We start from the raw sequence: 72,089 nt of genomic DNA, 5'->3' as shown, positions 1-72,089 counted from the left end.
ATATTGAATTCATTGCTAGTATTCAAGTTGATTTACTTTCTGGTGAAAAGACCCAGACATATGAACAGAAAATGCCTTTTAAAGTTTATTTCAGTTAAGTGTTTGATAAAAAGGTATTGGATACCCAATAAATGCCAGCCACTGTTTGAGTCACAGGCAGCCATTCATAAATAAGTCTAGTCTTATCTTTTCTTCCTTCTACTGTAAAAATAGAGAGAACAGGAACTCTCTCCTCCAGAGGATGTGTTAGGGAAAAAAAAAAAAAAAAAAGAAGGATGGCCCTGTCAACTATGGACAGCTGTGGTTAACCCCTGGGAGCCCAGAGATCAGCACCGCAAGGCCTCGGCCCTGACAGTTAGTAAAGGTTAGAAGTTCACTAACTAATTGACCTCAGACTTGTCGAGGACCACTGTCTTCGTTGGTGGCAGCTTGCCAGTCTTGGTGGGTTTGGTATCCTAATAGAACCAAGTGACTGCTGGCTCCCCCCACGCCCAGACATGCACAGGAAAGGACACACTCAGGCTTTTCCTGTCCTTCAGAGGGGACATTTTGCTCATTGGTTCAATGACACATGTACACATTTGCCTAATGCGTTTGTCTTAGGATGGGGAAGCAGCAGTTCTTTGTTACAGGCTTTGTCAAGGTAAAAGGCTGTTATCTGGTATCACACAGAGTTCAGGGTATTAGTAATATGTGAAATGACCTAAACCTGTTAAAACTCTGCATACCACTGCACAGATTAACAACCAAAGAAATTGGCATGAATGAAGCGCGTTAACTTTAGTTACATTGTGTCAACTTTACGTGTGCCCCTTGTCTATGCATACCCGTGTACACACTGCTCAGTGGTACCACATGCGCAAGTTCAAGCATCAACCACTACAGTTGATTCAGAACATTTCCCACCAGCAGCTCCACAGGACCCTATATGATCCCCTATCTCCACCTCTTTCCCGATGCCCCTCCCCCAACTTCAAACTTGGCTCTAACACTGCCAACCACAGACTTTTTACTCCACTTTCCTAATTTTATTCTTTAAGGAATTTTACATACATTAAGATAATCAAGAACTTTGTATCTGAATGCATAAAGAAGTATTGGCTGGCATGAAGTTATTTATGCCAATTTTACTAACAAGAACTATAACAATGGTGGTTATTTCTCATGCCAAACATAGTTTTAGAGAATTATATTTTTCATTAGAAGTACATTTTCAGGGATTTCTACTGAGCCTGGAAAAGAGAAGTGGCATTAAACGGTAGGTATGGAAAGGCAGACTTTACCAAAAGATTTTCCTGTGGGAAAATGTTTTGTTTTGGGAGAAAACACTGCAAGAAGACTGGAATCTATAAAACAGATAGGCTCACACTTTCTACAAGTCTTTGTTAGTAGACTTACAAAGATAACCCTGTAGCTTTCCCAAAAGGAAGACAAAGCTCTTTACAAGCTGCACATTTGACTCTGAGATCAAAGTAGATCATTTAAAAGACTACAACTGGCAAGGCCCTTTTTACAATTCATCAGAGCTATGCCACCTTAAGTAGAAAAGAGTGAAGCAATTACTGAGAGAGCTTTAGGCAAATTAAACTCATCAATCAAGCAATAATGATAATTTTAGGAGACATTGTCTGTGATAAGAAAGATAAGCATCACATATGTAAGTTCTGTATAGTATTTTAATTGAAAAATGTATAATAAGATTTAAATTGCCATTTTATTAATGAGACGTTGATCATTGGAAGAATTAAATAAGCTTAAAATCTCACACCTATTAAATGGCATGGTTGGCATTCAAATCAAGGTTTTGAGTTCAAAAGTCAATTTAGGGCTAGGGCCAGGGGGCTATTTTAGTTGATTTCCTTCTTGTGATTTTTTTTTCTGATGTTTTTAATTGTAAGAAAAAATTGTAATGAGCATAGAAGTTGCAGGATCAGCATGAGAAACAGCAAGATAATCTTTGATTTGGCTCAGTGATTATTAAAAATTGCACCTGACTTTCAGTGAAATAATTATCTCACAGATACTCTTTTTTTTATACGTTTCTTTTTCCTTTTTGTTTTCACTTTTTAAAATGATTTTATTTATATACAAATAATAGGCAACATTCTACCCATAAATACCATTTTCTGATATGAAGAGATTTTGTTAGAGATGTAAATATTTAGTTTTGGGGCTAAATGTGAGCCACTTTGGCTCACTCCATTTAGATGTGAACAAAAGCCTACATTCTCAGCTTCTGAAGAGCACCATCAAACACATATGGGGATAAAAGGTGGAGGTAAAGTGAAGACATCCAAAGATGGGAAGCTCTTCCCACCTGCTCCTTCCATCACAGAGCTAATGCTCAATTCTCGCCCTGATCTTAATATTGATAGTGATGTAACTGGCTATGAGATCATTTTCTGTAGTTAAGATTTCTCTACTTTACATCTCAATTCCTTATTCCTCATGCGTGATAAAGGACACCTGTGAAGAGTTTCTTTTGAGAAATGGGAGAAGTTGGGGGTTAGATGCTGGGTGCAGAGTTCTTCATATGCCTAATAGTAATTATCATTTAAGAGGTCAGTACCAGCCTTTTAAAATGGAACTAGCAAGCATTCATTAAAAGAACACTATACAAGCAAGTCAAACAATCAGGTCTTTTGGGAAACATCTTATGCCACGGTCCTGTGTACAGCATCCTTACTGAGACTTCTTATTGTTCTAGGGGAAAAGCAAATATTGGAAACCCAGCAGGATTTTCACATCCTGATCTCTTGTCTTTCAGGCATTGGTGAAAGTAGAGTTTGATGAAAGATACAATGTGGAAACCACAGATGTTCCTGTCCATTTTCTTACTGTTTTCCACTTGAATGATGGCTCATTGGGAATCCCAGCTTGTGGTTAGAAAGTTGTCTTTTGGGTTGTCTCCAAGCTGCCTCTGCTGCTGCTCCTCCTCCTTCCCTCCCTACTTCCCTTCCTTCCCCCCTCCCCCTCTCCCCTTCTCACTCCTCTTGTGTTTTCCTTTAGTTGATCATGGACCATATTGGCTCAGGGAAGTATCAACGGTTAGGGTTAAGGTGAAGGTTTCCAACAGATTTCCAATTTCTTCAATGCAAATTTTGTTCACATCTGTTCACTTTCCCAACATAATCTTCTACTTTTCTCGTTCCTATTAGATAGCACTCAAGAAACCCATTTTTTCTTAGTGTTTGTCATAGCTTCCTTCACCTTTGTTTACAGAGATTTATCAAAGTTCAACTCAATCACTGTGCAAGGACACTGTGAACTGCCATAGTGGTAGATGTCAAACTGGTTGGCAATTGTGTGTCCAGATGTTTCATTAACCAACTTTGTAAGGAAATTTTAGGTGGTTTTGAATGAATTTAACATCAAAATTGGTAGACTAAATCAGAACATCTTCCTGTTCTGGTTTGTTTTTTGTTGCCATGATAAAGCACTGACCAAAACCAGGTTGGGGGAGGAAAAAGATTATTTTAGCCCATCATCAAAGAAAGGCAGGGTAGGAGCTCAGGGCAAGAAGCTGTAAGCAGGAACTGGGACAGAAACCATAGAGGAGTGATCCTTATTGGCTTGCCCACCTGACAAGGGATGTGTGATTGCCCAGAGTGGGCTGGACCTTTCTACATCAATCATTGACCAAGAAAAATCCCACAGGCAATTTTGATTAGTGGTAGCTGAAGCTCCCTCTTCTGAAATGACTCTAGTTTTTGTGCAATTGACAAACCAGTAATTGTGCAAACTCCCCTGCCAGGGCTGGGCCTCACGTTGTCAGAATAATCAAACCACAGCACTGACATCGATTTAAAGAGAATGGCTTATATACGACTGCATTTGAACTGGTACATAAATTGTTTCTTGACTTTGGACTGGAGCTGAAACCCCAGCTACTTCAGGGGTCCCATCTGGATGGCTTATGAACTGAAATGACGTTGGCAGGGCTCGCTGTCTGTAGTCTCCCCTCCCCCAGCCTGAAACCTGCTTGCTCAGGGGTGGAGCTTGCCGCTCAATAGTTCTGCCACGCCCACAGCTGGAGCCTGCCGCTTTGCTGTTCCGAAGCCATCACGTGTTCACCTGCACCCTTACTCCTAGATTATTTGGCGGGAATCGGGCCCCTCCCCCTTCCTTCATAACGGAGTGTCGGCATCTCAAAATTGAACCTTGAGCAGAGCCTTGTCTTGGTTCCGTCCTTATCTGGTGCCGCCTAGCCCCTCTTCTCTTCCAGGTTTCCAAAATGCCTTTCCAGGCTAGAACCCAGACATGTGAGCTGCTGGCCGGAAACAACAGCTGTCCATCCTCTGGACCTACTTTACAACTGCCAACCTCCCCAGTTACATGAGCAGCCCCTGGTAATAAACTCTTTCTCCTATTAGTTATGCTTCTCTGGAGAACCTTGAGAAAGACAGACTATTTTAATCTCATTCAATTACATTACAATTTTACTGTTACTCTTGTTTCTCTCACAACTTTGAGGGCTCTGGATCTCACATGAAGCAATTGGTTTCCTATAACACTGTAAGGGTCAATGACATTGACTTAAGTATTTTTGAACCAATAACTTCAAGTATTGTCATAAGATTATGAATCTGTTAAATGTCACAGTCTTTGCCTGCATTTATTTGTCACAGATAAAGAGAGATGAATAGTTAGAAATTATTACAATCTCTTTAAAATACACTCATTGTATCATTTCTTCTTCAATTTTCACTGTTATCCACCAACACACTATGAATATATTAAAAATATCACCATATAGATATTTTTCCAGTTTGCACATTCAATTATTAAACATTAACCTCCAAATATATGGCAGATCAACTATGTGTTTCTTGAAATTCTAATATATGTAATACAGGATCCTTGTTTGTGCAAACTAAAGATTATATATATATATATATATATATATATATATATATATATATGTATATATATGCATGTGTGTGTGTATATATATATGTATATATATGTTGGTATGAACAACAAAATATTAACAGTCTATAAAACAGAAGGGAGAAAGCTTAACTTTATAGCAGCAATAGGTTCATTTTCAGAGAATTGGTTTGAAATGTGTTTTAAAGTGCTATATATTTTCCAAATTGGAAAATAAAAAATTTCCAAACCTATTTAGCTACTATTTAGCTACTAATCATTTAATCTAATTACACATAAAAGAAAGTTGATGATTAATTGGAGGGACATGGACATGACTAGTGTAATTAAATCAACCTTCCATTTATCTAGTTATATGGCAGTTAGTTGTCTTTGCCAATCTGGCTCAATTTATAATTACCTAGGAGATTACTGAAAGCCCAATTTTATGTGTGCCTTTTGGGTGTTTCATATATGTTAGCCTTTTCTTGTTGCTGAGACAAAATAAAACATTTAAGGAAATAACATAAGGACAGAGGATTTATTTCAGTTCAATGTTTCAGAAACTTCAATACATAATCATTTCGCTCTGTCCTTTTGGGCCTTTGTGGCAAGCCATGGCACCATGGTAGGAAGAATGTGGTAGAATACAGTGGCTCACTTCACGGTAGAAAATTGAAAGAGAGGAAAGACCAAGCACAAGACAGATCTTTCAAAGTCATACCATCACTGACCTATTCTTGCTAACAGGCCGTACCTCCAACAGTCCATTCAGTTTGAATTCTTCAATGGATTATTAACCCATTGATGAAGTTGACATCTTTATAACTAAATTACGCTTAAGTTTGGACTTTGCCCATAGAATAAGGTCACACAGGAACCTTCCAGAAAACATTTCATGTTGAGCTGTGGTGACTGAGGGCTGTAGAGTCTGTGAAATCCCTTCAGATCCTGACACATAACCTGAGCCCAATGATGCTTATTATCATTTCCCTCGATAGTCCAAGAAGCCATAGAGATAAAGAACAAGTCTTTTAGATCCTTAGGCTTCCCTGTACCCTGTTTAAACAAACAAACAAACAAACAAACAAACAAGCAAATACAACTATGTCTGTTCAGACTCAGTTGCTTGGTAAAAATTAATCAAAAGCCCAAGGACAGCAATAAGTATGAAAATTAGACAACTTAAAAGGCGGAGGACAATAAAAATACTTAAGTCAATATCATTGACCCTTACAGTATTATAGAAAACCAATTACTTCATGTCCTTTTCTCCCATTAGTTCTCCTGATAATTCTATGAGAATGGTTTTCTTAACTCTGTTTAGACAAGGTGTCTCACCCCAGATGTTAGTAGCATACAGTCACAGATACTATGCTCTGTATTTTCTATGTGAGCTAACCTCTATGCCTGCCTATAGTGCATCTCTGAAATCTTGTTTACATTCCGACTAACAGGAACGACTAAATGCTAAGCCTTAGCTCCTGAGGTTTTTCTTTGAATTCCACAGTGTCCTCAAAAGTCCTGAAGTTCACAGTTCAGTACTAATAAAGGTGATCGTTTGTAGGCCTTTTCCACCGTGACCCTCCTGTGTGCTGCAGTAGCCCGGTGGGCTGTAGCTCCAGCTTCTCCCCTCTAGGGAGAGCTCCTGGGTGGTCAAACCAGGCCTGTGGGCTTACACAGCTGCCTTCCATATTGCCTTCCAAACAGCTGGGCACGTGAGCTGCTCCAGCAAGTCGGAGTCACATTGTGCAAACTGCTGTGTATTCCTGGCAGCTTTGACACTGGCTGGGTCCCTCCAGGAAATGAAGGGAAAGCTCCAAGTGAGCTTGACAAGAGCTGCCCTGGGAGAGGAAGCAAGAGACACTTGACCTTATTAAATTTCCAGCACAGACTCTTTCAAAGGGGCATGCGGTGTCTTAAGCTCCCAAAGTTCTCTAGGGCCTACCACTGTGTTCATTATCGAGTATGTGCTCAGCTAAATTTTACTGAATGGATGGATGCATGCATGACCATATGAAAGGTGTGTAACTGTTTGTTTTGTGTAAGGCCAATAAGGAATATAGCATTAATTTGGAAGTACTTTGACAAATTCCTTGAGCCAGTGCCTACCTATTCTGTTACAACCCTGCTCTGAACCTGTCCTTTTCTCAATGTTTTTCTCATTGCCTACAAAATTTACTCTCCTTGTCGGTTTTCTTAAGGCCATAGCATGATAAACCTGATTATATGATCAAAATAAAAGGCAATTTTTGTGTGATCCCAGGTTTCCCATATAAAACACATCCTATCCTCTGGTCGCCAATGCTGAATAGTTACTGGAACATGATATGAGTACATCTCTCAAATACCATATGATAATTTGATACATGTTCAAATTTTGTAGTGATCAAATATATGTATCATAGACGTTCAGTTCCTGAAACACTAATCATTATTTCTGTTTGGTGAGAAGTTACATGGTATGCTTTTTAATTTATATTGAAATATATCTTAGGTTGTTCTGGTATGCTAGAAAACCAGAACCAATGTCTCCTACTCCACACTGTTTTAGAGTGCCTTATTCAAACATTTCTCCATGCTTACCTTCTGCCATTCTACCTCTTATGATCCCTGTTTCTCTGGGTTCTTTGAATATATAAACTTTTAGTTTCTACAAATAAATGAGAACTTGGTATTTGTAATTCTGCATTGCGGATAGTGCTTACCTTGGCTTATTTGGGATAATAGGATAGAAATATATAAAGTTAAAATTAGATTCTTAAGACAATTTATCTAATTTTTTCTCTGTATTTAGGCAGCCTTTGTCTTGAAAAAGAAGCATAGATGATATTTTCAGTCCGGTATACTTTAGATGGACATAGTCATACATAAACATTAAGTATGTATGTCTACATACTAAGACTTTGAGATATATTGGGACCAAATATAGCTTTATTAGATGTTAAAAATAAAAACCCCAGTGTAACCACTCTTCTCTTATCATGAATAATTATCAAGAATCTTTCTTTTGAAATAATAAGGAATGTAGAATTGCATTTAGAATTAAGCCCCACAAACACAGTGGTGACCAACGTAATTAATCTAATTTTGAGCACAAGTAGATTTTATTGAGTAGGGAAAGTTAGTATAGAATGAGTTAATGAGTTGAACTAAAGGTACCATGTCTTTTGCTCCTGATTTCTGGATTTTCCTAATAACTGTCAAAGTGATTCTGTATTAAAAATTCTAATACCACAAATAAATAGAAAGTAAAGGATAAGAACTCTATTCATCTCTTGGTATTTTATTCATTATCTGCCCTATCAGTTGCTACATACTAGTTGAGTCCCCACAGAAGCTTGATAGGTGTATGACACAAATCAGGCAAGGTTCTAGGAATAGACTAATAATCAAAATAAGCAATGCTTCAAACTCTCATGGAATTTTCTTTGAGAGATAAAAAGCAATAAATAATAAATATGACTAACTAATAATGGGCATTTGTTGCTTTTTTGATGCTGTGAAAGAATACCCTGACCAGAGGAACTTAAGGAAGAGTTATTTTTAGTGTTTTGTTCCATCACTAGGCTTGAGTCTATAAGAATGGGAAAGACATGGATGCAGGATTAGGAAGCTCAAAAGAGGCAGCATATAAAAATGTAAGCAGAAAGCAGAGAACAAACTAGAACTGGTTTGAGGTTATAAATTTTCAAAACCCATCCCTAGTGGAATGCTTCCTCCAGCAAGGCCTTCTCTTCTATGGGTATCATAATCTCTAAAAAACAGTGCCACCACCTGAGACTATGGGGAAAATTTATCATTCAAACAACTACTCTTGTGTTTAATAATGTACTTATTTTGAATTCACTCTAGTTAGAAATCTGGGGAGGTATACTGTTGGGAGCCGCCCTCACATTTGCCATTATAAGATGGCGCTGACAGCTGTGTTCTAAGTGGTAAACATAATCTGCACATGTGCAGGGGCAGTTTTCCCGCCATGTGTTCTGCCTTTCTCGTGATGACAACTGAGCCGATGGGCTGCAGCCAATCAGGGAGTAATACGTCCTAGGCGGAGGATAATTCTCCTTAAAAGGGACGGGGTTTTGCCATTCTTTTTCTCTCTCTTGTTCTTGCTTTTTCTCTCTCTTGTTCTTGCTTTTTCTCTCTCTTGCTTTCTTGTTCTTGTTCTTTTTCTTGCTTTCTTGCTCTCTCTTGCTCTTGCTCTTGCTCTCTTGCTCTCTGGCTCCTGAAGATGTAAGCAATAAAGCTTTGCCGCAGAAGATTCCGGTTTGTTGCGTCTTTCCTGGCCGGTTGCGAGAACGCGTGTAAGAGTTGGTGCTGAGACCCGGGACGAGAAGACCTGGGACGAGAAATCCTGGGACGAGAAAACCTGGGATGGTTACCATCACCGGCGCAAGGAAGATCCCTCATTCCGGAACCAGAACTGCGGGTCACGGTCATAAAGGTTCCCGTAAAACAGACTGTTGAGAAGGATTCAACTGCGTGAATTCAGAACTCTTCAGCTGGGGAACAGGGTACCCGTAAGTATAGCTTTACAAGGTAAGTCTGGCCTTGAACTTTCTAACGAAATTCAAGACAGTCTATCAGAAGTAAAGTGGGAAATAGCTTTACAAGGTAAGTCTGGTCTTGAACTTTCTAACGAAATTCAAGACAGTCTATCAGAAGTAAAGTGGGAAATAGCTTTACAAGGTATGTTTGACCTTGAACTTTCTCTAGTGTTAGGAGCCCTTTTGTTCCTTTTCACATGTTATCAAGCGGTTAAGGCAGGGCTGAAAATTCTGGATGAAATTCAGGGCAATCTATCAGAAGTAAAGCGGGGAGAGAGAGTAGGAGCAAAGAGGAAATATGGTACACAAAATAAGTATACAGGCCTTTCCACGGGTCTTGAACCCGAGGAAAAGTTTAGGTCAGGTAAGAATACCTGGGGAGAGATTAGAAGGAAAGAAAAGAAAAAAGATCAATCAGCGGAGGTCTCTAGGAGAAGGAGCCTATACTCATCACTAGGTGAGCTCAAGGAGCCAGTTCTTAATAGTTCTGAATCAGATGAAAAGGCTATTAGGGCCTGGAAGGCGCTCTCCCGAGCAGGTGAAGCCACTGGACAACTAACAAAGATCGTCCAGGGACCTCAGGAGTCCTTCTCAGATTTTGTGGCCAGAATGACAGAGGCAGCAGAGCGTATTTTTGGAGATTCAGAGCAAGCCGCACCTCTGGTAGAATATCTCATTTATGAGCAAGCCACGCAGGAATGCAGAGCGGCCATAGCCCCAAGAAAGAACAAAGGTTTACAAGACTGGCTCAGGGTTTGTCGGGAGCTTGGGGGACCTCTCATTATGCGTTACTTCCATTCAGTATGAGAAATTTACTAGGGCAGCTAATTTGTTAAAAAGTCTTTCTCAGTATATGTTACAGAATTGGATGGCTGAATTTGAACAGACCCTTCGGGAATTGAGACTTGCCATCATTCAGGTCAACTCCACGCGCTTGGACCTGTCCCTGATCAAAGGATTACCCAATTGGATCTCCTCAGCATTTTCCTTCTTTAAAGAATGGGAATGGGTGGGATTGATATTATTTGGAGATATACTTTGCTGTGGATTAGTGTTGCTTCTTTGGTTGGTCTGTAAGCTTAAGGCCCAAACTAGGAGAGACAAGGTGGTTATTGCCCAGGCACTTGCAGCTCTAGAACATGGTGCTTCCCCTGATATATGGTTATCTATGCTTAAGCAATAGGTCGCTGGCCATTCAGCTCTTGCACCCCACGAGGCTAGTCTCATTGCACGGGATAGAGTGAGTGTGCTTCAGCAGCCCGAGAGAGTTGCACGGCTAAGCACTGCAGTAGAAGGGCTCTGCGGCATATATGAGCCTATTCTAGGGAGACATGTCATCTTTCAAGAAGGTTGAGTGTCCAAGTGTCCTTCTCCCCAGGAAAAACGACACGGGAGCAGGTCAGGGTTGCTCTGGGTAAAAGCCTGTGAGCCTAAGAGCTAATCCTGTACATGGCTCCTTTACCTGCACACTGGGGATTTGACCTCTATCTCCACTCTCATTAATATGGGTGGCCTATTGCTCTTATTAAAAGAAAAGGGGGAGATGTTGGGAGCCGCCCTCACATTTGCCATTATAAGATGGCGCTGACAGCTGTGTTCTAAGTGGTAAACATAATCTGCACACGTGCAGGGGCAGTTTTCCCGCCATGTGTTCTGCCTTTCTCGTGATGACAACTGAGCCGATGGGCTGCAGCCAATCAGGGAGTAATACGTCCTAGGCGGAGGATAATTCTCCTTAAAAGGGACGGGGTTTTGCCATTCTTTTTCTCTCTCTTGTTCTTGCTTTTTCTCTCTCTTGTTCTTGCTTTTTCTCTCTCTTGCTTTCTTGTTCTTGTTCTTTTTCTCTTTCTTGCTCTTGTTCTTTTTCTTGCTCTTGCTTTCTTGTTCTTGTTCTTTTTCTTGCTTTCTTGCTCTCTCTTGCTCTTGCTCTTGCTCTCTTGCTCTCTGGCTCCTGAAGATGTAAGCAATAAAGCTTTGCCGCAGAAGATTCCGGTTTGTTGCGTCTTTCCTGGCCGGTTGCGAGAACGCGTGTAAGAGTATACAAAGCGAACTGGGAAAATTTTAATTCTATTCTTAAAGAAGCTATGTGCCAAGAACCTTAAGAAGAAAATAACTATATCACATCCCTGAGCATTGAGGTCCTAGTAACACTTAGGTCATCTTCCTTACTACATAAATACTATGCTGTGCTACACTTCACTATGCTTATGGAATTTGTCATTTATTAAAGCGTGCATTTTTATGAAGATATTTAAGTGAAGATTCATTCATGCACGCATGTCCCCTGTGAGTGTGTGCACAGGTATCTGTATAGTTACATGTTCTATGCATGTGAAAGCAAAAAGAAGGTATGAGGATCTCTCACATCACAGTTACAAACATTTGCAGAGTTCAGTTTGCAGCACTATCTAAAAACAGGTGGGATGGCATTCACCTGTACTCTCAGCACTCAGAAAGTAGAAGCAGGAGAATGAGAAGTACAAAGTCACCCTTAGGTACTATCTCAAAGAGAGAGGGCAGAGGGAAGTGAGAAAACATTACTGTATAAATGTCATTTAACCCATTTCCCTGGTTTCTTATAGTCATAATATGGATGGTGGCATCATGATGGAAATATAAAGTTAGTTCAAAGAATTACTAAATAGGAAAGGAAACATTTAAACTTTGAAAGTATGAAATTACTTGGGAGAGATCATGAATATGGGAAGAGTCATTTAGTATTAAAACTATCACAGTTGCCTTTACTTTTTCTAAATAAGTTTGTTAACTTAAAAGTCTTTTTCCTGGAAATCCGCTGTCTATGATGGTGTAGTGTGTACAGCTTGTTTCCCAATATCTGCTTGCTTCATGTTATGTTGATAAAACATCTGGACATGGAGCAATGTTGTCTTTTTTTCTATCCAACTGATTCTGCATGTCTAAAAGCTGCAATTAGCTTTCTTAGTGAAAGTCATTTAAATACAGGACGCAATATTTTTCCTGGTTTTCAATGACCAAAGAATGTTCTAGATAATTGCTAATGGTCATTTCAGGAAAAGGACTTTGCTGTAGACAACCACCAAGATAGTTGCTTCCAATTCTAGGTCATGACTAGGCCTACAGCTAGTTACGTATTATTTTAAATGCACTGTTTCTCTTACTAATTTTTTCTTGAATGTGGAGACTACTGTATGAGCATAAAAACCAATTTCTGTGCTGCTTTATGGTTTGAACTTTAAGTTATGAACATTACATATCTTATTATCCTATGTGTACATGGGAAGATCTATTTTGAGGATAATATCTCATGGCTAATTCTTCAGGGTAACTCTGAATGTATTTTAAATTTAAAATTCTCCTGAGGCCTTTCAATCCCACTTAGGATAACCAGATCCCTTATAATCAGTTCTCTAAAGTTCTTAGATGCTCTGGCCCTTGCCTTTCTGAGATTGTCTTAATTGACCTCTTGTTTCTATGAGAACTGATCTTCTCTCTCTGCTTCTCATGTGGCAAATGGGGTTTTATGCTTTTAATGTTTTAATGGATTTCATTCTTGCTTGAATCATTTGCCCTGTCTGTGTTCTTTGCTTCATTTTCTTCTCTTGCTTCTAATGTAACTCAGGTTTTCATGAAGTCTACCCTAACTGTCCCACAAAGAACTACTCTTTTTTTTTCCTCACACTGTTCTATTTCGAGCTTTTGTAGAAAAAGTGATTCTTTTTTTCCCCATATTTTATTAAATTTGTGCTTCATCCTAGAAAGTTAGATTCCTTATGATAAACATCGTATCTGAAATCCTCCTGACACATAGCAGGGACTAAACTAACAAGTGTTAAAAGAATAAGTGTGTATATATGATGTTCCTTTGATAAAATAATATTTTGCTTAGTATGCTGGTGCATATCCAAGATCACTACATTCAGGTATCAGTGGCTGAAAGATCATTGAAAGTCCAAGGCTAGCCTTATCTATATAGGAAGTTTCAGGCCAGCAGGCTACCGAGCAAGTGCTAGCTTCAAAAAGTAGTAACAATAAAATAAAATAAACCAGCAATAACAACATCAAGTTTTATCTTTTAACTTCCACATTAAAGAAGATCTCTAAGATGTACCAAATAAGAAACAATATGTAAGGAATTTCCATGAATCAATCAAATGGCTTGAAATTTTATCAATAATTCTAAAAGCCATATATCCTCATTTATTCTGAAGCATTCAGTTATCTATTTTTCTACTGTCCATTCTGTTTCTGTCTTGATCCAAATGTTTGATATTTAAATACATGAGATAATGTCTATTTTAAGGAAACCCATTCTCTTCATTCACAGTTAAAAATAAAGTTGACTGAAACCTCCTTCCTCCAGTAAATCACAATCACAAGTGGGATTAATAAAACACTTAAAAATGGCAATATCAAGGAAAAGTAGAAAGGACAGTAAAGAAGTAACATTTCAGAAAAATTATAATAATTATTATAACTATAAAATTACTATCATTAAATATTATTTTGCTTTGCATTTTCATACAGAAGTAGACTTTGAGAGTTTTCAATAACATTTAAATTATTGTTTTGTTGTTTTCATTTGGTTGCTTAGATCTTGAAGGGTGGATATAAATTTGTTATTGAACGTTTGAAGAAGTGATATTCTCAAGAGAAGAAAATTCCACAAAAATAATAAAAGCATTGTTCCAGTTCATAGATGTCACAGCTGAGCAGGGCTAGTGAGTGCTCCCCTCTTGGCAACTTGTATAGCCCCTTCCGGTTCTGTGAAATCTAGACCGCAGGGAAGAGGATTTCAGCTCAGATATATCTCAAATTTTCTGAGTAAAATGAGGGTGTTCCACTTTAAGTAAGACATATTTTTAAAAAAATTTAAAGTGAGAAATAATAACAGAAGCAGAAAGACAAGGAAATGTCAAAAAGCATCAAATTTTTATCATAGTATAATTTGTATAACAATCATGTTGTAAACTATTAGGAATGTGAAATGAAGTTAAGAGTTGTGGTTTGTTCAGGGAGAAATAAGGAGTCCACAAAAAACTGTTGAAGATGGAGGTAGCACTGTAAAAGGGCTTTTAAGAAGTAAGGTAAAGATTTTGGCAACATTCAAGGTAACTAAGATCAAAATAGGCACAAGCAGTTTAGCTGATGTCACAAGAAATGCGGCTGACCAAACTATGACTCCTATATTCTTATCTTCATCTGTTTTCCCCCTCCACTTTAAGGAGGAGAACATGGAAGTTTCAATCCACAGTGTGAGGCAGAAGACATTCACAAGATGTTTGAGACCAAATCACTAAGAGAATGATCATGATGAATCCTGTGGGGCTACCTATCTGGGGAAAGGTTACAGACCACACACAAAATCTGGACATCCTGAAATTGTCTGAAGAGGGTACTGAAAGGATAACCCTGCTCTCAGCTCTCTGTGAGCTGGTGGAGGCAGTCAACATTTTCAACATCTTGTTAATTATATCTTAAGATGACCATAGTCTTGCCTGCCTTCACAGCGAAGTGGGTTTGGAAGGTTTTAACCGAGAACAGTCTCAATGAGCACTGCCTAAACATCTTACCTGGGATAGTATGAAAAGAAAATGGTCGCTGTTTGTCGTCACTAAATTCTGGGACAGCATATAATGAACTCATTGTAAGAACAACAAACCAAGGAAGGAACATTGACCTTTTGGTTTGTTTGTTTGTTTTTCTAACATCATCAATCATCAAGGAGTAAGTAAATTACAGATGCAGTACAGCTTACTTAGAGGTCTTAATGACTGCTTTGCCTTGGGACGTAGAAGAAAAAGCAGAATCAACGATAGTAGTGTCTTGTATCTAGTGCACTAGAAATAATACAAATGATCAATTAACTGAAAATTTTAATTTCATAATTAGCCTATGTAATTGCTCACTCCCTCAGCATTTATCAACGGGAAGTCCCAAAGCCTGACACTATTACTGAGGCTATGGAGTGCTCACAAAAATGGATCTATCATGACTGCCCTCTGAAAGACCCAACAAGCAGCTGAAAGAGTCAGATGCAGATATTTGCACCCAACCAATGGACAGAAGCAGCTGACCTCTCTTATTGAATTAGGGAAGGCTAAAAGAAGCTGAGGAGAAGGGCGATCATGTGATGAGAGCTAATGTGTATTAGTGTGCTGCAAACTGCAAATAGAATATAAAATATTCATGAGCATGACCTAAAAGACCTTTCATGTTAAATGGATCATGGATCACAACTGGGTGATTAAGTCACCATGTAAGGGCACGGTGAGATGAAAAGGGAACAAGAAGACTGAACTGAAGGATACGATGTGGAAAACCCACCAAGATTTGTCCAGCAGTGTCACCTCGGAGACATCTGACTTGAGATTCCAATGTCTTCCTTTTACCTCTGCATCTTTGGAGCATTATTACATCTCACTCTGACCCAGGAAGTATACTTCTCCACTTTCTACCAAAGAAATATCCCACTCTAATCCCCTAGCCGAGTTCCAGAGCCTCCCCTCAAGAAATCTCTAACCTTGGAGTCTGTAGACTCCATTGACTTCAGCTGCCAGTAAATCTAAGATGTTTATGGCCTCTCTAAGATGTTGTGCTTACATTTTTCAAAGCTATGTTCTCTGGGTCTCCTTGCCTGGAATGTTCATTTGCCCTTAACGTACAAGTGGGTAAATCATAACTGAAGTCACGTCACCTTCCTATGATTAGCATACTTCAATGTTAACTCTTCCTGAAGCTCCACAGCAGTTTGTAACTAGATCATTCAATGCATAGTACCAGTCTATCTGTGCATCTAAGAAAATACTTGTGCAGTGTATGGATCTAAGCTTGCATTTTATCTTCTCCATCTCCACCACTGGAAAGTATACAATGGAAGCATCCGGCCTGCTTCCAAAATGCTCATGCTGTAGTTGACAGTAAGCTGCTTTCTAAAGTCCCATAGGCTGCTTTTTTCTTGCTTGGAACCCAAGATGATTGAATGATTTCCTTCCTAATTACAATTGTAGAGAAACGAGTCATTGTTTAAGATTAGTTTCTTTCAAGTTATTTAGTTCTTTGACATTTTTCAAGGAAAAAAAAATATTATGTCCTAGACCGTAAATGACTTGGTACAACACATATTAGATTAGAAAATAAGAAATGTGACTTCATTATCTACTTTGTTAAATTTAGCCTTTAAAAAACTGTTTCAAACTTAACATGCCCCAGTACAGGGGACTGCCAAGGCCAAGAAGTAGGAGTGGGTGGATAGGGGAGCAGGACGGGGGGAGGGTATAGGAGACTTTTGGGATAGCATTTGAAATGTAAATGAAGAAAATATCTAATAAAAATTTTTTAAAAGATTGTAAAAAAATAAAAATAAATAACTGTTTCAAATTTTCATTAAACCAGTGTTCATAATTTCCTTTAACCCACAGCAAAGAGAAAGAACATCAATGAAATCAATCTTGTATGTTATTACTTAGAGGAGTTTAACTGGGTGTATACAACTTATAATCTACAGTTAATGTACAAATTATCTACCTTATCAATATGTTTTAAAAAATAAAGTAGACTGAGAGAGAAACATGCTATTTTCAGTGGTGGACGAAATCCTGATGAAGTGCACTGTAAGCTAAAGGTCTGATCTTGAATGCGTTATTTGATCTCCCTGGAGGAACAAAAGTAATTGACCCTGCGAAAGTTCATGTTGACCAAAATGTTGGTTTATTTTGTGTGTCATTTGAAAAACAAAAAAATATAAAATAGACATGTTGCTTTTAACATCCCTGTTATTTATTTGCCACACAGGGGCGAGGAGCTCAGAATTTAACTTTACTTGATTTTTTTTTTTTTATTCATTGGTCCCAGTCTGGCTATGAAAATCTGGTAAAACAAAATGTCAGGGTGTGGTCCCCTTGGTGTTACCCATTTAAAAAATATCTTTTTGCAGGAGTAAGGCTGTAGGAGGAACAGGGCTTCACCCTTCCCCTCTGCTCCTCTCAAGCCCACTGACTCCTGGGGGTGAGCTTAAGGGTCCTGAAGATTTTCTCCTATGCAAAGTGTTTACAATCTCACTAGATCCCTGCTCCTGTTTCTGTTTCACACAAGCAGTGAAATTTCACTTGGAATCCTTAATCCAATCCAGACCCCACCATGATGGTGTCCTACCCAGAGGAGAAGCAGGCTTCCCATTCATTCTGTTTGAATAATTTCACAACTGTAAGTGCACAATGAAGGAGGATTATAAACTCTCTTTTTCCCCCTAAAAATGCATTTGAAACAATTCCCATATTATCTGGAAATGTGGGTCTATTATGATGAATTTGAGGGTCAAAATTGTATTTTCCCCTCCAGAGGAGCAATAAGAAACTCTGATATTATATAAAGTGAAAACCATGCACTAAATATTTACTTCCTTCCTATACAAATTAGTACATTCTGAAATTACTAGGGCAGGTGTGAGTCTCCCACACACCGTGCTTTGTTTTCTTCTCATACGAATTTCATCTAATTGGCTGCCAATGACCTAAGCTGAGGTTTCTTCCTGTCTTAATGATCACAAAGTACACAGGAAATGAGAGTGTGTGTTTAGGGGCAGTTTGGCTGCTACTGACATTGAGAAACTGGGTGAAATGAGTCTTCATGGCTCTCCCAACATTTCTATATTCATAAAACATGATGCCAGGAAGTGGCATGGCAGAAAAGGTGGTGTGAGAGGGGTGAAAATCAGAATGAGGCAGAGACATGGAAGATTTTAACATTGACTGACATATTAGTGTGTGCTATCATAGTTTGTAAACAAAGGTCCTTCCTTGGCACAAAAGTTAATGTATTCAAAGCTCAGGTCAACAGAGCACATAGAGATATGACATTATGGAAGACACAACAGAGCAGAGCAGGACTGGATGTGAAAAGGTAGAGTAGGGACACAGACCATTTGATTATTTAATGGTAGCAGATTTTGACCAACTAGACTTAGTCTCATTAAATTGTTATTCTTGTAGGGAAAGATATACAATTAGATTTCAACTAGATTATTAAAATCATTCACAAACCAGCTCTCAGAGATGAAAGACTACTGATCTCTGGACTTATTCAGTGTTCTGAACTGGAATTGAAGTGCAATGTCTTCTTAGAGTTTAGGGAGCAATAGATCATACACACATTAATTTTTTTTTTTACATCCCAACAGCTGCCCCCATCCTGGTCACAGTGTCCCTACCCCACACCCTCCCCTTCTCCTCTGTGAGGGTGGGGCTCCCATGGGAATTCCCCCACCCCTGGAGCATCAAGTATCTGCATAGTTATAATCACAGGGGACACTTAATCCACAGAAGGAATTCGATTCCAAAAAGTTAAGTTAAATAGACACAGCAGTGTCATCTGCTTTAATTTATGCAAGCTCTCCGTGCCACACCTAGGCTTCTGGGGCCCAGAGTAAAGAACATTATTTTTGGCGAGAACAGTAAGATCTGTCAGAAGATGGGAAACTTTTTTTGTCTTTTAAGTCTGTTTGAGTTCACATTTTAGACCCTAATTCTACTAGTGGCTTGAGTTTACAGAGATTGTCCAAGATTCAAACAATTGCTGTATACCCATGGAAGAATGGTGGGTTACTGGTATGGCTCTTCCATGAACCAGTAATGCCTTGGAAACTTCTTTTTGCGGAGTTGATTTTTTTAGTGGGATGAAATGTCATCAAATTTGAAATGTGCAGTGTCCTTGGAAATACTGCCCAAGTCCCTAGGCTATTTTACGGTCAATGTAGGCTTTATAAACTAGTAGTTACCCTGTTGTAAAAAGTGTCATCCCCCAAACTTTCTCTCCCAAAGCATTCCCAGGGAAAGTGAGTTCCCACTATTCCCACACAAAGTGAATTCCCGCAAATGCAGACAGAAACAAGGGACTTGGTTTGGGAACACATTAGATAAAGGCATGTTTATCTGAGAGGGCATTTATCAGAGAAGTGACTAAGGTCTGTTTATCTACATATTCTAATCGATAAAAGACCCAAGAGACAGTCTAATCAACCCTACTGTACAGAAAAGAAAGCTTCAAATAAGAAGATGGTAGTGCTCTGTTCCTGGAGGTAAGTGGTGCCAACCTCAGAATAAGAGCCCTGTTTTCTGAGTCCTGACCCAATGACTCCCTTATTATCCAACGAAGATGCCTAGATATACTCCTGGAGAAAGCCAACAACTCAACCTATCTTTGTTAGAGAGATAAGTATGTTTCTTCTGGATTGAGATTTGATTCCTGCTGACTAATTCTTGGTTTTGCTAAGTTATTTCCTAGCATAACAAAGGAGATAGTAGAGAGAAATAGCTATACCCAGGAGCTACGTGATAGCCACATTTAATTCATCAATCATTTATTTTCTTGTGATACAAAAAAAAGCTTGCAACATCATTGGGTGCAATAACAAGGGAAAAGATAGAGCTAATGTAATAAAGCTAGAAATAAAGAAACTTCAGTAATTTTGAAGAGGTTGCCAGGGAGGCTTTATTTTTGACAAAATTTTTGTTTGAGTTATGTTGGCAAAGGGAATACAATAATGGTGAAAAGACAAAAATATTTCTCCCAAATGTTTCTGCTTTATCTATGAACTTATTTATTTGTTAATATGCTTATTCATTTATTTACTTATTTATTAGCATATTTCAGTAATTTTGATCAATGATAAGTTATATCTTGTCACTGGACCAGTAGATAGGAAAAGCTAATTTTGTTTTTAATTGCTATTTTTATCTAGAGAGATTTTTAAAACTTTCTAAGGATGCCTTATCAAAACCAATTATCTAAAATTCTATAGTTCAGCTGAATATGCGTTTCTCAATTATAATTTTCCCCAAGGTCAAATTTCTAGAAAGTTTGGACTATCTCAAAATATTGCAATGACCCTTATAAGTGTTATTCACAGAGGTCAGAATTTAAGAGTTTTTCCCCCTTGGATAGTTTGCTCATTGGCCAGGCTAGAGCAACACGAAGACATCGCTAAGACATTGTTTCTGCTCCTTCTGATTCCAGTTTTGTCTAAGTAGTTGGGGGGGGGGGGGTGGGGGTGGGTAACTAAGTTAATGCTTGGCCTTCTCTTTGGGGATTGCACAGATTCTACGCCAACCCGAGAGCCTTTCCTTCCACCTTTCTTCATCACAACCCTAAAACAGGACAGGGGATCCCCAAATATGTTATCCCCCACCCCCACCCCCAAGCTTTTCTGGATAATTTTAATCTTACAATCACAGTAAGTCATTTCTACTGGTCATCCACTGTAATACCCTACGTATGTTCCTTCTGACTTCATGTTAAAAGAAGGGATCAAAGCTAAAGGATGAAATTCTTTTTCCTGCTTCAAAGACACAGTTAACCATCGAAACATGTGATTAGCTAAAAAACCAACCAACCAACTAAACAAACAAACAAACAAAGTCAAGTTCCTCCAGTAGAAGGCAGTCACCAAAGCACCTATTTAGAGCAAGGAAGTAAAAATATAGCCTGGTAGTATCTTTCTTCAAAAAGGACGTAGGTAAGCACAGAAAATAAACATAAATGATGGAGAGCTTGATTTTCCCACCTTGAAGAAGATGAAAATTCCTAGTTTCTGGTTTGCAGAGAGCAGTTTGCCAAAGAAGGAATGAATGAAAAATATTCCCCAAACTCTTTTTAGTTGGTCAGGCTTCAGCTCAGAATAAAGCCCCAGGTTTCCTGATAACCAAGGAGAGCTCACACCCTATTACTTACAACTCATATGTAATCCTTTTTTAAAGGAGATGAAATTGGTCACTGGATGAAATCTTTGTAGGAGCATAAATGGTTCAACCTCATGTCTGTTTGTGATTAGAGCTCACAAAATGAAAGATTGCTTGGTGAGTCTTAATAAAGAAATGGCACATATGTAAAAGAAGCAAGTTAATCTCATTTAGGAATATGAAAATGAGAAAATCAGCTTATTTGGAAGGTTTTGGATCGCAATAGATGCCCAGTCTTTTGTTATATTTGACCTTCAAAGAGCTATGTTTATTTGGAACAAGTGTCCGTGAGTGGTGGTAAAATCCCGACACTGCCTCGTGGTCCTTCATCCATCGGAGAGGAAATGAAAGTCCCTTTGATCATTTTTGTCTCTACTTCAGTTACCTCTGCCCTGTGTAGTTAGATCTGAGTATAGCTCCTGGAGAAGAGGCCATCTTCTTTCTAAGAAGAAAGCCATTTGGCTATCAGAAGAATGCCGTTTGTGGGACCCCTTCTTCCCAGGAAGTTCCTATGCATTTGGGCTAAGCGTTCAGTTTCGTAAGCAGTACTCAAAAAACTATGGTTCACGGACTAAAGAAACCTTCCCTATGGTTTTCTAGGACCCTTGGACTCAAAGAAAAGACTTTACATTGCTTTTACTATTAAAAATAAAAGAACAAACAGCGAATGCTTACATTCAGATTTCAGCATAAATAATGTTTTATTAGGACTTTGCCATGCCTCTGGAGTACATATTTTTTGCAGCTGCTCTGAGCTACAGTGACCTTTAGCAGTTGTCAAGAGCATATATAGGAACTGGGCCTAGGGGCACAGGCCTGTAATCTCAGCTTCATATTGAGTTCAAGGTTACACTGAAAAACTTGTTAAGGATCTATCTTGAAATTTTGAAGAAACAAAGGGGAAAAGAGGTGATTTAAGATATGGTTTAGTATAGGATAATAGTATAGTGCTTGACTGACATCTGTAAGGTCCTGATTTCAATTTGCATCATGAACATGCTTGTACACACACACACACACACACACACACACACACACACACACAGAGAGAGAGAGAGAGAGAGAGAGAGAGACAGACAGACAGACAGACAGAGACAGAGACAGAGACAGAGACAGAGACAGAGACAGAGACAGAAACAAAGAAACAGATAGGGACTGAAACACAGACAGAAGGACAGAGCGACAGAGGGACAAAGACAATATAAGAGAAAAGGAATATGGCCTCCAGTTCCAAACTGTTTAGTACTTAGCCCTTTACCAAAAAGGTTTGAGGATCTCTGACCCAGAACATTAAGAAACCAATTGACATCTTCTCCTGAAACTTCACCCCCTCAGAATCTGAATGATTCTCCGTGGTATTCACAGAACCCACATTTAACATCTAGGGACCTTTGGGAGTAGTCCCATTTGTTATACAGCACTGGGTCAGAACAAACTCACCAGTGAGTTGCCAAGCAATTTGTTATTATTGAGTGAAACTGTTTAAAAGTCACGATTTTTAAGTTGAAATGATAGGTTTCAGTGAGTTCAGATGTTTCGTGTGAGTCTATGAGATGCTCTGCCAACAAAGGAGTTCAAATTAATATTTTCCTCATTCGCTTTCCTCTGTTAGGTACTATACTTGGTTTTGCTAAAAGTTCCAGAAATTAGCATAAGGAACACAACGCAGGTCCGTGGATGACCTAGCAAGCAAATCACGAGCTGGAGCTGCTTGTAAACCATCTGTGTTTGGAGCAGTGTTATACAAAGGATGCTTGCACCTGAAGTATCAGCTATGAGGTTAAGAGATTCCTGTAAACCCACTGTAGGAAAACGAGCAGCCCAATCACTCTTGGTGAGTCAGTCAAGATGACTTAGAATTTCAGGTTCTTTCTTTGAGCTTTCCAATTGTTCATGCATCTAATTTTAAAACAAAAAAAAAAAATGTGAGTTGATGGTACCGTGATCAGCTTGATAAATTTTTAATGAAAGAAAAGCAAATATCAGATCAAGCTTCTAGATGAAGACGTAAGTGTGTTGGTGAATAGGAACTCAAACATTTTACATGAATATGTATGCTGTGATTTCTATCTGTACACAGACAGTGTATATATGTAATAACTATAGGTGTGCATATACCTACATGACTTCTCTAGGTTAAACCAATGCTAATAATTCATGAATTAAGTTTCATCCTTATTTGATGGAAAACAGAAAAGACTTCATGTATAGGGAATAAATATTTTCTCTTGTTTGGCCTGTTCATATCATTTACATTACAATTTCACTTACTTGTGAATCCAGTGGAATTAAACGGCAGGCCAAACTACCTAATAAATTTGTTTTAAAATTTTTCAGATTCTCCAGAGATCCATGTGTATAGACTTGTTGTCAGTTTTTAAGTCTGAGGGAAACAACTGATTAGGTCATAGGCTTCAAGCTCAATGAAGAGATTGAGCCATTGATGAATTCATGTGTCCCATCATTAGGGAATGATAGAAAAAGAAGAGGCATGGCCTGGAATGACTTATTGTTATACCTAGAACTTCTATCTCTTCCTGAGTCTTTGTAGCCATGATAGGAACAGCCCTGCTCTCACACAGCCCCTGCTATGAGACTGTGAGAGGCCCCAAAGCACTAGACCAAGATGATCATGGACCGAAAACTCTGAAACGGGGAGCCAAAATAAAGCTTAGTTTCCATCAAGTTGCTTATGTCAGATAGTCTGCTGGCATCTAACTAATACAGCAGTCATTACCACCTCCAAGTGACACCAGGGTTATTATTGAGATACAAACATGAAGGCTGGGGAGGTGAGGGATGGGGAGAGTCTAGTAATTCAGACAACAGAAGGAACCTTGAATTTTAATCACAGATCTGTATCGTCCCAAGCAATCAAAAATCATGCCTCTTATCCAAAAAAACGGTTGCAGTGTAGCTTCAGTTCTGGATTGAGGTAGACAGCAAATTCTGCCATACAGAGAGTGTTAACAATGTTAAACAATAAGCACTGCACAGTAGATGTCAACCACTCCTGCACTGGACATACACTGGGAACTCATGTCTTTGCCTTTGTCTTCTAGATCTTCAAGGTTCATTGTATTCTTTGGTGAGGCTGTTTTAATAAATTACCACAAACCTGGTGACTCAGACAGCGGATTTTCACTCTGTCACAGTGCTGGGGTCAGAAGCAGGAACTTAGTGTTCCAGAAGGCTTATGTTTCTTCCAGGCCTCAAGGGAACATTCACTTTGGCCCTTTTCAACTTCTGGGGTCTGTCCTCATTGCTTGGCTTATGGCTACATCTTTTTCTATGTCTCATCTTGAAACCTTTGCCTGCCTCTCTTTGTCTAGGTTCCCTCTAGCATAAAGGTTCATTCTTATAAAAACAAAATCAACCAATCAAACAAACAAACAAACAAAACAAAACAAATATGTTATGCAAGGTTTGCCCAGCTCTTGTAGGATAAACACCTTCTTGCAAGATGCTGAAGGCAATCACACAGTTTGCCCTGTAATGTAACATTCACTGTTTGACTACATAATGTAAACTTCAGAGATTCTGTAGAGTGTATCTTACATACATACTTAAGAAAACATATTTTTTTGAAGTCTACCAAAATAGCTACTTTTCATGAGACTATCCCTTAAAAGAATTGTATTTAAATTTTCTTTTAAAAGTAGAAGCAAAAATAACATTGGTTTGGTGCTAATTTAAGATTATTTAATTTTAGGGTTGATGATCTTCTCTGAAAATACTACCATCTTTATCTGCTAACTCTATACTCTATCAAATAGACATGTAAAATAACAGGAAAAAAAATCCTTAAGTAGGACATCATGGGGGCCATGGTTTCAAAAACTTAAGACTTAAATGAGAATAAATTGGCAAAGAAATCTCTTTTAGTATTTTTTTTCATTTGTTTTTGTTTTGTTTTGTTTTGTTTTGTTTTTGTTTTTTGAACTCACTCTGTAGACCGGGCTGGCCTTGAACTCAGAAATCTGCCTGCCTCTGCCTCCCAAGTGCTGGGATTAAAGGCATGCACCACCACTGCCCAGCTAGTATTTTTTTTTAGGTTTTTTTGTTTTTGTTTTTGTTTTTAACTTAGAAAAAAATCCACAAAAATCCTTTCTTTGATTTAAATCAGACTAATGAAAATGGGTTAGGATTACAACAATAACCTGTATTCAAGAACAAGAGTAAAAAGTGCCTTGCAAAAGATGGTTCACATGTGCACATTTGACACAGAGAACCCACTGTATGGTAGTAAGGCCTGATTGGAACCAGCTGCAAGCATGCAAGCTACACAATAATATCTCATCTGTACAACCACTTGGAAAGTTTCTCTCTTGCTCCCTTTTTCCCTTTCTCCCAAGAGCTCCATAAAACATGGTTGGGTCTTTCCACTCTTAAAGTAGGCTGACCTTTTCAAGTCCTTATATAGAAAAGGAAGACTTGAAGTCTAGAAAGAACACAAAGAAGCACAGGGTTCACTGGTCTCTCCACAGTTGACTGACAGATCTTCCTATGAGCCCTCTTGTAAAACAATCCGTACTGTTTTCCAACAGCATTGCTGTTCTTCTTATCTTTATAGCCTAAAAAACACCACTGAAATCAAATAAACGTGGTTTGAGAAGAGGCATTCACATCTCAGTAACACTATTGATTATTGACGAAGCAATATCATTGAAGATAACCTGAAATGTCATCCTGCCAACTGAATAGCCAACACAGAAACTTATGATCACCATATTGCTATACTCCCAGAACGTTCTCTGTCTTCCTGGAAGAGTCTAACTTTAGCTAGAAGAGTTTCTGGGGTTGTATGAAAGAAGGGAGATGAAGCAGGGCTAGAGAAGTTAGGGTCACTCTTGATGACATGTGCATATTTTTTATATTAATTATGTAATAACTCAGAAAAATGTGTGCTCATAGAAAACACTACAACTTTAAATAAAAAAAGGATAAATTATTAAAATCACTGCTTCATCCTTCTTATCAAGTTAAAGGAAGAGAAATATGATGCTGTCTGTCAAACATCATTGTTTCTTATTTCAGATGAAACTAAAGTCACTTAAACAGGAATGTTGGAAAAATATCTTGTACTTTAAAATGAAAAACTTGCAGCAAAATAACTACAAAATCTCTGAAAACCAGTGAAATAACAGGGAGTGATCAAATCAATGATCTTGGAAGTGACCTTTGTATGGAGGCTTAAATAGGTGACCCTGAGTGTTGGCTTCCCACCCTGAGTCTGTGAAGGTGGCCACACACCACATGTAAACAGCTCCCTCCTTCAAGACTCCAAGTCCCGTCCAACATTTAAGGATGGGCTAGATATGTTTATAATATTAAAGTCATAAAACATATCAAAGTATGATTTATCTTGAGTGGCAAAGATTTGCTACATGGGACAATGGAAGTATGTATCAGTTACAGAAAGCAGGTTATACCCACACTTGGAAGTTGAAGGTACTCCCTACTGAGGTTTGGATGCCTCATAACGTCACTCCTGGTTCACAGTGGCCCACCATCAGCAGTGCCATAATAATGTAAGGTGTTTATTACTTAAGCTCCCTCCCTGGCCTTTATTTATCACATCCATAACCTCTGTAAGCAGCCTTGCCTCTAGCTTAGAGGTGACTGACTACAATCTAGGCATGAGATTCATAATCATTCTCCTGCCCTTCAGTGTCCTTTAATATCAGCTGTCGGGAGGCAGCTCTCTGAGTTCAAGGCCCACCTAGTCTACATAGTGAATTCCCAGTCATCCAAGACTAGATTACCATTTGGCTGCCTTTTTAATGAAAGTAACAGAAAAGTTGATTAAAGTCATTCAAACAGAGGAAAACTATTTGTTTTGATATACCTCTCTGAGCAATCATAGGAGGTCTAGAGGCTCAAATTTGCAACCAAGATAGTTTGCATTCATTTACTGCTTCCAGCAGGAAACCTCCAGCATCGTGCAAACAAAAAATTATTGAGAGTAAGAGTAGAGAAAGAAAAATGAGAACTACAGATGAACAGGAAAAAAAATGTATCTTAAAATTAAAAATATATATATACAAAAGCTAGTATTTTTTTTAAGATGTATTTATTTCATGTATGTGAGTACACTGTCGCTGTCTTCAGACACACCAGAAGAGGGCATCAGATCCCATTACAGATGGTTGTGAGCCACCATGTGGTTGTTGGGAATTGAACTCAGGGCCTCAGGAAGAGCAGTCAGTGCTGTTAACCACTGAGCCATCTCTGCAGCCCTAGTATTGTTTTTTTTGTTTTTGTTTTTGTTTTTGTTTTTTCTTTTTTTAAGAGCTAAATGGCTTCAGTGTCTCAGAGCATGAGTAAATGTCCTGGCATACACTGTTTCCCCTGAGTTTTCAAAAAGCTTAATGTCCACAAGGTGGAGATGGTATGAGAAGTGTTCTGTAGTAGAGCAGTTGACTGCCACGAACTAAGCCCTGGGTTTCAGCTCCAGAATTGGCTGTACAAGCTAGGTTGAGAAGAGAATACACAGAAAGGCGGGATACAATTCAATGATGGCCATCTAAATGATGCTGACTGTAGTCCAGTTACTGGAATATCAAAGCAGCCATGTGAAAAAGTATGACAATCCCTGTTTCACCACAAAATGGTTGTAAGACACAAAGCAATTTCACAGAGAAGCTCAGCCAGAAATGTCTACAGTTGAACTCTGTGGGTGAGCAGTAAAGAAAACTCATAGTATTATTCCAGGCCCCTTTCAATACAGCTCTACGGAGCACACAGTAGTTTTGATAACTTGCTTTTACTATTTAACATGTAACTTACATTTTCTAAATACTTGCAGAGGGTAAGTTGTGGCAATGTAAATCATAAAGGCATCTTTATGAACCATCATGTACTTACAGGATATAATCAGTCTGAGAACTCATCACCTGTTCCGTCAATTATTATGTTGATACTGTGTTCAATCATTTTGATTTTGGTGTAACTATCAAGCATCAAGATCTTGCACTATGACATCAAGTTTACACGTTTGTTGTGAACCCTTCTTGAGTTTTGGTGGTATATTACTTATTGACTGTTTAGATTTTATAAGAATTCTAGGAGTTTTCTTAAAGATCCAGTCATAAATGTTAAAATAATAAGAAGCAGATTCTTGTAATCACTGGATAGGAAAGAGTTAGCAACAGCAGCAAAGAGCTCACTTTTGCACCATGTAAAGCATCAGATGCCAGAATATGTTAACACTTGAAGTTGTTAAAAACCCATCCATCAGTTACTCAATAGAAGTTGGCAGGTCATTTTATTAGGAATTATTAAACAATTCTCTGAATTTTTATGACCATAACTAAGTGTCTACTTATACACTGTAGAAAACAAGAAGGGCAGAAATCATTCATGTGGAGGTTTCAGAGAACCACATAATATTTTATTCCTTCTCAGAAAAAAATCATTTACACCTTTACTTTTATTCTGGACTTTCCTGAAACTAACTTACTGGCAGTGCCTTCACATGTGGTCTGTGACTTTGAAAACCAAAGACAAATACTAACTCATGAACAAGACTAGCAAAGACAGTTTACTGTGTCTCTATTTCGATATTTAAGGATTCTGTTGTATATGGCAATGAGTTTGTAGAGAGAAGAGAGATATCGCATTAAAATTTCTTTCAATGTAAGTTCCTCCATTTTTCTAAGTCAGCGTATTCATTTCTTTTGTAGTTTCTTAACAATGTCATTGCTACATTGCTCCATGTTTTGAGTATTATAACACAGATTTTGGTTCAGATCAAAGTACCATGGATCTGGCAGACCAAATATTACTCCTGGCTCATGAGAAAGTTTGACTTTGGGAAATAATATGTACGCTAGAACAGAATGAAAGTAAGAAGACTAAGCTCCCCTGTGACTAAGTGCCAAATACACAGAGCACAGCTCTTCACGAAATAGATGGCACTAAAATTGTGTCAGCATTCATGGGTTCAAATTATGCTTTTCCTTAGTGGTTGTTTCACTTTTAAGATTTTTACCATTCCTAATTCTGGTTTTGTTTGACTTTTCTTTGACCTGTTTTACTTTAAGACACAGTCTTTATATATAGTAATATAACCCCAGACTAGTGCCACACTCAACCCATATCAGAGAAGGTTTTTTTTTTTTTTAAGTATTTGAGAATTAACCAAGAGATCCACAACTGGGCAATGGGCAGGAAGTGAGAGACCTTAGAGCTCCCTGTCTTAAATGAGGTGTTTTCATCAAACTGGCCCTTTTGAGCTCAGGGAAATACATTAAAGAGAAGATAGAAAGATTGCAAAAGCCAGAGACAGAGGTTGTGGATAACTCCTAGGAAATCCCCATATGTGTGAGACACACATATGGACTCACAGAAACTGTGGCAGCATACACAAGACCTGCACAAGTTCATGCCAGAGGGGTTCCATATGCTGAGAGAAAAAGTAGACATGGGGTCCAACCCCAATCAAAAAGCTATTTACTGTTGATGACCACTGGCAAGGGTAGGGTCAGTTTTCTCCAACAGAGCATCATTGGGTGGACTGGCTACACTGCAGGCCAGGCCCCATGCCCAGGAGTGGTTGGCTAGCACGGGATGAACTCTGTGGTTGTTTTGTAGACTTTTAATTCTTTTGTTCTGTTTTGACTTTTTTTTTTTATTATTATTGGGTCTATTTGTCTCTTGCTTGTTTGTTTTGATTTTTGATGTGGATTTTGTGGTTTTGTGGGGTTTGTTTGTACATTTCCAGTTCTTAATACCTCAGCCTGGATGCCAAGCTCATGAAGTAACTTCTGCATTATGGATACAGTGCGCCACTTGGCCTACTATAAAGGAAAAACTCAGTCCATTATGGCTATGTTTCTGAATATTCTTTTGGTTTTGTATTTAATTGAAATAGAATTACATAATTTTCCCTCCCCTTTCTCCCCCCAGGCTCTCCCAGCTACCTCACTGGAACTCTTTCCATGCCCTCCACTCTCAAATTGATAGCCTCTTTCCTTGAATTGTATTGTCATATGTGTGTTTGTATATGTGTGTGAATTACTATTACTGATTACTATTACTGTGGTTAAGAAACATCAATAAGATGCCTTCTACTAACATACTGCAATATGCATAAATAGTGCCTTACTAACCTTACACAGGAGAAAGTTCTTGAAGTAGATGAAATAGACACACACACCTCCACCACCACCTCTTCCACCTACAGTCACAAATTGTAAAGTATGCTTTTGTTATCTCTGTGTTAATATCACTAACTACAATATATATTTATTTAATGATTTAGATAGACTGTGAGGATATAAAATCACATCTAATATTTCCACAATAAAAGAATGGACAGAGTATGGGGGTAAACAAAAATAATTTGAAACACCTGCAAATTCACAGAGAAAAAAAACAATTTATCAATTAAATCTGTAACATTACACTATTTTATATTATTGCTAGAAAGATGTTTTTCTCTCTGTGTGAGATGGATGGCTCATTTGTGTGCACTCAAGGAAGTCTTATGTTCCCTTAATATGCTACTGACACATTGCAAAAACACTTAAATTTTGGAGACATAATGATACAAGGGAAAACCCATATCTTGTCATTTACTTTCTACAATCTAGGGAAATGCACACACACACACACACACACACACACACACACACACAAACACACACACACTATCTGAGTTTTAATTTTCACATACATTATAATTCCCAGCCTCACTTGACTTTAAACGACATGATGGAACTAATACCACTTCGCAAAGTTATTTGTAAGATTTAAAATAATACATGAATGTTAATAGTAAGAATTGCTGCTTAAGTTCCCTCCACCAGCTAAGCAAGATGCCCAAAGGAAAGAAGGCCAAGGGGAAGAAGGTGGCCCTGGCCTCCACCATTGTCAAGAAACAGGAGGCTAAAAAGGTGATCAATCCTTTGTTTGAGAAAAGGCTCAGGAACTTCGGCATTGGGCAGGACATCCAGCCCAAAAGAGATCTAACACTCTCAAATGGCTCCACTACTTCAGGCTGCAGTGGCAAAGAGCCATCCTCTATAAGCGCCTCAAGGTACCTCCTGCCATTAACCAGTTCACCCAGGCCCTGGATAGGCAAACAGCTACTCGGGTGCTTAAGCTTGCCCGAAAGTACAGGCCAGAGACCAAGCAAGAGAGGAAGCAAAGGCTACTGGCCCATGCTGAGAAGAAAGCTGCTGGCAAAGACGACATCCCAACTAAGAGACCACCTGACTTCCAAGCGGAGTCAATACAGTCACCACCTTGGTGGAGAACAAGAAGGCTCAGCTGGTGGTGATTGCCCATGACGTAGACCCCATTGAGCTGGTGGTTTTCCTACCTGGCCTGTGTCGAAAGATGGGGGTGCCCTACAGCATCATCAAGGGAAAGGCCAGGCTGGGATGCCTGGTCCACAGGAAGACATGCACCACTGTTGCCTTCCCACAGGTTAACTTGGAAGACAAGGGCGCTCTGGCTAAGCTGGTGGAAGCTATTATGACCAATTATAATGACAAATACGACGAGATCTGTCACCACTGGGGAGGCAACGTCCTGGGTCCTAAGTCTGTGGCTCGCATTGCCAAGATGGAAAAGGCAAAGGCTAAAGAACTCGCCACTAAATTAGCTTTAGTTTTATATATATATAATTACAAAAAAATTGCTGCTTAAGAGTGCCGTATGCTAAGTGTATTTTTCACTTCTTCCACATTTGTGCAACAATGAATGAAAAGCGATCATAGATTGGAACTGGACATTGATTCAGGAGCCAAACTCAGAGGCTGCCCAGAAAAACTATCAATTATAAGGATTGTGATCTATTGTTTTGAGCTTTTGTAGAACACAAGAGTGAAGTTCGGGATACATTTTAACTAGATTTTTGAACAAGGAGAAATCTAACTTATCTCTGAATTACAGTATTTTTCCTGAGTTCCTTGCAATACAGTGGGAGACTCCTCATCTTAAAACCCACAGTAGGCCAATTCATCAAAAGCTTAAAAAAATAATCATGAGAAAGATGCATATGTGTTTAATCTAATTTAAAGCTCTTAAAAATGAATGCATTATTCAGACTTTTGGTGTAAGGCCAAGAGTTTTCTCTGGGAATAGATTCTCACACAAAAATCATACTCACCTTGTGTATGATTTGTAGCACAGAAGCTGGCATCCTGTATATAAAATATTACCTTTTACACATTTTCAACACATCTTTTAAATTTTTCTTACGTACCCATATTCTTGGTTTTTCTGTCTTTTGTTGTTGTTGTCATTGTTGTTTTGCAGAACTCAAGATTAAGTCCAGGGCCTTACATCTGCCAAGCCTGTCTTACCACTAATTTACATGCCATCCATACCACTTATTTTGATACCATTTTGTAGAATATTCACATTTTTACAAAGGACACAGCTTACTGACATTAGAATACTTCTTAGTTTATGTTCATGATAATTGGATTGAACCTCATTAGATGGATTATATGATATAGCATAATTTGGGAAAAATTTTCATTTTAACACTTCCACACTTGACTCAGTAACTATTCAATCTACCAGATGGGAAGAGTTGTTTGCATGGACACACTAAAGATGAGCCTGTTAGTCATGAGCTTTCTGTACACTGGGGGCTAAAGTCTACATTATTAATAAAGGTGATGGATATTAATCTAGCAGCCATGCTAAGGAGAGGTGAGCTAGAACATGTCTATTCTCACACACTGTATTATAAGATCTTACGCTAACAAGAAGCTACCATGCTCACATTTGTGACATAAATATGCACCAGCACATTTAATTTCACATAAAAAAGAAAAACAGAAAAGAAAAGGAAATTGAAATGATCATTTAGGCTTTATCCAATAATGCTACCCAGCTTTGATGCCTATGAACAACAATAGATGACTAGCATGGCACCAGCATCCTAAGGGTACAATAGTGGCATGCCTTGGAAGTAACCAAGAACTCTATAATTGGACCTAATACCCATTCAACAACAACAACAAAAATAATAATTTCTGGTAATAGAAATCTAGCCAATTAACCAGAACTATTAGAGCCATGAGTCTTGTTGAATTTACAATTACAACTTTTCTAAACTAGCATAATTCCTAACTACATTCTAAGTATTTGTCTTTATTCCTACGGATAATTGTAGTTCACATGCTCATCAAGGAATCCTCTATTTGCCTTGAATGGATACCATTATAGATAGCCACAAAATGCAGAGTTATAGAGTTTAGTCCCAGCAGATACATCTACAACACAACTGTACCTGGGGCTCAGGAATCACTGCAGAAGAGGGAGCAGAAAGTTCGTAAGAGCCAAAGAAACACCAAGCTTTGTGTGAGAATTTGTCTCCTAGAAATGTCAAAGAAACTACACTAGTGAAGTCACAAGAATATGGCTACTTGACCATGATATCAACAAGAAACATGCAGTAGATATGCCAATATGGAAGAGGGAAGTTCAAGACTGCACAAGGAACTAGAGGCAACAGAAAAGCCTACAACTGGAGAAATAATATTCCCAGGAAAGAGTACAACAATTATTTGTACTCCAACCAAATGATCCACCTGGAGAATACTCACAGACACAGACACAGACACAGACACAGGCACAGACACAGACACACACATACACACACACACACACACACACACACACACCAATTAAAAGAAGCCATTAATTTGGATAAGAGGAAAAGGTGGTGGGTACAAGGAGGAATTGGTTACAGGAAAGGGGACAGGAAACATTGGAAATGATATAATTATATTATAATCCCCCAAATCCAAAAAAGTTATTTTTAAACAGTAAACACAAAAGATGCTATATTCATAAGACTCTGTCCTAAAAGCATCTTGTGTTTTTGTGTTTAATATGTTCAGTTGAAGAGGAAATGGTTTATATTTTATAGCTGTTTTCACTTTTTGTTTCAAGCATTCAGTTTTATATTTGCTAAAATTCTATATTTCCAAATAGGATTTTTCACTTGGATTGAAGGGCCTGAGAGAGAGTGCCTTCCCAGCTCCTGGGCTCTCACATGGATCTTGAAGTATTTTCTAAGCAATTTTAACATAAGCACATAGCCATTGATTTTTAGACCCATATATTTATGAATATTATAAACTACTTTATGTGTTCTTTCTCTCTCTCTCTCTCTCTCTCTCTCTCTCTCTCTCTCTCTCTCTCATGTATGTGTATGAATGTATGTGGGTATGTGTGTGAGTGTGTGTGTTTGTGTATGGAGTTTCCATTTTCTAAATGAAGGGGTGAAAACTCAAGCACTGCAGACAGGTTGTTTGTTTGTTTGTTTGTTTGTTTGTTTGTTTTGGGTTTTTGTTTTGTTTTGTTTTGTTTTTTGTTTGTCTTCCTGTAGAGAGAAGAATTTACAAAGGCACAAATTGGAAAAAAAATGTCTTCATCCCCATAAAAGGGGTAGGGCTGCTAAGCTTAGTATCATATCATGCAAATTTTCTTATATTCTCCTCTGGCATGAAGAGCCCTAGTAAAAAAAAATGGCATTCACCTATGACCTTAAAATGATAAGCTATAGGTAAATAAAATAAGCAAGAAGCCAAGATTCTTTGGGATTGTTCAAAGGTCACCAATCAAAGCTCTTTGTTTTGCTCTGAGTAAACTCTATGGTACAAAATTGAGTAACTTATTGTTAGTTACTGTTGTGGGTAGGAGCTGGCAATGATTCCACAACCTTTACTCTGACCAAGCATCGTGAAGAGTATCTGTATCCGTGTGAGAAATATGTCCTATGAGTACATTCAATGACCTATAGATATGTGCATATATAGTACCAGAATATATAAGAAAAGAGACCAATGAGTGTCAAATATCAACCTATGACCAGGCATCAGGTAATGCATTTTATCCCCACTATACTGCTCTGCAGTGAGGCATTTATTGGTCAGTGTGGAAAACGATGTAAATATTAGGAAGTAATTAATAAATACTCTCAGCCAAAACAACACAAATATTTATTTAGTTCAACACAACAGCAATGGCTTGAACTTTAAATTCTCTGAGGATAGTGTTTTAGAATGACATAGTGGAGACATAAAGGTTATTCAGTAAAACAAAGGGCTTCTGTTTAGCACTGAGAAATCAAATAATGGTCAAAAAACCTCTGTGCCCCTTTTCTTCTCACTGACTTTGTCTCTAGAGTTCCCATCATAATGTTCATGTGACAACTTCAGAAGAGGTTCACCCAAAACCCCACAACTAAACACTAGAGCTCTCATCATTAAAGAGATTTCTGTGGGTTGATAGGAAGCCGATCAAACAAAGAACAGAATTTATTATAGAACCTGGGTGTCTTCAATTAACCAAGTGAATTAAAGTATTTGTTAGAAGACACATAAAATAAGTCAATTGATGTAAATATTTAAGACGGTTAAACAAAGGAAGTATCTTTGCAAGAATTGTAGTCTTTGGTAGTACAAAGGAAGGGGAACCTGCATAATTCCTCTCTGAGGTCTCAATCTTTTGATGCTGATGGGAAATTTCAACGAAGAATAAGATCAAACTTAAGGGATGTGTGGGAACACAGACAGTGTATGTGAGAGAGAAGTCAGGAAAAAAAAGCAAGGAATGTCTCTGCCTTAGAGGTCACCAGAATTCTCTAACATCAGGGTTACAAGTTAAACACATAAAGATCTCCTTTAACCAACTTAAGGAGTAGGGTTATTATAGTTCAGTGGTAGGGTAAGGCCCTCGCTTCTATTCACAGTGCTTAGAAATACAAAAGAAAAGAATCCTAAAATTAAAATGCAGTGATTAAACAAGGATGCCTATCATTCTTCTTGTTGATTATAATACATTTTCTTCTAAGTAGCAAACATCAAGAGAACTGTGTCAGATCTGTTGTCAGCACTTATGAAACAGGAACTGGACAGCTCTGCTTGCATTTCCTTCTATGAGCAGCAAAGCCACAGTGGGAGGATGGGTAGAAGTTGATAATGGAGGATAAAATATTGCTCAGAAAGCAAATGAGGGCAGGGGAGGTGTCAGGTAGTATCAAGGAGAAGGAGCCAGAAGACTGACTCTTCATTGGCCATTTGGTGACATCAGTCAAGCCCTATCACTTGGCTTTCCATTTCTGATGCTCACATCTGGGTGAATTTTATCCTCTCCTCCCCACAGTAGCAGCCGACAGGCAGTAGAAGAGATGACACAGATTAATTTTGAGCAGGAAAGCAAAGGAAGAAAAATGATATGGGAAACTGAAATAACAAAAGAGGTTATTCTTAAGAAGGGTAGACTCTTCCATTAGAAGATGTGGCATGAGAGTGATTTATTGAGAGTGGCTTGGGATTTATTGTCACATTGCTGTGATGAAACACCCTGATAGGAGGACGTCAGGAAAGAAGGGGTTTATTTATCTTGGTTCACCGTCCGAGGGTATCCCCATCATGGCTGGGAAGACTTGGACACAGGAGCTTGTGACGACTGGTCCTCTCATTCTTCCTTCTTTTTCAACCCGCATCCTCATGCACAGAATGGTGCTGCAGTATAGAGCACTGTATTAAGCTCTACATGTAATAAGAAAAAAAGTGAAATTACCTTTCTTTTTAAATTTCAAAGTAACATGATTTAATTGAGTAAATAAAACAGATAGGTGTGGTAGTATTTTTACTGGTACTTTTGACTCTTAGGCATAACCTAGCTTTCTTCTTCCCATCACACCTGTCCTTACCTGTTTGTTTTTTCTGTTACCAAGGAGAGAGGAGTTCCTGGACTTGGGATTATATCCACTCTGTAAGTCTCAGTCTGTATTCAATTCCATACAGACTATAACTGCAGTAGAACGAGCCTGGGAAGGCTGCATACAATATTAAAATTTTGCCTAGGGATCAGGCAAGGTTTTCTCAAATCTTATTTACTTTGTTTCCTGTTACCCTTTAGGAAGCTCAATAGGCTGGCAGTACATCTTGATGCTCTCACATTCTTTGGTGTATGTAACCTTCTGCCAGCCAAGAGTTGCCTATTTTGAGTTTTAGCTTTGCCAACCAGCAATTTCCAAGTGTTATGGAAAAATGTTAGTAGTCATTTAGTACTAGTGGTCATTTAGACTTTCATATAAGTGACCTTAAAGGGGAACAAGCTGGGAGTGGATGAAAATGAGACACCCTGAGTATTGTCAGGTAACAGGCACTGCCAAGAAAAGAATCCCTGAAACTGAAACTCTAGTGCCCAAAATAAATATTATCTGCTGTAGCAATGAGTCCAGCCTCTCACTGCCTTCTCTCAGCCGATTTAGCGTGCTTATTTGCATAGCGCTGTTGAGTCATCTTAAAAGGATGAAGGCTTATCAAGAAGGATGGAAATGCCCTTTTGACTCCAGCATCCTACTTTGAGCATACTAAAGGCATGCTTTCTTTAGCACATAATGTCCCCTTTTCTGAGGAGTAAGTGTCAGGGGACAAAGAGCAGTTCATGAGGAGGTGGATTCTGGGTAGCATCCTACCTGACCACTTTCTGCTTATGAGATCACAGTCAAGTGAGGGAAGTTCTCGGAGCTTCCATTTTCTCACTTGAAACTGGAGCTAAAACATGACAGTGTAATTATGAGAACTGAAGTGCTAGATGAACAAGTCTATATGGGTTTCTCTAATATTTGATAGACTCAAGCCACAATTGCTACTGTGAACGTGGGGAAAGTAAATAAAAGGATCAAAGTAAGAAAAGGATGTCTTTGTGGAACCACAACTTTCAAATCAGAGTGAAAATTCTGAAGTGTTATTTACACACCTACTTTCACGTGCAACACGTCAGACATTTACTGATATTAAATGTGTCGTTCCTACTTTAAGGGCTTTATGTATCATTGAGGAAGCAAGACAGAGAGATGTACTTCAGAAAATAGCCATAATACCAAAGTCAGCGTCAGATATGAAGTGTGTATAGACTGTCATTTATTAGAAGTTTGGGAGTCTGGCGGTGAGTGCAATATGGAAGAAGCAACTTGCATCTCTAGAAGAATGGTTATACCAACCATTTGATATATCCCTAGAGTGCTATACCAAACTTTTGGTACCCAATTGGATATCAGAAGCAAAATGTCCTATTTAGTTTCCTTTTCGGCTGCTCCAGAAGAACACATGGAAGACTGGAAAGTTGGTGAGTTTGACACCTGGGTTTGCTGTATAAAAGAGAGTAGTCATCATTCATCAACTCCATATAAAGCATGGACTCCATACAAAGCAAAGACACAACTAAGTTGGAGATCAAAGCACAGTGATAGCATGTAAGGAGGACTAGCTGGCCATTTCGGTCCACAGGGACTGGGAGGCATGGTTCCTTTAAGACATAACTGTCCTTTTCTGAGGACTATGTTCCAGGGGAGCAGAGCAGTTCACAAGTAGGTAGATCCTGTACAGGAGCAGTTCCCAAGCCAGAACGTGTTCTAATCAGTGCTGCAGCTGAGGTCCAGCTTCAAAGGAGAGTAATAAAAAGCATGTCCGTTTCCTACCAGTAATGAAGGTTCTCGCCATTGTCTGGCTACAGTATCCTCATCAGTAAAATGAAGACATTGAACTACAGTGTCACTACAAACACTTTGATTTTGCCACAGCTGTTCAATTATTTTCCACGTCCTTTTGAACATTTTCTCCAAATTAATCTTTGCACATTGTCTAGACTATGCTGGATCAATGAAAAAAAATGAGAAATAAATAATTAGAAGAATGAGAAGAATTTCTTAATGAGCACAAATGATTGAGAGCACTCAGTCTCACGCATTAATGACTTTAGGGTGACACTGGGCACATTTTTAAGATTTGTGTGCACAGAATTGATGCCGAGAAGATAATTCTGTCCTTCTACAGGTTAGGTGTCTGGATCCCAGGTATGTATATATAGGGGTTAAGGAAAACCTACGAGAAGAAAAGAAGCAGTGTGTTATTATTAAACTGGATGGAGCAGAGGACTTAAATCAAGTGTAGTTCTTCCCTGGATAATGTCTGTGTCCTCTTTCACTGTGCAGAAGGCTTAATACCTGCCAGGTGCTTTCAACCGCTCAGAAGAAGTGCACTTAAGTAGAATACGAGGTGTCATTTTGAGTGGTGAACTTTGACCTCAGAACTGGGGAGCCTGGCCCGAATCTTGGCACTAGAAACTCGTTTGTCTTGTTCTTGTTGATTACTTTCTTGTTGTCTGATTTATAGGGTCCTAAGAGTGAAGATCTGAAAAAGAATCTTGAAGATGTATACCCCATGACTCGAAATATAGCTTCCCATGGTATTAAATGAAGATACTTTGGCCACCCAATATTTGTAGAGGAAATCAAATTAGGACCTTTCCTGTAAGCAGAGAAATCTGCTTGCAGCAGCTCCCCACTAGGTATTACTCTGAGCTGTCTAAGGCCATTTCCTCTCCCAGACAGCAACTTATCTGCGATCTCAATCTTAGGCAAACACTCTTACAAGAAACCGGGCAGCTCCAGGTTTTATACCATTAGCCCCTGACTTCTAAAGAACTTCTTCAAAGGCAGCCGGTTGCCAAACCACATTTACAACAGTTGATCATCCATAGAGAATGGTGAAGTACAAAGAATAGGAATAGGTTTTCTTAACTGAAAGAGGAGAACAGTGCTCCATTCAGTTAGGCTGTGGAGAGGAGAAGAGAAAAGACATGAGGGAGGCTTTTGAAAAGTCATGTTATTGTAGATTCAGGATTTCCGCAGACTCATTCATCGCAGCAAGGCCTGAGTCCTTACACATTCTAAGAGTGAGGGACAACAACTGGATTTTGAAAAAACAATAATACATTGATACATATCAATGCACCTTGCCAATGTAGCGTTCATGAGGTAAGCACAGAATCCCTGTAACACGGAATATCTGCTTCCAGAAGAGAAAGCCTCACTGGCTGCAGTGACTTAGCTCGCTCCATACCAAATGAACTAGTAAAACGGCCAAGTGCTTGAAAATATGCTCAGATATTTTACACCTCTCCTACTGCAGTCTATATTCATAATTACCAACTTTAAGTATTTTTTTTAAAGATGCAGCCATAAATCCTTGACATGTCTGTACATGCTAAAACTAAGAATGCTAAGGAAGCAAGGTACAGGTAGTTGGCTGTGTTTGTAAGTATGTGACATAGAAAATGTGATTAACTAAAACTAAGATTTTGGATTGTGCTATGAGATGGTGGCGTATTATCCTCTCTCCCGCAGTCATGTTCTAACTGAAACAAACTAAGAATTGATAGCACCATTTTTTCAATTGGAGAACTGGTTTTTTTTCTTCAATATACTCCATGCAGCATGAAATCCGTTCATCAGTTCCATGTGTTCTGTCATGTTTTTATTTTAATGATTACTTTGGAACACAATAATTCTTGTGAATAATATAAAAGCTGAAAAGTAGCAGGTGGTTTGATATAAGTAATCTAGACATGGTATCTAACACAGATACCAGGTATCTTGTGTAGTCTATAGCAAGTGTTCCTGGCTTACAAAGACAATGGAGAGAGCCACCAAGATTGCTCAGTGGTGAGGTTCACTTAAGCTTAAGGAAAAAGAGTTCAATCCCTAGGACCCACAGGGAATGACCTCGAGAGCTGTCAGTCAACAGGCAGGAATTACAAAGAAAAAAAGACAATTAGAAAACATTGTAGAGACCCCAGCCAGTTCTGAGGCTGAAGCTGGTTTCTTTTTTCCAGTCTGCTTTTATACATTTTAAGTACATGCAAAACAGTAAGATCAGTTCTGGGTCAAGGAACAAGCAAGGCAATAAACAAAATCCTGTAAACCCCTTTCTAGGGGCTAGTCAGGGCGACCCAGACAACAGGACTGCCACACGGGCCTCAGATGAGTCCCTGCTCTGAGATTTGCATTAACTCAAATGAAAATGTTCTTTTTTCTTTTTCTTTCTTTCTTTTTTTTTTTTTTTTTTTGGTTTTTTGAGACAGGGTTTCTCTATGTAGCCCTGGCTGTCCTGAAACTCACTTTGTAGACCAGGCTGGCCTCAAACTCAGAAATCCACCTGCCTCTGCCTCCCAAGTGCTGGGATTAAAGGCGTGTGCCACCACCTGAGCCTATTTCAGAAACTAGCCCAAAGTCAGATTCCTGCCTGGAGCTTACTTTCTTGTTCTGGCCTGATATCAAATTCCTGCCAAGTTTTTAGAAGCAGTTCCCAAAAGCTCTCCATGATGGAAGGAGATAGTCAACTTTTCAAAGTTGTCCTCTGACATCCGCATGTACTCTGAAGCGTGTGCAGAGCCAACACACACGCCCATGAACACATGTACACACCGTCATACACTCAGACACACACACACAAACATGCATGAACGCTTACATGAACACACGCATACACACGATGAAAAACACATGAAAGAGAAGACAGCCTCAGATATTTAAGACTGTGTGGGCTAAAAGTCTCTAAAAGCTACATTAGATGATTTGGACATTTCTCAAGAGATGACAAGATGGCAGAGTATTAACCAAGGACCTGCAGCTAACTTTTAGTGATATAGAATATAAAAATAGCAAAATGGCAAATTTAATAAAACTAAATGATAGTCCAAATTTATAAAACAATTATGATATATATGATAAGAGACTGCTGAATATTAGAAACTAGTTAATCCAGTGTGGGAAGTTGCTTCCTACTGATGTACAGAAATGTTAGAGACAGAGGAAAAGTGAGAAGTTTTTTGGTTGAGAGATGTTACCCATATATTTCTCTCGGTGTACTAGTTCATCATTGCAGCTCTAACTGTTTAGCTTTTGACAGACTCTCAAAACAGAAACTACCATTTTTTGAGTATTGAATTTCCGGTTAGGCAAAAGACATCCTGTTTAAAGTCTGACATCTAAGATTGGGAAAGAAAAACAAAGACAACTTAAGAAGCAAATATTGTCCCTTGTTTTAACACAATTCAGAAAATTAAAATTCAGACAGAGATCTTTAAAGAATTAGTCAAGCAACTATGAAGAAACACACACACACACACACACACACACACACACACACACACCCCATATAAAATCTGGCAGACACATAGTTCCTGATCTACCTGAATTGAAATTTGAATTTTCTCCAAGTTAAATACAAATGCTTTCACATAGAAACATGTTACAACAAAGTGGTGGCACTTTGGTATTAGGAGGAGTTGTGTGGTATGAACTGGAGGAATTTGTTAAAATATCCACCATAGAGTTGTACTCTGCATACTTTTCAGAAAACATTTCTTTTGACAGAATTTTAAATGGCCAGTGCATCCATCTAGTAAGGGAACTTCTATGACCCACAACAGTCAATCTCTTAAACAAAATGCTGTTCCTCACAAGTTACTCTGTTACCATAGAAGGCTCTTGAGCTAAATACCGAAAAGGGACAATCTTGCCTCCAAACCACTCTCGCACACCCAGCACAGAAATACACTTTAAGAAAATGCCTTCCTTGGGGATTCCCAGCTACAGAAGAGGTAAGCTTCTTTGCTGCCATTGTGGGAGGAAGGCAAACTTTATCAGAGCATCTCCTTGGAGATACACAGGGATGTATTTCTGCTGTAAGGGAACCTACACTGACATTTAGACAGTTCACTCAGGTGAAACAAAGAAGTTTCTGGGTGGCGTGGGAAAAGAAAGAAAACATGCATACATGATTTAAATTCACAAACTAAACAGATTCCATTACTGACTAAAGAAATAGAGCAGGCTAGCCCCTCCTTTCTCCTCGTATACCTTCAGTTCATCCTCCAGTGGCTCCTTGTTCCCATTCAAGTAGAGTTAAGTACATCTTAATTGAATTGCTGCCTAAGAGCACCTCAGGAAAGGGCAAGTTTAAATGTTTAAACCTGTTGATTTTTATTGTTTTCTTACATAAAACAATGATCTCCCAACAAATGGTTACATAAGATGACCTACATAACCTGGCAAGGTGACTGCCAAACAAGATGACATGAAGAGTAGAAATCATAGATGGCAGTAATTGTTGTTGCTTTCATGGCTACTTGATTTGGTCACTGTTACTATCACAAAGTATTAGAAAACAAAACAAATAAACAAACAAACAAACAAACAAAAACACTCAAAATGTAATTTCTTCCAATATAGAAAACTTTCCCTTTCTGGTCTAGTTCCTAAGCGCCATGTTTGTAATTGCATTTCTGGAGGATCAGTACTTTTAGGATCAGTATTAACGCTGAGAGAGCTTTTAAAATACCCTAAGTCACCTGTGACCTTTCCATCCTTTTCTGTGAAGTCCCTGCTCCAATTTCATCCTTATGAGCATCGCTTGAGTTGCTCCCGTCCCCTGCAATACCTTGTTCCCACTCTTTTCCCCATGTTGTTTGCCATAGCCACTTCCATACTTTTGGCCACTGACAGTCAGCTAATGACAGCCCATTTCTCTTCTGACTGCTCATCAGCCTTTAGGGAACATCATGTCACGGTGACATTGACTTCCTTAATCACAAGTCAATCAGCAAATTCAGATCCTAAATTGAAAACATGTTTCAGGAGAAATGAGAGGCAGGTTTTTCTGTATGTTGTAGTGCCTGTTGGAACCATACAAGTTGGTGTTATTTTAAAAGAGAAAAAGAAAGAAGGAAAGAAGGAAGGAAGGAAGGAAGGAAGGAAGGAAGGAAGGAAGGAAGGAAGGAAGGAAGGATGGATGAGGGAAGCCCAGCTCCTCAAGGCCATGACCCAACCTCTCTTTTCGGGGGTTTACAATCAATTATTTCCATCCTTTATACTGAACCTGAGCAGTTTTGGCCTATAATTCAGGGTATAGTAATGTGAAAAACTGATAGAATCTGAGAAAATGCCTCAATAAAAGAGTGACAGAGAAGTCCTTGGTTTGAATTTTAATTGTGATGCAGAAGTTATAGTAACGTTTGGTTTTGCACAGACATTGTTTCTACTCTGGTGGATAAGTAAGGGTCATATCCCAAACTAGCTTTAAACTTGCTTAATAATTGAGACTTATCTTAGATCTCATTCAGCAACAAATATATTCTTTGCATGCTAATTAAACAGTGCATCTGTAGTCATAAAAAAAAAAGAGTATACAGCCCTTCCACATCCTGGTCCCAACTCATACACAATGCAACCAGAGTCCTTCACATCCAGAGCAATCCTGTGCTTCTCAGTGGTCCAGCGCCTACCAGAAGGATTGAAAAGCTCAAGTTGATGTTTTCTCTCATTCCATTAGAACTAGGATTTATCAGTTTTCTCAACTATGCAAAAAGTTTCCTCAGGGGCTGGCGCGTAGAAGCACTGACTGCTCTTCCGAAGGTCCTGAGTTCAAATCCCAGCAACCACATGATGGCTCACAACCACCCATAATGAGATCTGATGCCCTCTTCTGGTGCATCTGAAGACAGCTATGGTGTGCTTGTGTATAATAATAAATAAATCTTGGGACCTGCGCAAGCATGGTTGATCAGAACGAGCAGAGGTCCTAGAACTCGGTTACCGACAGCCACATGAGGGTTCACAACCATCTGTGCAGCTACAGTGTACTCATATACATAAAATAAATAGATCAATCTTAAAAAAAATAGTTTCTTTGATTTTGTTTTTTATTTTCACAATAATTCTCTTCTAATAAGTAGATCTGTTTTATGGAGTGGAAGTGCTAACACCTAAATCATAAAAGTCCAACATGGATGGTTATTGACAAGGACACAGGCTAGATTCTACATTCTATTAGCAAAAAAAAAAAATGAAAATTAAAAATTTGTGTGTACTTACGTTTGATGATTTTAAAAGTTGTAAGACTTTTTACACCTTCACAAAGGTAAGAGAATATATGACATTTTACTTTCTCCAGTCACAGAAAAGGCCTTTGACTGCACAATGCAGATAAAAACATCCTTCTCTTTTCAAGGCAATGAGTAACAAGGAGACTTGTTGACAGGATGGATGTGATTGGATATCAGTTGCTGGTGACAGATCCAGCCATTGTTGCCTTGGGCTCTCAGTGCTGACTGAAAGGTCACCAGAACAACTAGAGAAGTGGTGTTTCCTTGTCAGCACAGCCAGACTCCATGGCTGTCTAGGACAAGTCACATGGGTTCCCAGGGAAGCACTCATCGAGTCTCTGGTAATCAGAATGATTGGAGAAAAGAGAGAAGCTAAAGAATGTCCAACCACTGCCAATTTAGAGAAGAGTTCCAAGCTGTCCAGGATCTTCCCCTTTCAATGTCTTCCCCAGATATTTAAGATGTATTCAGTAAAATACAGCAAATAGTTCAACTCCACCTTCCAATGCCCTGGTTCCCAAGTCTTCCCATCCAATGCCTTTGCACAGGCTCAGTGGCTTAAATTTTACCTCTCAAAGTTTCCTTCAGAAGAGTGGTGCTTAAATTTAAAAGTCAACTTGGCCAGCTTAGAGCAGGATGAAGAGCTGGTAAAACTATACCTGTGGCAGCCATTCTAGAGAAGAGCAGCAACTGTATTAAATGAGGAAGGGCCATCCATCCTCAGGAGTGTGGACGCTGTCTCAGCAGTGTGGGTGGATATCACCTTATCTCAGAACAAGAAGATGCATCAAGTATAAATTCTCTCTCTCTCTCCCTCTCTCTCTCTCTCTCTCTCTCTCTCTCTCTTTCTGTGTGTATGTGTGTGGTGTGTGTCTGTCTGTCTTGTGTCTGTCTCTCTTTCTTTCTCCCTCCCTCTTCTTCCTCTCTCCCTTTCAATTGTTTAATAATTTCAGCTTTGAACTCTTTTCTAGGGATATGATACTGGAAGCTTGATAACTGCTCTGCTATGAACTTGCATGAGTTCTCTGAAATATCTACTGATTTATGACACCCATATTTTACTGGTCTTGGTAAATGGACTTTCAAGGTTTTTTATATTGTAGAATCTACACAAATATCTCTTATCCCAGTCTGGGTTCTTGGTTTTTCATCCTCACATTGGAATTTTCTCTTAAATTTCTTAACATTTAGGAATTTGGGTTCCAAAATTTATCTACTGGTTTTAGAAGGGCTCAAATTTATAACAGTATCATGAAACTTCTGTCTCCATCATTATATATGCCAACTTCTAATTAAAAAATGGAGAAAAGTAGGAGTGCTCAGGGGGAAAGGAGGAGAGAGGCAAGGAAAAGTAAAAAGAGGGAAGAGAGATGTACCATTTAGTACTCAGAGTTTGGGGTTGTTTTGTTTTGTATTGTTTTTACTTTATAATAACTTGCCCACATGAGAACTAACCTGGATCCTGTAATAATTCTACTATTCCTTCTTAGGAGTATACATCCAAAGGCCTAACTTTGTGGCCCTATCTTTGAAAACCTGAGCATTCTAGACAAAACTTCTGGCAACTAAGTCCCATCTCCTACGTTTCCAATACTTTCTCAATTATCACCATTATCTGGGACCCAGATAGTCAACCTATGAGCTCATGTCTTTCATAAATGTATTTATTTTATCCAAATAGCCTCAAAGCTAATATCTAGGTCTAATATTTTGTATAACCACAAATATTAATATCTTACAGGCTATGGTCCATCTTCAAGGCAAAGTAAGGTACGAACTCAAGTCAGGAGCTTGACGCAGAAACTGTTGAAGAATGCAAGACTGAATTGTGTTAAGGTAACATCCAAGACTGGCCATCACAGATCTCCAGAAGAGTCAGGGTAAATTTCAAATCCCATCCTCTATAAGGAAATGAATACCATTCACAACCAAATCCAACAGGAGCACACAGGAAATTTGTGGTATGCAATCTTCGTAACAACTCATCAGACCTTTTGATGTAATGTGTTTCTATGTAGAGAAGTGTTTTTATCTTGATAGCAGTTTTAAACACTCACAAGTCAAGAAGCATGTCTAGTAGTCTCTGTGACTTTATAACCCAAGCTACTCTGGACTCACCTCCTGCTAGATGACTTGGCCCTGTGAGTTGGTCTTAAGGTCAAGACTGTATGAATGAAAGTTCCTGGAAACAAGCCATGCCTTAAGCTGAATCTTCCACACACCTACTGTTTAGAACCTCAAAGTGGAGAAACTTGAATACTGTAGAAGCCCCCTTACCACACTCCCTTAATAGCCATTCCTTGCCCATCTACAGGTTTAATGGAACATCCTTTTGACTATCAGACCAAATCTTTCATAATGCTTTAACCATTAATTTCCATCAGTTCAATAGCTAAGAATTCCATCAGAAAGGTTCTAGGGGCCCATAGCCAAGGTTCCTTCCTCTTGAAGTAAATCTGAAATTTCTACCATTGTACTTTTTACATCTTGATTTATGACGTTTTTTGTTGTTGCTGTTCTGTCACTATAAAGACTTCAAGTAATGGTCTGTCCTTTGGAACATGGAATTTGGGGTAACCTAAATCTATATTCCCAAGCCATGGTCATATATGTTTGATTCCAGAGTAAAGTATTATTTATTCTGCTTGAGTTTTGAGCTGTTTCTTGGATGGAGAGCAACAAACTCCATTCTATGAGTTCCCAGCGGCTTTGGTATAACCAGTTAGTTAGTCTCAGCACCCACGTATTCTCCCTTCTCTCTCCCACCTCTTCTGTGAGTGTGTTCATATTTCCTTTCAAGGCAGCTCTTCCTGCTAGGAAGATAACTGGGACCTTAGCCCTGATGACGGCAAAGAAAACTCCAGCATTATAACAGACCCTCCCACAACATCTTAGGTCAAACCTCCGGAGGAGCAAATCCCTAGAATTAATGAGATAGAACGTGCAACCAGATGCCAGATGTCTGTGCCTCGCTCCAAATTCACTGACCCTTTCCAGACTGCAGACACCTACACCCTGTGTCTTCTGCTTCCTGGAACTTGCTCAGCGCCCCCACCCTTCAACTTAAAAGTTTCCTTGGGGAATCAGAGTGCAGCCTGTTCATACTTACTCCTCCTGTTTTGCAGACTGAGAAACAAGAGGGATGCTCTTAAAGATACAGAACTACAAATTCCTTCTCGGAAGACGATCATCTGGGCAGCTTAGATTTCCAGAGAGATAAGGAAGACACGTAATGCTCTCTTGGCCCAGGTCCTGCCAGCTGGAAAGAGGAAGCCATTTGCAAGAATGCCAGCTACCATCTCTTGATGCCCACTACCATATTTCTTCCAAGCATTTCCCATAATTCTGGGTAGTATATTTTACTCAATTTATCCTCCTTAGAAAGAAAGCCAAATAAAACCAACCAAGAAGCCTTGTATATTTTCACCTTTCATCTGCATTCTAAGTGTTATTTACTAATATAAACAATTACTGTTGAAAATTCGAATTTTTTTGTCAATGACAGACAAAACGTAGGAGTGATTTTATATTATCTGCTTTGTCCCTTTCCTTTATGAAAATTTGGAAATAATATCAATAATACAGAGAGAGAGAGAGAGAGAGAGAGAGAGGGAGAGAGAGAGAGAGAGAGAGAGAGAGAGAGAGAGAGAGAGAGAGAGAGAAATAGATAGCCAGGGACAATTAACCTTCCTCACCTGCCTCCCTCTCCTCTCCTCTCCTCTCCTCTCCTCTCCTCTCCTCTCCTCTCCTCTCCTCTCCTCTCCCCTCCCCTCCCCTCCCCTCCCCTCCCCTCCCCTCCCCTCCCCTCCTCTCCTCTCCTCTCCTCTCCTCCTCTTTCCTCTTCCCCTTCCCCCTTTTCTTTTTCCTGCTCTGGCTCCCAGCCTTGCTTCTGAGGGTGTTAATGGTCAGGCACTGCCCCAAAACAACTCACAGGAAAGGTTACCTGTGAGTGTAGTGCTAAATGACAACAAGGTCATCCTGAGTGTCTCAGCTTCATGAGTCAAGGCCTGCAGTCTGGAGATTCTATTGCTTTGTTTAGGGGTTGAGGGTTTTACACCCCTCCACCTACTTCTGTCCCAAGTGAGTCAGTAGACTTTTCCTGCCAGGCACAGCCTAAACACTCCCCACTTGGCAAGGGTAGGGGGTGTTCCCACAATTGCTCACTGACCTTTCATCTCTTAAGAGAATGAAAGGAGCAACCCAAACCCCTCCCATGCTGCCTTGGGAGCAAAGCTCACAACACAGCAGCAAACAGACTCATAACCCCAGCAAACAGCACTCTCGGCTTGTGCTATATCTCTTCGTCATGCAGACGGCCCTCCTGCAGAACATAACATTGAAAACCAGGAAACGTGAGCTTCGTTGGCTAGCTCCTGTGTTTTCTCCTGGGGCCCCTCTGATCGCAAACAAAACCACGTGCGCTGGTACAGGGGGATCCCTTCATCCTCCCAGTGACGCAACCACAGCTGAGGATGGGTGGGTGCAGCAGCTGTGAGAGAGGCCACACAGCAGAACACACAGGGTCTGGGTGGGGTGACAGGTGGTCCCTTGGCTGGAAAGAAGACACTAATACCCCACCCCACTCACAGACACACCCCAAAAGTAATCTTTACTGACTCACTGACTAAAGTCACAAGAGTTTGCCAGGCATAGGGCAGAGTGCCTGCTAGAGACATTTTGATGTAGAGGCAAAGAAGGTAGCAAAATGAATAAACCATCCTCTGCAGGGACCCGGCAGTCTAGATGGAAAAACAAGACTGCTTGTCTCTCCACCTCAGCTTTGTTTTATGCCCAATTCATCTCGTTGTTTCTGCTGTGATTCATACTTTTGATACCATTTCTAATGTGTAAAGTCTGCTGTAAATATCTTATAAAGAGTTCAATTGTAAATAAACTAATGTTGCCGTTTAAAAAAAATGGCACAAAACGGTGAGTGCAATGAAAAAAAAAAAAAAAAAAACGAGATGAGTCAGCTCTGCTAGGTCTCTGATTATTCCCTCTTGTTTGTTGGTGACATGGTCTCTAGCTAGTGTCCTGGGTAACCTTCAAAATCACTGTATGACAGAGAATAAACTTCTTGTTTCAGTGCTGGGGACCCAGGCCTCACTAATTAAGCTACTTTGATGACCCTATGATATGTGATTTTAAAAGTCACTCCCTGTTGCCCTTCTTTAGCACTTCCTATCCCGTGGGCTTTCCTCCGGCTGCACACTGAACTTGAGATGTCTTTCCTACACTCACCATCTGTGAATGAGAAATTCTCCTTCCGGAGCCAGCCCAAGCTTGCCTTCCAGTCTGCAGTCTTTCTGACCTCCTGCTACTGGGCAGCTGTTTCCCCCGCATGTTTCTTGCTTATTCCTCAGGCATCTCACATGCTCTTTGCTTTTTTACTTATTCATTTTTTTAATGTGTTTTTGTCTTCTAGTAGACTACCATATCCTTGAGAGCAGACGGCTTGGGCTTATTCATTCAGTAGTCTTATCTTCTATAGTGTGTGCTACTTAACAGGCAAGATAGAAAGAGATAACAAACAAATCGATGTGTGATAGTCTGATTAGGAAGCACCCCGAAGTAACCTCCAGTGAGTCACGGCCTGTGAACACCTTCACTAGGATGCATTTAGAGTCTTTGACTTCCTTCTGACCAATAGAAAGGCTGAAAGTAACAGGATTCTGTTTGTGTGGCTACTCTGAATACGAATTCTTGCAGCCCATAAATCTTGTATTCATATCTGAATTCTTAATGTTGGCATTTTTTATTGTTTGCAAACAATACCAATTTATAACGATGGCAGAATGTTTTAGTTCTGTCTCCTTTCTCACATGCTTTGAGTAGCTATAGTTTAGTAGATAGGTATTTGGAATTATTGGGTCTTGGCCAAGTGATACATTTATTGAGAAATCTCTGTCTTCTCTCCAGTCACAAATGTAACATTAAACCTACTACATTGATACTAGTATAATCAAACCAACTTTATTTTAATTTAATTCTTATGACATTATTTCTCAGTTCTGACATTTAAGATGTCTTGCTTGCAAGCAGCATTAAACCATCTTAAAATACAATATCCTTGCCTATGATTTTAGAAATATTTTAATTTAATGAAATCAGTGATGTATTCTGTATTCTTCCTATTACCTTTGATGATTTTTCTCACTTATTCCACTTTTCCTTTATTTTTTAGTAACTGAAGAGTATAATACAGATCAGTGGAAAAAACTTTATTAACATAAATGAGACCTCCAGTTTGATCCCCAATATTAGAAAGGGGGACAGTACTTGAAGTATTATCAATTTTACTGGCTATCTTAGTCACTGCTCTACTGCTGTGAAGAGATGCCCTGAAAGTGGCAACTCTTATAGACTTACATTTAAATGAGACTTGCTTGCAGTTTCAGAAATTTAGCCCATTAATCTCGTGACAGGGAACATGGTGGCATGAAGGCAGCCAAAGTAGCTGATGGTTTTAAATCCAAATCCTCAGGCTGTAGGAAGAGAGAGACTCTGGACTTGGCAAGGGTTTGCAAGACCTCAAAGCCCCACCCCATCTCTGCCCCACTCAGTGACTTGCTTCTTCCAGTAAGGCTACACTTCTTAATGCTATACCTGAAGCATTAAAATATATGAGTCTATGGGGACCATCCTTCTCAAACCTCCACACTTGCTATTACATGAAGAACTCTACTCTTGTCAGGCATAATGATGTATTCTTACAATGCCAGAACTTGAGAATCTGAAGCAGAAAATCTTCAAGTTAAAGGCCTGATTATACTAAACAGGAAATCTTATTTCATAAAGTAAATAAAAATTTTATCCCAACTGTACATTTGTTCTTGTAGGGTAATGTGAAAGCATTTTCCCTGTCCAATCACACTAAAATATTAGGGCAGCAGGAGCCCTGTGATTGGACAGGGAAAGGGAGGCAGAGCTAAGAGTTGCAGGGACAGAAAGGGTCTCAGGGAGGAGGGAAGGCCAAGATGGAAGCAGATAAACAGGAAGAAGAACCTGAACCAGCCTCCAGTGGCTTTAGTTAGCCACAGGTAGTTTTGATATTAAAGGATAGAAAAATTGGGATATTTGTCTAACCTAGGTAGGCAGCTTTTATTGTTATCAATTGGTTCCGAAATTATTGTTTGGCGTCTTGTGAATTGAGAATTTATTGATACATAAATCTGTTTGTTTAATTATAAGCTTCTAGAGTTTTGATACAATCATGTAAATGGGTGACGGCTGACCGTGGGGTGGATGGTCATTGCATGGTGCTAGCCTGGCAACAATGACCAAGGGACTCGGGAGCTCCAGCCCAGAGAGACCACAGAGTTCAGATCACCCAGCTGGAGCCATGTGGTTCCTCAACAGGATAATCTGTCTTTTGTATATGGTTTAGACAGACAAAAGTTCATTCCTGCTATGATCAACTTCTTAATTATCTATTTCCTTTCCATTATTTTATTAGTTTCCATCTGTTTCTTTTAATATTTTCATATAAATAAAATTTATATCAAATTAGTACTTTTATCAACTCTCTGACAAATAAAGAACCCATTTTTTTTTTAAATCTTGCCAACATCACTCACTTTGTCTTTTCAGCTGTTCATGCCAGGCACTTAAATTCTCTCTCATTATATACCATGGGCCAAAAGTTGTTTTAAAATTCAATGCTTGTTAAAACTCATCCCCATATGAATTCAACATATTTACCCTTTGGTTTATAATACTTTAAAGATTCTTAAGTTTTACATAGCCAAGTCTAAATATTAATATGTGTACATTCTATAATTCTGGTTGTTCTCTCTTGACTCATGTTTTTTAGCATGATAGTTCTATTAGCAGTTTTGGTTTTTTTCAGTGTTTCATGGGCCTCATAGAGACAAAAGTGTCTCCAAACTTTGTTTCCCATTTAAATTCTGTTTCTACTAGTTAAAGTGTAGGTTGGATTATGACTTCAAATGATCTGTTCAGATGTCAAATTAATAAGAAGTGAGCTTTGGGTGTGTATTTTTCCATTGTCAGTTGATTAGATTAAGTAATAGTTATGGCATTAATAAGGCACACCTGCAGAAGCATCTGTGTGGTTGTTACCTGAGGGCCCACTATGAGTGTAAGCAGAGCCATCTCAGAGGATGGAATCCTGAGTGAATAAAAAAGAAAGGAGATGTTTGACAAACAGCCTTTCCATTTTTCTGATGCCTGGCGTGTTGTCAAACAAGCTATTCCCTCCCTGGAATTTATACACTGTGTCTTTAAACCATGAGCCAAAATAAACATTTATACCCTTAAGTAGCATTTTGCAGGTTTTTGGTCAACAGTAACAAGAAAGATAACTAATATATAAAATTGGTATTGGAAATTGCATCTCTCGCCTAATAAATCAGACCTTAATGGTTTACAGGCCTAAGGAGTTAATGTGTAGGATGAATGTGAGAGAGTAAAAAGCTACCATTACAGAATTCCTCAAATGCCGTAATCAGAGCGTAAGGAACCATCTCAGTGGGAGATGCTGATAGACACGTGGTAAGGGAAACAATGGCTCTATCAAGGACTGAGTGAAAAGCCTATGGTGATCCATCCTAGAAAAATCCATCTGGCTGTGTCCTTCCCATTCCTGGCAATCTGAACTAGATTAATTAAAAAGTTATGGACTAAGATATTATATAGAAGTTGCAAGTCGACATGACTTTCAACCAGGGACGTGGTGATTTTTCAGAGCAAAAGGTGCAGATGAATCAGAGATGGACAAAGTAACGATAATTGCTAAAGAAAAAACCTGGCACCTTTCTTACAGACAATAGCAAAGGTGTCCCATAAGCAAACCCAACCAACTAAAAGCCACAGCTTTGACAATACAAACTAACTTAGAAGGAGAGAGACTGAACTGTTAATGGCAGTATGAAGGTTCTCTGTCCCAGAGTGCCATCTTGGATTCAGTGGCAAAGGTACCCAGAGGCCACTGCTTCTGTGGTCCAAGGGAACGAAGATGTATCTTAAGACTGAGCAAAATATGCTGTTGTCCTCACAGTTCTCGTTGCTATGGAGACACATGGGCTCATGATAGATTTCCCAAAGCCTCTGTGGCTGCGCGACAGAGGGTCAGATACCTGATCTGATGCTCTTGAGTAGGCTGTGAACGAGCTATAAATATAAATCTCATGATGCAGTGGGTATTCCCAGAATATTGGAGCTGCCAGGAGTTTAGTACCTTCTCAGAGGAAGCTTCAGACACTGAATAAAGCCAACTCAGAAGAGAGGACACATAGGCTCAAAGTAACAGAAATGAGGGGCGTGAGTCCTGAGGCTTTGTCCATGTGTTAGACATAGAGCTGCAGAGTTTAGAGTTTTCCTTCTGACTTTTAATCTCATTTGTGATCATTTTGTCCTTATTATGTATGCATCCTTTTGGAATGAGAATATTTATTATGTGCCTTTGTTTATTGGAAGTATGTAGCATTTTTTTAAAAAGTATGTCTGTGTATTTTTGCACATGTGTATGGGTGGCCATGGAGAACAGGAAGGGGCAAAGGACCACACTGAGAGCTGGAGTCACAGCCAGCTGTGAGGTACAAGATGTTAGGTGCTAAAAACTGAAGTTAGATCCTCTACGAATACAGTGAATTCTCATATCTGCTGAGCCATCTCTCCAGCCCATTAAAACTGGTTTTAAAATTTCATAGAGGTTCACAGTTAAGATATTACCTTTGGTCTCAAAAAATATTTTGGACTTATGAACAGAGTTAAAACTATTGAAGACTATGGGCACCTTTTGAAATTGAATTGAGTTTGTTTTGCATTATGAAATGGCCATCAGACACTTGAACTCAGGGAGAGAGGATACAGTGTTTGAAATTGTTAAAGTTTACATACATATAAAGTTAACAAGAGATTGATTTATGGTGGTTAATTTCTCTTGTCTTCTTGGCTGAATTAAGGAACACTCAAATGAAGCACAATTTGGAGTGTATTACTGAAATGTTTCCTGAAAGATTGATCTGAGTAGAGAAGGTAGACACACTCTAAATGTGGGTTGGAACCATCTCATGCATGGGGCCCTGGACTGATGAAAACAGGAGGCAGGGGACAGATGGGGAAATCAGCTAAACCTAGCATGCCCCTGTCTATGAATTCTGGTCAGTAACATGGACCCAAAGTTCCTACTGCCACACCTTTTTCCTACAATGTAATACTCTACCATTTAAGAGCCTTTGGTCACATATTTGGTCATAACACTATGAAAGGAAATTAATGGTTCTTTTTATTGACATTTCCGATTTAGCATTAACATGACAGTGCACTGGTATTTCTCAGTTTCCATTATTACCTATGAAGAGAAACTGATCTCCGTCTAACTTACTTCCCTTAAAGGCAATTTTTCCTGAATTTTTTTTTCTGGTTAATTGCAGACCTTTTTGTTGGGTGTTCTACAGTTTTGGATAAAAAAAAATCTACTGGTGGATTTTTTTATACTGGAAAATGACATATATTTTGTGAGGGTGATTGCTTTTCTGAAAAACACTATTTAGGAATAATATTATCAAAATTTATTTTCCTAAAGGAATAATATTATCAAAATTTATTTTCCTAGAGGAAAAATATTATCAAAATTTATTTTCCTAGAAGAAAAGGGCATATCGTGCTCCCTGACCTTTCTGTGCTCATATTAACCACACACACACACACACACACACACACACATACACACACACACTTCTTATTCTGCTCTCCACAGTTTTAACCATTATTTTTAAATTTTCTATATCCTCCCTCTTTGATCATTCCTTGGAAATTTCCATTTATACATTTACTAATTCTCTCTTCAACAGTGTCTATCCTGCTGTAAAATTATAATAGCTATAATTAAGTTGGTTTTCCTACGATGGAGAACACACACAAACACACACTCAACAACAACAACAAAAACAACAACAATAAAAATGCAGACCAAAACCAAATGTGATTTCTAAAGGTGAATTCACAATTTCCAGCACGACTGTATAGTTCTTTCAATTTTGAATCCACTGGTACAGTTGCACTATGATCCAATTTCTTCTGAAAATCCTTACCTTTGAGTATTTCATTGAACATCAGGCCTTGGCTTTTGGCTCACCCCAAAACAATTTTATTTTCAGATAAGCCTTGCTTTTCTGATGCTTTCCACTCTTTTTTTTTTTTTCTGATACACACCTACAAAGTGAAAAGACACTATGAACAAGGCAACACTTATAAGGACAACACTTAATTAGGGCTGGTTTATAGGATTTAAGGTTCAGTCCATTATCATCTTGGTGGGACGCATGGTGCCATCCAGGTACACATGGGGGCTGGAGGAGCTGAGGGCTTTTTATCTTCATCTAAAAGAAGCCAGGAGCAGACTAGTTTCAGGCAGCTAGGAAGAGAGTCTCAAAGCCCACTCTGACAGTGATATTCTTCCTCCAACAAGGCCACACCTACTCTAACAAGGAACACATCTCCTAATAGTGCCATTCCCTGTGTTAAGCATATTTAAACCACCATAATTTCTATCAATATCTATCTATCTATCTATCTATCTATCTATCTATCTATCTATCTATCTGTCTGTCTCTTTGATCTCTCCCCCTCTTTCTCTCCCTCCCTCTCTCTCCCTCCCTCTCTCTCCATATATATATATATATATATATATATATATATATATATACTGCTGTGATGGTAAATGAATAGAGAAAGTGAGCCAAACACAAGCAATACTCTGTTCCCTGGCAACAATGCCTCCCATTTCTCTGAACATATCTTTCCTACAGTGATGGACTGTATGCTCAAACTGTGGTGTAAATAAACCCTTTTTTCCTTATGTTAACTGTTTCTTTTTTCTTTTTGAGATTTCATTTTTTAAAACAGTCAAAAAATATTTGATATTGTAATTACAAAAACCTTCTCATGTACCCCTCCTTGCAATCTTTCAATTCATGATCTAATTTTCTTTAATTATTGTTACATATATATTATACATATAAAATACATAATACTATATAATTATACTTGTATAATTATTTGAATAAATAATAAATAATTTAATGATTCTTAACTATTAACAAATTATCTATTAAAATAATTAAATTATATAGTCATGATTGTACAATTAATTATGTTATAATTAAATATTACATATGAAACAATATATACATACACATGTATATAACAATATATAATATACACATATATTACTAAATACATAAGTATAATAAGAGCCGACCATTTATCTTATGACCAGTGGTTTGCTTTTCCCTGGAGAAGACTATTTTTGTCTTCTGTCAGCATTTTTTTTTAATTTTTTTAATTAAGTATTTTCCTCATTTACATTTCCAATGCTATCCCAAAAGTCCCCCATACCCTCCCCCCCCCACTCCCCTACCCACCCACTCCCCCTTTTTGGCCCTGGCGTTCCCCTGTACTGGGGCATATAAAGTTTGCGTGTCCAATGGGCCTCTCTTTCCAGTGATGGCCGACTAGGCCATCTTTTGATACATATGCAGCTAGAGTCAAGAGCTCTGGGATACTGGTTAGTTCATATTGTTGTTCCACCTATAGGGTTGCAGACCCCTTTAGCTCCTTGGGTGCTTTCTCTAGCTCCTCCATTGGGAGCCCTGAGCTCTCAGCATTTTTAGTTGCCTATAATTTTTTGTGAAGGACTGAAGCCTTATGAGCTTTTCTCTCATCCACATTAGCATGTTATATATTTTTATTTTAGATGTGTATATGTGTGTGGGTTTGTGTACGTGAGAACTATGACTGCATAGACCAAAAGCTTTCAGATCCCTTAGAACTGGAGTTACACATGATTGTGAGAAGCTGGCTATGGTTGACTTACATCTTATTTTTTTTTTTAATCATTCCATTTGTTTACATCTCAAATAATATCCCACTTTCCAGTTACGCCTCCGCCACTCCTCCATCCTACATCTACACTCCCTTCTTCCTTTTGCCTGTATGGGAGTTCTCCCACCCACCCACAGTCTCCAGCCCCACCACTCCAGCATCTTCCTACTCTGGTACACCAAACCTCCCCGGGAAGGCCTCCCCTCCTGTTGCTGTCCCAAGGCCATCCTCTGCTACATAGTTATCTGGAGCCAGATCTCCCTTTAGGTACACTCCTTGGTTGGTGCTTTAGTCTCTGGGAGAACTGGGTGGTCAGGCCAGACTATGTGGTTCTTCTAACGGGGCTTGCAATCCCCCTCCACTCCTCCAGCTCTTCTGCCAGCTCCCCCACCAGGTTCCCTGAGTTCAGCAAGTCAGTTGGCTCCAGGTGATACTTCCTTTTCAATGGTCTCCTTTTAAGACATGTTTTTTATATATTTATAGCTACTTTAGTTTAATATTATTAGTCTTTGGTATCTAGCCAATAAGTGTAGTAGACAAAGAAAATCCTAGTGGACATGGTTAATCCTGCGACTGTAGACTTGTTCACAGTTGGTTAATGTTTTGATTTGAACTGAGTTGTTTTCCTTGGTTTTTGAGACAGGTTCCAACATATCACAGGCTGGTTTTGATTCACTCTAAAGGCTTCAAAATTATAGTGGAATAAACTCAGAGCTTTTCTGCATGTTAGGCATGTACTGTAATCACTGAGATATATTTCTCATGTAGTTGGTTATTTCTTATTATGCTTTAGAATTTTAGACTGTGAAATCTATATCCTTAAGATCTCTTAGGAAACTTTCTATGAGATGGGATAAAAGTAAGATTTGGATTTGTTTAAATGTTGAAATCTCAGGAGACATCAGTAGCTTAGGAAAGCATGTTTGTTTTTCAGCATCTGGAATATAGATTAATATTACTATGATTCCTAGCTTCATATAAGGAATAAAACTTATGGGAAAAGTTCAATTTGGAACTATTTCCCTTATTTAGTGCCTAGGTTTGGAGGCACCTACTTCCTGTTGACCTTTGGTGATGCATAGGGTCATCTATTCATCTACTACTCTACTTGGCTGTAGACATTCATTCTGAATTAAAGTGAGGGTGTCAGCCAACTTTCCTTAGCCCTAGATTCAGGATCTCCTCTCTCATCTGTAGGTAGAAATCAAAGACAAGTCAGTCCTACTCTCCTAACTCCCAGAGACTCTATAGTAGTCAAAAAGTCCAAACCTGACATTTAGCGTTATTTTGTTTCCAACCCATGAGGGTATGCTTTACATTAATGTGAATTCAGTGGGTTGTCAAACATGAATATTATGTCTGGAGTTTATAGGAATTTTAGCAGACAGTGTTTTAAAATAATCTTCTCTAGCATAATTCTGTAACTGTAAGTCAAACATGTTACTTACTAGACTGTGTAAATTGTAATATATTGAGTGTGTGTGTGTGTGTGTGTGTGGAGAGAGAGAGAGAGAGAGAGAGAGAGAGAGAGAGAGAGAGAGAGAGAAGGAGGAGGAAGAGGAAGGGAAGGAGAAAGGTAAGGAAGGAAAAAGGAAGGAAGAGAGGGAGGAAGAAAGGAAAAAGGAAGGAAGAGAGAGAGGGAGGGTGGAAAGAAGGAAGAAAGGAAGGGAGGCAAGGAGGGAGGCAGGGAAGGAGAGAGAGAGAAGGAGGATGTGAGGGAAAATAAGATGCTGATGAGTTGCTTATTTAGGCATTTGAAAACCATATTATAAATATCCAAATCCTATAAAAGACAATTTATGCTCTTATCAAAATAAGACCACCCTCACAGAATCTAAACTATTCATGGCTATTTGAGTCTCCAAGAACACCATCTAGTTAGGCCAGGATCAGAGTAGAATGCAATTTTGATGTCTTTTGGAAGCCCATTTTTGGCAGAGGTTTCTTTCCTATCCTTGTCTCTCTTCTAGGCCAATATCTGATTGTAAAGTTGGATTGTGTTCTTAATTTGGCTATAAAACTCACATTATCTTTTTGAGGAATTGAGGTTTAAGTATGGCAACAATGTAGTATACTTTTTTAGCTTCTATGAACAATATAAACGTCAATATTTAATCCAATAAATCCTGCCTCACTCTTTCTCTTTGTCAGTTATGAAACTAAAATTTCAGAGGGGAGGTTTAAAACTATCTCTGTGTAAAATTTGAATTAATCAGAGAACACATTAGTATTTTTCTCCTAATATTTTAAATGGTATATACCTTTATTTCTTTATAACCATCCTCTATTTTTCTTCCTTCTTAAATATTGGCCTTGGGTAAGTCTGGGAAGGCTAATTTGTCTTCTAAACAACTTAAGATACGCATTTGGCTTCAATGTTGCTTCTGTTTCCCTGTATGTTTTCTCCCTGTGGTTTCTTACCTTGAGGCAAAGCATTTCTGTTTTAATAAAAGTTACCCACACATTTTTTTCCAAGATTCAATTCCAATCATAGTGCTCCAGTCAACTCACAAAACATATAATAATATTCACATTTGTAATGGAATCCCTGAGATCACCACTACATTCTACCTGTGAACAAAATGGCCCTGAACAGCATCATGCGTCTAAGCCAATGGAGCTTTGATTAGCACTAAAGCGATTTCTTCAACTTTTTACTTGCCTAAGCATAGCTTATAAAATGTTACCCACAGGAAAATTTTCCAAAAATAAAGAGGGAAAACAAAAGATCATTGGCAACAGGTCCCACTCGTGGATAAAGACTTTATGCTTTTGTCTGGTTAAGATTTTGTAAACTTGACACAACCTCATCATTCTGAAAAAAATTCTCCCATAATATTGATCTGTACACAAGCTTGTTGGGACAGCTTCTTGATTAATGGTTGCTGTGGGGAGGCCCAACTCACTGCTGGGTCCTGAATAGCATATGAAAACAGATAGCAAGCCAGTAAGCACTATTCTTCCATAGCTTCTGATTTAGCTCCTGCCTCCATGTTCCTTGAGCTCCTTGAGTTCCTGCCCTGATTTCCCTCAGTAATGATTAGTGCTAACCTGAGAGTTAAAAGCTGAAATGCACCCTTTCCTTCCCACGTTGCCTTTGGTTATGATGTTTTATCACAATAATAGAAACTCTATATAAGGCAAACGTTATTAGGAAAGGAATAGATTACATACACTCATCTGTATTCAGAAAAACAAGAGTGTTTTCAAGAAGTAAAGAATCCCACTGTGTGATCACTTAGCAAGCAACCAACAGGGACTCCAATCAAAAATGAACTCAACTTAGTCTTCATTTTACTGTCCTATGATTTTTTTTTTTTACCCCATAGCAGATGACAGTTGTTTTAGATTATTCAGATTCAGTGTAATCTGTACTCCATTTCTATTTGAATGAAGGAGGTTCAGGACACTGATAGACAGCATTAGGAAAACACTGGAACTTCCGATTTGTGGTTTGGGCTTTGGCTCTTATTAACATCTTGGTCTCCTGTACTTGTTTATTCCGTCCAGAAGCCTTATCCATGAACTGGAGCACAGATGCTGCCCCCATTTATTTGTACTGTTTAGATAATAACAAAAACACAGGTGTGGTTTTGGTGGGAATGAGTCCAAGATCTTCTGCTCCAGTCCTTAATTGGAATTCACATAGGATTTTAAGTCTGTATTCTGTCCAAAAGAAGCAGGCTTCTACACGTAAAGCTGACATAGAGTTTCATGAGACCATAACTGCTAAAGGATCTTAATATTTTATGACAACAGAGTTGAATAAAGAAAAGAGAAGAGACAAGGGTTACATCAACACAAAGCATCCGATCCTGACCCAGATCGCTGAGCTGAATATTATGGTCTTTGGAGAGCAGTGCTGTTCTTCATTCTAAGTCCATCCTGGGCTATTCTGGCCATGTGTTAATGAAGTGGCAGTCTTTTACATTCAAATGGACAATGCTCCAGAAAAAAAGTCAGATGTGGTAAGTCATTTCTTCATTTATTTTTGTGATAAACATATTTTTTGTCTCCCGGAGGCAGATGTCTACCACATTCCAAATGCTACGTCAAACTTACATGATCCAAACGTCAGCAGTTCATACTTGGTTCCTACTCCATGAGTGACTGTGTTTTAAGGATTCACAATTTGATTCCATGCCTATCACCCTAAATGGTAAAAAAACGATGGCCTGCCTCCTTTCTGCATTGTCAAGACGGGTTTCCAAAGAAGCTTTGTAATGATAAAATTCAGAGAATGTGATCCCTCCCTCTTTTATTATTTACCTGGACAGAACTGTGTCAACTCTTGTAAATAGCACTTTCCTCAAAGACTGTAGCAACTGGGCACTCCATTCCCATTTTACAAACTAATTTATGTTCAGATACTCAGTCCTGAGATAGGTGCCCAGGAGTTTTACAAAACCACCCCTCACTGCTCTAGAGTCTAACCCCTGTGGGTGAGAACTCCAAAGCAAACCCAGGTAGCAGAGGTTCTTCTGAAGCAAGGACTAGAAAAGCTGAATAAATTAACTCATAGAAATGATGTGGTATGTTGTTATCTATGAAAGCTGTACACATAACTAATGTATGGGCAATCATGCCAAAGCACAATTTTCTGGATCAGCTGTCTCATAATTATTCAGGTTGTTTATTACAGCAGAGGAAACAAACAAAAACAAAAACAAAACAAAAGCAGCGATAAAAGAAACTAAAGAGTTAAGTCCTTAGCAAAAATAAGCTTGCAGGGCACTGTGGGAGATCCATGTCCTTCAGTTCCTCTCTGTACTAACCTTACCCATTTCATATTTAAAGAAAATATATTAGCCCAGTATTCATTAGAAGGATGAAAATCACAAAAAATACATCAGATCTTGACAGTGTAAGATAATAAATAGGAAAGAACACTTTGTTAAAATGGTTATGTACCCACCAAGCAAGAATACAGGCTCATGGCCAAGCCTGGCGAAGGGCTCAAGTCCCTACCCCATGTTCATGGCACTGAATGCATGTGTGTCCTGTGTCAGGGTAAGTACTGATACTTAAATCTTGGTTCACTTCTTCAAAAAGTCTTCGGTGTGAAGATGTTATACGAATTAACTCATAAGACACTAACCAGAATAAAAAAGGGTAACTGTGGGGAGAGAATGTGACCCTGTAACAATGGGCACTCAGGACATGAATGTAGCCACGTCAAGGATGCCTCAGGCTCATGAGAATGGTGAAGCCTTGCCCTGACCTGAGTACGGATGTTGATGTACTAACCTTTATAGCCACAGGGGTTTTGCTGTAAGGTGATTGTACATCATGATTCTAAACTTACATAAAAGTCTGCTGCTTACAGAAGAGCCTTATAAATGTGAGTAAGGGGTGATCGTTTTAGTTCCCATGCTTGCTGCTAGGTCGACACCAGGCACAGCTCTCACAGGCTCATAGGGAAGAGTATTAGTTTCTCTGGGGCAGCACTACTGGTATTTTAGCCAGGGCAGTCTCTGTAATGGGAAGCTGTTCTGGATTGCTACCACATCCATCCTCCATCCACTAGATACGAAAATTGCCTCTCAACACACCCCCAGTTAGCAACAACCAAAACTTCTCCAAACACTGTTAAGTGTTCCTTGGAACAGGGGAAATATTTTCCATTCCCATTTTTGTGAAATAACTAATTTTCACACAAAAATAATTTATGAAAGGAAAACTCTTATCCTAAACTAATCATGGCCCAAGCAATTGAAGGAAGGCTAAGAATGCAATGTGGGCCACATGTTGGGAAGAACTATTTCTGACTTAGTTTTTAAATAACCAAGTTCTTTAAACTTCACTTAAAAGTTTTTATTATTAAAAATGTATTAATATTATTTTTTTATTTTATAAATTTAAAATTTATTATTAAAATTTGTTAAAAATATTTAAAATGTCCAACAGATTTCCACAGGCTCTTCTTATAATAAACAGGCTAGAATGAGAAATATAGATAGAATTTATTTATTATTTGCTGGTATCCTAACATTCACCAAAGGGACAAGTGAGAGAGCATCTAGAGTCTAGATATACAATAAATGGCAGAACTCTGTTGCTCTTGTTGTTGTTGTTGTTGTTATTGTTATTGTTTTGTTGTGGCTTGTTTTGTTGAGACAGGGTTTCTCTGTGTAGCCCTGGCTGTTCTGGAACTCACTTTGTAGACCAGGGTGTTCTCAAAATCACCTAGATATACCTGTGTCTGCCTCCCGAATGCTGGGATTAGAGACATATGCTACCACACTTGACCAATGGCAGAATTCTTGACCTCGTTTCAATATAATCATTATCAAGGTTGCTGAGGGGTGATAGCAAATGAAATGGAAAGTAAAAACAAGTTAAGTTCAGGGTTTTTCTGGTTCACATTTATGGTAATAGTGCCCTGATAACTTTGTGATTTATAGCCCACCTTTGTTTTTAATTAATTAGTCAATAATTTGGACAGGATCACATATGTACACATATCAGTTGCTACAGAAGACAGACACAGGCATCTAGTCTCCTGGTACTGGAGTTAGAGGTGGTTATGAGATGCCTGATATGGGAGCTGGGGACTGTACTCAGACCCTCTGGATGAGTGACATGCAATTGTAACGGCTGAGTCTTCTCTACAGCCACCTATAGCTCTCTTTTGCTACCTGAAAAATAGGAGGTTCATGCTAGGTGAGTATCGGATTCTCTTCCGTGGTCTGCAGGTCTTCAGCCCTATCTATTCTGAATGGAAGACAGAAGAAACCAGATATACCTGCTGAATAAATCTATTACCAATTTTCCCACCAACCAAGGATGAATGGGGGGAGTGGAAGAGTTGGGTAAAAAGTCTACTTTTGACTTGGTCTTAGCCACTGTGAAAGTTTTTCTGGAAACAAACAGCAGAGAAACACAAGGAGGCAGGATTATCAAGATGAACAGTGTGAAATGATGCTGCATTGGCAAGGGAATTCTTCCATGGGGATACCACATGGATCTGTGAGAATCATTTATGAAAGGAAGAAACATGTGCTGTGTTTCGGGAAAGAGTGCATGGATTTCAGTTTAGCATCATAAAAATAGCGATTTGAGGAGGAAGAAATCACGAATCCCAAAGCAACCCTTGAAACAATAATAACAAGGAACAGTCCCCTTCAATTTATTTTAATGTGAGTGCTTGTGTTCTATCCTTTGCCAAATCCTCAGCAGCAGGACATCCAGGCAGACATCAATATTAGACCATTTAACTCCGCCTAAGAGTGAAACCAGCCCACAGCCATTGACATCAATGTAACTCTAGGAATCTGTTGATGATCCTTCCTCTGTGATGTCATCGTTTTCTTTTCATCAGAGAGTAGTCTCAAATTCCTCTGTTATGGCCCTAGTTTCTACATCAGAAAATAGTTTCTATAGAAAGCTATCACACAAAGGTATTTTCTTTCACCAAAAAATTTTATATATAGTTTATGGAGAACTCTCCCCACTCCTAATATAAAATCCACCATCTTTTCATTTTCTCAACCCCAGGGTAGCAGAAAAGGCCGCAAGCAGTTTATTGAGTAGAAGACTAGTTCTGTTCAAAAAAACATAAAAATAAACTATACAATTAGACTCATTTGCATCAGTCAAATATCCTACCAAGAGTCTAATTATTTGACAGAATTCATGTTAAGAGAAATAAGTGCTGAAATCACACAGATGATGGCCATATGTTTACATTCATTATCATCAACAACAACAATAATAATTAAGGAGAAGGAGAAGGAGAAGGAGAAGGAGAAGGAGAAGGAGAAGGAGAAGGAGAAGGAGAAGAAAGAAGAAGAAGAAGAAGAAGAAGAAGAAGAAGAAGAAGAAGAAGAAGAAGAAGAAGAAGAAGAAGAAGAAGAAGAAGAAGAAGAAGGAGAAGAGGAAGAAGAAGGAGAAGAGGAAGAAGAAGAGGAAGAAGAAGAGGAAGAAGAAGAAGCAGTTACATAGCAGGTACAGTGAGGCATGTCCACCTATTGTCTTATTTTTATCTAGGGAAAGCATGAGGAGTCAGTCACCTCTGTGACCTGGCAGTAGATGCAGTTACCTGGAGGCAGTTACCCATTTCAAAAGGATGTCTGTGTTTCTGAATAGGCTCAGCATTGGGTTAATTGCACTCTTTTGATCTTCCCTTTCACCACAATTCTTCCTCATTTGTTTATTAACTTATATGCCTTTACTTCTATTTAATCTTTGCTAGTTTATTCTAAAGACCCATGACAAGACTGAGAAGTAATTTACTTGTGTTCCTTCTGCGAATAGATTAAAGAGATGGACAGGCAAAAAAATAGCTTCTAACAACAGAAAACCTTTTCTGAGGTTCTCCCGTTATCTCTGGAAAGTATTTTGTCTTATAACTATGGAAGAAGGAACAGGTATTATGCATGATAACTCCATTTTATCTTCTGGACTATTCCATCTCTGAAGCATTTCTTCTTTTTAGAATAACTCCAACTCCAGGGACTGTGAGCTTTATGGCAATCATCTCATGAGGAACTAGTAGTGACCTTTCAAGGGACCAATCATGTCATGATAAAGATGAATCCTGCTACTGGCACTTATGATTTTCCTGAGCCAGCAGTCTCTTGCACAACTAAGCCTGAAACAGTGATGCACAAAGACCTACAGTTTGACCAACTAATTATGCACACTCCTAACTCTGGCATGATTCTTTCTCTGTAAAAACTGGAGCCATTGGCTGTGCTCTTAACTTGGATCTCTGTTTTCACTTGTATGAAAACACATAGAAGCTCCATCCCCTACTTAACCCAATCTCATCTCTCTATTTAAACTGTAGATAGCATTAAAACTAGTCTAGTCTACTGGTACCCATTACCCTAGAGTAAGAACTCTTGTCTATGACTATAGTAGCAGTGACAGGTGTCAGTCTACTTTGATCAAGGATTGAGAAGTCAGGAGTGTTTAGAGTATGAGCCTTTCTGTCTCATAGATTTCAATCATACAGCTATATCTATGAACATATTGTCTCCCTAGATATTAGCCAAAAATCTATCCCTTGTAAGATCTATCCCTGGACATAAATAACCTTAGCAATACTTGGAAGTCTATCCGTTGTAAGTGATTTATTCTTCCAAGTGACTGGAGAGCCCTGCATCACACTTGCCAAGTTTCATGGGAGGGAGCAGAGTCGGGTTAGTGTATGTATTTTGAGTCATAGAAGAATGTGTATTCTCTGGTCATATAAAAGAAGGATTAATAAGGAAAAAAAAGGAAGAAGTAATGCATAAGTAATTCCATACATCTTGAGAGATATTCAGTCTACCACATGCTTTTGTATTTTTTCTATTGTTACTGATTTTTATGGAGCTTACAGGATTTTCCCTTAACTCTTTTGATCTTCCATTAAAGAACTGACTGTATGGCTTTCTTTTCACTATTGCTCTATCTGTACTGAGGGATCCTCAAATGTGTATAGAGGTGTGTGCTGGAAGATTGAGGAGGGGTTTTCTCCTGTGCCCAAAGGAGAGCAGTATTATTGCAAGAATCACTTCAGTCTGGTTGGCTTTGATTGTTATCCCAGTTTCCATAGTTACATTTTCATTATTTGTGTATTGCCTTGAACAGTCTAGTTAATTCCCAAAATCTCTAATGACAGATTTCCATCTTATACCAAAATTATACTATTACTATGAGGTTTCTGTGTGTTTTCCACTCCACTGTTGTCATAGTTTTAGACTCTGAGAATAGTATCTGTGATGTTGTTATTAACTACTCTAATAGCCATGTGCCTACTTGGACTTTGTATTGTGTTTGTCTTAATAGCACCTCAAGAGCCATTACACTAGGTGAACTTCGGCTGACAGTCACTGTGTGCCCTGATAATTACCTAACAAGTTGTACTTCTGCCAGCTGCTCTTTTTCAGTTCATATGCCAATGACTTGGTCCAATTTTAAAAGAAACTGCTACCATTAACTGAAATTATGAACACCTTATCTGGATTAAATTAGTTGGTACCTCTTCTGATGATCATGTCTGAGCCATCAATATCTTTTACCACATAATTAAGAATTAAAAAAATAAAAAAGGATTTATCCTAAAAGTCATTCTTATATGGATAGGTATCTGCCACTGTTGTTTTGTTTTGTTTTGTTTTTTAAATAGGGGCAATGGGGCACATCTTCGACTTGTAAAAACAAAGAGATACTTGAAATACTTGGCAAGAATGTTTTCTATAATGGAAAAATAAGTTGTATGTCATTTATACCCTATAATCCTTTTATTTTAAAAGCCTAAATCCTTAAATTGCTTATTAAAGGCATTATTGGTATTGACTTGCCCATTAATCATCCAGGAAAAGATGAGAACTCGGGAATTTTGAAAGAGTTTCATTGGGGACATCCCGCTTCCCTTAGCAACATGCTGGGAAAGAGGACAAGTAAGAAAGAAAAAGGTGGATTTTACTATTTCAGCAAGCATAAATTAAAGAACTACTTACAGTTACATTAAGCATAGTTACAACCTCTGCAGATTGAAATACAAGAGAAGTCAATTATATTATTAAAAAATCCACAGTCCAGTTATTAGTATTTAACCATATTAATCATTACGGTGAAATAAGTTGTGTTCTAATCCATGGAATTTGTGCTTAGACAATTACAGCAGTGCATGGTGCAATGATTTTAAGCAGTGACAGGTAAACTCTTTCTTCTGTTAGCTGGAGTAAATTTCCTCTCTGGGGAGTTTATTTTCAACACACCCAAACTTTTATAGACTTTGACCAGTAGTGTGAAGATGAGATCCAGCTACAATTATTTAAATATCAAAAACTTCCACCCGAAGTGGGTAACTTTGCTCTTGATAGTACAGGGATGAGAATCTGCCTAAACTAGAGGTTCAAAGGTTTCAGGAATTTTACTGTTCAATCTTGATATATCAATAATCAAATGATAACTTCCAATATAATTCCTTTTTTAAAGTATCTGTTCACACAAAAGGGAATGGTTATGGTTTTCATTGGGTCAATGGCTCCATTATGATAGTTATTTATCACTTTATTATCCATCACAGTAGCTCACATTTAACTAGAGCTCAATGAAGAGTTACTAATTGCCTATGGAATCACTAATTGCCCATGGAATGTGTGGCCAGTCATTTAAGACAAAAAGAGACTTGGACTTAAGAACACTAATATCTTTCCCATCTCTGACATTTTACTAGTCATTAACTGGATGTCCTGAGTATTGAAGAATTTACTAGAATGACTACAGGGCAAAGCAATGTCCCTTGCCCAATCACTCAGGATGAAACAGCCCCCATCTTCTTCACTCAGTCAGTATTTGACTGTTTCTCCTTCAATCCATGCTCTGGCCGAAGAATACCCACCACACTGCTTCAGTAAAATGTTTTCTGTATCAACTCATGACAGTATTAGCAGTTAACTGTCCTAGTAATAGGCACACGTTAGCTGGACTTGGGCTTCCTCCCTTATTGGCTTTCCGAATTTAGTTCCCTTTTAGATCCCTTTATTATTGCTATTTAATAAAAACCAATTCACTTTACACCTGACAAAATCAAAACAAAACAAAAAAACCCAAAAACCTCTTCTCTCTACCACCAGGAGGCAGTGTTGACGTATCTCTCAGGGGAAAAAAAAACCCAATGCTGAGTATGAGGTAGACCTTGACTTCTGAAGTCAGCAGGATTTCTCCAGGGACAAGAAACCACAGAATCCTAATATCTCAAAGGGGGTACCAACATCTGTATAATATATATGTGTATATTCAAGCTGGAGCCCGCTTTTCTAAACATCTTTGTGCTTCCCAATACTTGTAAAGGTATTGAAGTTGAATTTCTCACTATTCAAAGCTGTTCAAAAGCCATCTGATTGCCTAACTTTAGCTATTCCGTGAATCTTCTGTGTTTAAAAGACGCTGATAAATAGTTAAAGAATACAGTATATTTGCTTTGTTTAAAACAAAACATCAATTTCAAGATTTTTAATTTGTTAGCTGCTTTTATTTAAAACAATTCAGGTTCTTCTTTTTTTGTTGTTTTGTTTTTCAAGACAGGGTTTTTCTGTGTAGCCCTAGTCAGGATATTTAATTAGGAGTTTCACAAGATTTTTAAGTAGGAATAACTTGAATAGGGAAAGCAAGATCAAGCATGGTTTATGTTGTCATCAGGAACCAGTGTGCCAGATTATCTCCGAACCCAGTGACATAGGTGACAGGGACTCATACATCTGTTGTCATGTCAACAGTCATATATTCTCAGAATCTACTTGGCTCACCTCCCACCTTAACCTTCGAGCTGCTACATCACAATCCAAATAAAAGGCAGATCTCTTTGGTCCCTCACTCTCTTTCATCTTGTTTTTTTTTTTTTTTTTCACCACCTTTGTTCCCTTCCCCCACTGTATTGGCCTGGTATGGTCTGTCTGGATGTGAGCTGTAGAGTTTACACATGTATTGGACTCTCACAGCATACTACAGAATAAATATCTTTATTTATATTTATCAGACAAAAAAATACCTAATTAAGGTCCTACATCAGTAACCTTGCTAAATCAACAATAACAGGACAGCAAGCAAACTACTGAGCATCACAACTTTCTCTCTGATCATCTTTCTACTTAGATCAAGTTTTCCATTACAGTCTAAGCAGTGTTGATTAAGGATTTCAAATTGTTACCTGGGACAATCACAACCCCTAATTGTACCTACTGGCTTTCTAAGAGGAACTCGTTTTGCAAATTCATGGATATAAGATTATTGTTTGTTTGTTTCTTTTTCTAACTCACAATTTCTGCTATTGCAGTTTGACATTAGCTTTCCTAGGACTCATTCCCCTTGATTTAGAAAACTATCCCATTTTTATCCTAAATTTCCCTTTTTGAATACTAAGAAAAAAACATGAAAGAGCGTGTCTTTTGTCTTACCAATTGTCAAAGCCTAAGCCCTCGGAAGAAATGTGAAGAGTGATTAGTGTCATTTGTGACCTCAGGTCTCAAACCTGTCCTCAGCTCCACAGAGTCAGGAGACTATGAACAAGTCTGGGCTTGTGGCTTTTCTTTTTGCCTGCACTGATTTTGTCTTTTACTCTATCATTTCTCTATGCCTAGGTTTTCAAAATAACAACTAAAATGTCTGAATCTTTGTAAAGGCACAAAGTTATTCTTCTGAAATTCATAAATTAAACCTAAGAGGCTTCTGACAGGAAATTTGGTTATGGAGATCATTTAGGCCACCAGACTTCTTATGAGAGCCGAGGATATTTGGGGAATAAGATGAGGGTGAAGACAGGGAGCCTTTCAACCCATCCTTGCTTTGAACTTGCAAATGTGGGGAGGTCCTCATGGCCTTCCTCCTCTAGCATCTACATACCAAGGACTGGAATTACAGGCATGCTAACACTTCTGGTTAGTAAGAATATTTAAATCAAGGAACACTTTACCTCAAACATAAAGTCAAGAGCTGGTATTTCTTTATGGATTTTCTACTAAATGTTAACAGTTGATGGTCCAACAATAAGTGTTGTTTTTATTGGTATCCCTACTTTGGTCTGTTAAGATGCCAATGAAAAGCTAAAAGCTCTAGAACTTGGGGAAGATATGGTGAGCCAGCAAACAGACTCTGAAAAAAACAGCTGAATGAGAATTTTTTTTTTTTTTTTACCAAGATAGAGGAACACCTGAAGTTAGCAACTTTCTCAGCAGTGGAGAAAGCAAAGGCAAGTGGCTGCGAAGGGAGTTAGAGAACAAAAGCAAAAGCAAAACCGAGACAATGGAGTCAAGAGTCCTGCTGGGAAAAGGCTCCACTCAGCAGGAGGGGGCTCTTTTGTAATGGCCTCTCTTTGACTGGAACTGTTTTGGGTGGCAGTTTAGAGACGGAATTGGAGAAAGGAAATCAGGAAGGAGGGTAAAGGTAAGAACAGCCTTTTCCAGGAGCTCACAAGCCACTTAATACAGGATGAGTGGATTGGGCATTGTGATATCTGAGCTTTTAAAACCTGGAGCAGGGTTTTTTGTTTGTTTGTTTGTTTGTTTGTTTTTTGTTTTTTTTAACAAGGAAAATGAACCGCATCACACATAGCTTTTCCGCCCCCCCCCCCCGACCTCCCTCCACCCCTGCACTGAAAGAGACAAAGTACAGCTAACCCAAACTCAGGTCAATAAAACACACCCAGACAATTGTTTGCTGGGAAGTTCTGCAGCCATATGGCTACTTAGCAGTATTTAGCTTCCTAGACACCAATGAAAATTCCTCTGGTTCCTTTTTTTTTTTTTTTTTTTTCAAAATGGTTTGCTCTTCTTATCCTAGCCACTGCCAAACTCAACAGTCACTTTAGCGCCATAGCATCTCTAATTCAAAAGTTAGGATAAAATATTTACCCTGATAAAGTGGGTCTCCTGTACCGGAGAACCTTCCATCCTCCTACTTC

The 72,089-nt window shown here is 38.7% G+C and overlaps 2 long non-coding RNA genes and 1 pseudogene across 2 annotated transcripts; 1 reads left to right on the top strand and 2 right to left on the bottom strand.

Moving 5' to 3' along the window:
- Nucleotides 1-30,954: 30,954 nt before the first annotated feature.
- On the top strand, nt 30,955-31,789 carry Gm5673 (annotated as a pseudogene).
- A 6,233-nt stretch (nt 31,790-38,022) lies between these two features.
- Nucleotides 38,023-56,023, bottom strand: Gm41327. The gene is made up of 2 exons (XR_875351.1): nt 55,903-56,023; nt 38,023-39,000 (listed from the first exon to the last, which is right to left on the bottom strand). It is a non-coding gene; the product is annotated as a predicted gene, 41327 (long non-coding RNA).
- On the bottom strand, nt 45,759-48,984 carry Gm38516. Its single transcript, XR_384106.3, has 3 exons — nt 48,789-48,984; nt 47,955-48,104; nt 45,759-46,746 (listed from the first exon to the last, which is right to left on the bottom strand). It is a non-coding gene; the product is annotated as a predicted gene, 38516 (long non-coding RNA).
- Nucleotides 56,024-72,089: the final 16,066 nt, after the last annotated feature.

This window comes from Mus musculus, chromosome 15, assembly GCF_000001635.26.
Source record: "Mus musculus strain C57BL/6J chromosome 15, GRCm38.p6 C57BL/6J".
Taxonomy (NCBI): domain Eukaryota; kingdom Metazoa; phylum Chordata; class Mammalia; order Rodentia; family Muridae; genus Mus; species Mus musculus.
Note: the sequence above shows the minus strand (reverse complement) of the source record. Positions and strands in the feature narration are given on the sequence as shown.